Source organism: Polypterus senegalus, chromosome 12 (genome assembly GCF_016835505.1).
Source record: "Polypterus senegalus isolate Bchr_013 chromosome 12, ASM1683550v1, whole genome shotgun sequence".
Classification (NCBI taxonomy): Eukaryota; Metazoa; Chordata; class Cladistia; order Polypteriformes; family Polypteridae; genus Polypterus; species Polypterus senegalus.
The window spans coordinates 75846733-75918821 of record NC_053165.1 but is presented as its reverse complement, the minus strand read 5'-3'; the positions used below and the strand labels follow the sequence as shown (position 1 = coordinate 75918821).

Genomic DNA, 72089 nt, shown 5'->3' with positions numbered 1-72089 from the left:
CATTTTTTACTATGCACATTTTGTCACCTCAGCCAACTGGGAGTTTAGTCGAGAGCCAACTTCACACACACAGTACCCTCAGTGATAGGCCTACACACTGAAAAAAAATATTCCAGTTACCATAGTTTGTTTTTCCCCTCCTCCTCAAAAGAGGAAGCAATCAGCTTAGTTCTGTTATTCCTTGCATTACCAGACTGGCACCCTGTGCATCAAGTTTGGATGCCACACATCCCATTCATTATCTAAAAGTTGCTTTATTCTCTCATCTAGCCATGGTGAAACTAGCTGCAGCTTCTGCTTCTTGTGCTTTAGTTCACTATTTGTTTCTGTATTGTTTGTTACCTTAGCAGTTTTATAGTAAACATTCAAACTCATTTTACAATTTTTTTTGAAGTTTCTTTAAATAAGGGCACCTGTTAAACACAAGGAGGCAAGTCCAGTTTCATGTGAAAACCAAGCTACAACTCAGTGACTTAATTTATACAAGGGTAATAAGATGTGCAGTAAACATTACTTCTTCTGCCCAAACAAAAACAGGAACAAAAAGAATCATAGCTGGGGAAAAGAACCACCTTCAGCAACTACAATCAACAGTTGTGCCTTCCAGTTGTACTCACAGTCACACCCATTTTGTGAAGGTTTAATTTGTTTGAAAGCTGCAGTTTTTATATGGTTTTATATAGTTTTAAGAAATGCAATATGAACCATTAACATGTACTTTTGAGCACCTGTATTATATTTAGAAAATATCAAACAGTACAAAATGAGCATTTAGAACAGAGTATTCACACGACATTCATATATATTAAATTTAGATACATTTTTACCTCTACTTTTGGTATATTTAACAGCCCAATCTATACAACATATAAACACATGATGTGCAGCTGTGTGGAGAGCATACTTTGCAGAAACCTGTTTATACATTTTGTTGTCTAAAGCAGTGAACAAAATGTGTTTTAATCAGACATGTGTTTCAGTATGATCTTTTGTATTAAAACATTTATTTGACATTTACAGAAAAATGTATACTCTATATTCAACCAGTTTACCTGCAGAGAGCACAATCAAGCAGAGCTGTTACCTGAATCTCGGCAGATTAGCACCTTTACTCATTCAGTTACTGTATACTGTATACTGTATATGTAATGTCTAATTCCATCAAATGGAAGTAGTCTGCAAGCAGGTTTTGCCTGTAAAAGGGACGTGCAAACATTGTTCCAATATTTTGATTTCTCTGAAGAAAGGCAATTTTTAAAACACACCCTTATAACTCATCAAAATTAACTCATGTTGCTTGTTAACCATGCTGCTTTCTCTTGTATTTTCAGGGGTCTTGGTATAAAACAGCAAACAAGCAAGCAAGGTATGAACTAGGATTATATTATTAAAATTCCAATAAAACTTTATGTGGAGGTTTCCCTTCCTTGGAATTGCTACCATAATGCTATAAGTCAGGATGCAGCATTTACTTTGTGTCAAGCATAAAACAGGTACAGACTCAAATATCACTAAGACATCTACTGTATTTTCTAAATTAAATCTGGTTTTACCTGTGCAGAAATCTTTGAAATTGCGGAGCATCTTTGTTTTAAACAAAGAATATATTTTTGCTTGGATTATTTAGATAAATGTCAATTTTAAATGTACAACTAATACTCACACAGCACTCCATTCAACTGCTGGATTTTCTGTCACCTCCAAACGCTTGGAGTGGAGCAGCCTTTATAAAAACTGTGAAAGAAGTGTTTAATTTACCCACCACTGCTTCTCCCTGGAGGACAAGAGCCTTTCTAACTACAAGCAGTTAAAAGAACTATTCCTCCCTTTGCATGAGATTCTCATGGTCTAATTGATATGAAACAACTACTAAGAAGAAAAGCAGCTTTCCCATTTCAGATTGGTTTGTATGCATTTCATTTTTCATTATGCACAGGTGATGGCATAGTAATAAAAATTACTGTGTCACGACTTACAGTGACAAACATTAATATTTTTAAAAGAGTTTGCCTAGAACCCTGTTAATCAAGAATATTTTTGCCTAGAGTGCTCCTACTGTTTATTAGAAATTGCTCTTCACTATGAAAACATTTCTGTACAAAACCACATTTCTCTTATACATAATTACCAAAACACCTAGAAAAAAAACAAGAAAATAACCTGCCAAGACTAAACATACACTGACATTTTGGTTAGTAAATATAAAACATGAAATATGAATGTGCAGTTATGGCACCTCAAGACTACCAATATCTTTGTGTATTACCAAAAAAGTAGAGAAACAATATTCATATTTAACAATCCAACAGAACATGTTCATGACATTAACTGGCCATGTCCTCGCCTCACAAGTTGCCAGGATATTGTAAAATGAATACTAGCAAATCACTTTTGCGTTTATCAGTACATTCCTACATAGATACACAAGCTATATTAAATAAATATTAAAAGCTTAACATGTACACAACATTTCTGATCACAAGCACATTAACCGCAAAAAAACTAAATGGAATTTAAAGCAGGTTAAGTGTTACAAATAGCACTTCAGACACAATGTCTCTACCACGACTTTGTAATACTTTTGTCATTGTTAGTCACAATTTGGCAGAAAACTACAGCCAAGGATAAAAGTATCCAAGTGCATCGTTGGACAGTCCCAAGTATTACAGAATTAGCCTGTTTTGCTGGTGAAACAATTTCATGGAGCCTTTCTCTAAAGTGAAGGTTTAACTAATGAAGGGGTTTCCAATAAAACATGCATGACATGCTTTCAAAACTGGCAATTTAGCTTTTTGCATCGACTTTTAAAAGCACTCCAATTCTAGCTGAGCTCCAGACCTTCATAGGACTCTGACCTTCAACCCAAAAATATACTGTGACATCAACTGCCAACTCTATACTTGTTTAAAAGTACATATTAGAGCTGGAATGTGCTGTGACAGACTGCAATCCAGTCTTGCCAGAACCGACTTTGAAGCTCAGTCAGAAATACAGAAGTTTCAAACAGCACAAATAAATAGAACATTTCTTGCGATATGCTGGTAATAGGGATAACCAAAGTCAATTATTTTAAAATGCTGCAATTAATAATAAGGTATAAGAGTTATTCATGGTTGCTAGTAGGGTTACCAAAAGTTCAAAATATTGAAAGTAACATTTTTAAAAGGTTTCAGTAATAAATGTTCCATGGTATGGATTCTGCAGCCTATATTACAAATGCTCTTTTATGGTGTGGTCTGGCTTTTGACAGCTGGAAATTGTAGGCCCCAATTGGGATCTGTAGAGTTGCAGCTGCCATATGCCCCCCCAACTTCAGTAGCATCAGAGTCTTCAGTAATACACTTATTTGACAAAGGCGGCAAACCAAGTAAAGATGCTAATAGAAACAATTTATCCAAACACTTGAAGGAACAACACACAATATAAACAATTTCTAAATTATGAAAATATTAAGCAGTATAAGCACATAAATGTTTTTTTCAACAGGTAAATGTCTCTTTTGTAGTTAAGTGTTTAATGCATTCAGATGGGTCTGTAAGCATTTTTTTTTTTTTAACTGACGGGCCAGTTTTATTGTGTGCTGTTCATTCATGGACAACACTCTTTAGCACTTGGGCTCCGTCACTCACCACGAAGTGTGCTACTGTAGCATATTAATGTCTCATTTTATTACGTGACTAAAATTACATTTGATTACGTTTAGTATATAATGTAACGCACTATAAACTTTCAGAGCTTCACAGGGTGTATTTAGCACGTCAGGGCTCATTTGCAGTCCAACAAGCACATGCCTCACAGACATGCTAGTCTTCCTTGCAAAAATTTGGAAGTTCAAGAAATTGTTGTCCGTTTATAGAATACAATGTGCACAGTTTGCATTTACGCAAACCCTTTAAGTGTCCAGATGTCCAAATATTTGCAAACATTAGGTTATACCAAATATTTTTAATTGTTTGAAAAGCATAATCAGATCTATAGCTATAGATCTAAGAACGGTCTACGATATATACAAAAGAAAATCAGTATTATGTAATAACTTTTGCAAGGAAGGAAATCAACCAATTTTTACTTGTAAACTTGCTTGACACACACCTGGTACTGAGGAACTACAGATGCAGTGAAAATGACAGCTTTGCTTTTCAGCATCAACATTGTCACAGCACTTAAGCAGCCCCTCGTGAGGACATTTTACCCAAGTATCTTCCTTAGAGTGCCATTTTATTTTCTTATTGATTTTATTTTCTCCTACTTTATTTAGCAGCCCAGTAAAGGTTTACAATGCTGTAAAACAAGCATTTAAACACCACTGTTATATGAGACTGCTCCTCTGTGGGACTGTATTTTCTCTTGCCACTACCACAATGGTGCTTTAACACACAGAGACTTGCTTCCCACTTGGCTCCTCCTGCACCAGCTTATTCAGACTCGCAGCTGTTGCCAATTACTGTCACTTAACTGGCATTTTAAACACTCTGCAAGAAATGAGGTGTTTTCACCTTGATCTCTGTTTAAGAGCAATAAAGCCATTAAGTCCTCTCAAGCTGGCACACTCCCCTCCCTTCCAAGTTCACGGCTTTCCTTAGAATTCCAGCCAGGCCTCACACTGACCTGTATTCCACAACATGTCATTGATTTCACTCTCTATGCACTGTACAAAATACAAATTTTTGATTTTCTTCAATGCAAGCATAATTTACTTGCATTAACACCAGATGTTTAAGAGGTAAACTTAGAAGTATTACATCAAATATACTGAAAGGCAACTTTGATTGTTGTGTACAGAGTCAAACTCTTATTCACGTCAGACCAAAATGTAACATGTCATCCATTGCCATGCCATGTTACACAAGTAAAAATGTATAACTTTCTGAAAAATTGTTCAAGTAAACCTAAAAAGTTTCCCATAACCAAAATTTCTCTAGTAGAAGCCACAATAGTCTTATATTTGTACTTTGGGTCAAATAAACCTAGAATCTCTCTGCATTTTATAACCATCTGTCCAATTTCAAAACCCACTTATCCAAAGCAGGGTTGCTGGGAATCTGGAGCCTACCCTAGTGAGTATCACAGACAAGGTAGAAACAAGCCCTGGACAGGGCCAAGTACATCTCAGGGTGACACACATCAGGGGCCAACTTAATACCACCAGTCCACATAACCTGCATGTCTTTGGACTATGTAAGGAAACCACTGTGCAGAACATGCAAGCTCCATGCAGGGAGGACCTGGGACTTGAACCCCAGTGTCCTAGTTGCGAGGAAGCAGCCTTAGGACTGTGCCAGTGTTTTCTCACCTGCACTCTTTCACTCAAAGAAAAGGCTTACAAACTTAAAATTCAGACTACCCTTCTTTTAACATGATTGAGGCAAAGACATTCAGCATGAGCGGACATCTTAACTGTATCATAATTCAGCCGTGCAGACGTCATTATGAGAGGCATAAAGAGTGAAACACCAAATGAGGAACCAATCTGTTCTCCAAAATCACTTTGTAGGGTTTATAATGTAATCACCTAATTACATTTAATTTTCAAGGAAAACATTTTTGCCTGGTCCCAAAAAACCAAAGTACAGGAATATGGAGAGAATTAGTTTAACATTAGTCACCTGAAGAAACCCTAATAATGTTCAATATAATTCATTACCCAGACTTTATCACTCTAGTTTCCGATTCCAAGAAATGGCCTTTCAGATTTTCTTGGGCTTTTCAAAAGGGTCCATAATCTGTTTTGGAGCTCCGAGAGCAAGAATGTACCAAAAAAAAATAAATAAATAAATAAATAAGCAACACAAAAAGTGAGAGAACCACAGTACGCCAACACATAACACACCTTGCTGAAGGATGCAGATCACGCTTCCTTGAGGACACTGAACACAGTAGCATCAGCTGTGGAAATAAAGGCTGGCACTGCACAACACTCAAACCCTGCCCTGCCACACTGTGCAGACTGTGCAAGGTGTACTTGGAACAGCCAGAGGTTAGCACTGCTATGCTGTGTTGCAATGATCAAGCCGGCCACTAATCTAAATCAGCTGATTTTCACAACAAAAGACTCAATCAAGAGAAGGTAAACTGGGCGGTCACAGAAAAGTTCTTTTCAGCATCCCTTCTCTAAACTTTACAGCAATTTAGTTCTAGTTCTTTACGCCAAGTATTATGGTAGTTTGCTGCAAGTTTCTCATAAACAGAGTACAGTAAGGCAGGTTTTACCACAGAAAGATTGGAATATTTGCCTTTAAATTAAAGAAAGTAGAGTAATAAACTGAGAAAGTGGAGTCAGAGCAGCAAGTCTGTGCAATTAGACAAAACGTAAAGAAAAACTACTTCAATGAATTCAGACCTTTTCATTTTGTCCTCGATTTAAAAACAAACACTGCTTGTTAGGTTCTGGACAGTGAGCGACTTTGGTCAATCTCAGCTGTTTATATTTTCAATAAGAAAAAGAACAGACAAAGGAGAATTTTAAATTGCTGCTTAGTACTTATATATATTAAAAAAAAAAAAAAAAAGCTTGTAGCTTACCAGCAAGATGCATCTACTTGTCAGTTTGTCAAGCATGTTAGCCTTGGATCCTCTTGATAAACATTGTAGGATACATTTGATGGATTTCTGTGACATATAGTGTAGGTTTTGGTAAGAAACAGGTACTGCATAATTAAAACAGAATTTCAGATTTATAACTACACCTCAAGATTTAGGAATATCTAGCTGGCACACTGGGGGAAAAAGTCTTAAGTAAAGCAATTTTTATTTTTTTTTTTAAATTTTAAACATCAGAAAAGCTGTTGTGCAATTAATGCTTAAAAATTACTTCTACCTATAAGTGCATGTATATTTACATTTAATCCTGTTTCACGGCCAATATCAAATAATTCAATCAATTTGAGTGAATATATGTTAGCATATGGTGAAAAATACTTTTTTTTGTTTTTTTAAATTTAAGCTTTGTTTCAGGTCTAAATTAAAGAAATTAAACTGAGATCTTCTAATCATGAGCAGCTTATCTAATGCCGCATGAATTATAGATAAAATTTCTCAACCTATTAGTTTAAAATAAAGTATTTAAGGGAATTTTATTTTAGTGTTTTTATGGTCACTGAATAAGCTTGCAGAATTTAAATTTTGTTAATAAAAATGAACAGTACCATCTGTGGTCTATACTTTAATTATAAAAATAAAGTTAAAACTTTAATATAGAATACAAGGCTTCTCTGCATGTGGTCAGGCAGGAATTTAGTGTAAAAATTATTAAAAAGATAAAGAGGGGTAAAAATAAATCTTGGAATGGGTATTTGTTCAACCAATTGAAATGGTATCAGACACCGACATTAAAATAAACATTAAAACAAACCTGATTGGTGCATCCCCCAAAATAAAAAATCCACATATAATAAAACACATTTTTGTCACTGTACACCCATGAAATCATAAAAGACAAAATTAAAGTTCTGGGAGTAATTGTAGAACACTTGGTGTTTGGTTTGCATTTACTGAAGCTCCCCTCTGTCAACTAAGACGACAATGAAATAAGCAAGGGAATGGTTTTTATGCAAGCTTTACAATCAGTCTCATACCTTCCCAGTAATTAGAAAGTTCCACAGAAGTAGCGCCATCCTCATTTGAGGTACAGTGCAGATATATGCCAGAAAAGCTGTTACCCCAAATCAGACAGTAGAAAATAATTGCTCCACTTGGAATATTTTGAGTTTTCTTTGAGATTGTTGGGGTGGTCTCTTTGACATTATCCCCAATAGTTGATGCAACTTAACCTGACCACTAATTTGGGGGGGGCGGGGGGGGTGAGAAACAAAAAAAAAAACCACCACACACACAACTTTGAACCTCTTTTGTACCCACCAGAGAAACTCCCTAAAACAAAACAAATGCAGTTAGGTTCAGGTAGACCAAACTGTCCCTTTCCCCTCAATAGCAATTTAAGGTAAAATGCTACGCAAAACATGAATTTGTTTTTAAAACGGATGATTTATAATCCTAAACAACTAAAAGATGCCAATGGAAAGACAGTAAGAGGACTGTAGCTGTCTGTTCTCTCCACAACATAGCTTTTAATTTGGTTTATGAAGTTCAGGCTTCCCACAACATTCCAACTACTGTTGATCCAGCACTAAAATTTTGACTTTAGTATCAATACCGGCTTTTGGACACGAGTGCTGGTACCAAATTAGTTTCAAAGCAAAAACAGTTAACTGTAACCGCTGCACCCCCACCACTGTCTTTAAGGCCTCCCTGATATACCACACAATTGTTTACCTCCCTGGTGCTCCGCTTCCCTCGATAGCAATAAGTGTGCAATTGTAAAGGCAGACTTTCGAGGGGGAGCAGATGTGTTGCACATGAAGTCCCAATTCCATCCAAGCCTGTAGTTTTGTTTCATGATGTTTAAAGAACTAACACTTTTCATGTTTTATCACTTACTTTACAGAGTGTCATTTGTAGACAGGAAAGCAGGCATCTACTTCCAGTACCAAATATCCCCAAATGCTGGACAAACATACCATTTTAAAATGTAAATTCAAATTTTAAACACTAAAAACCTGTTAGAATTTCTATTAGTATAATAAGGATTTGATGCAATTACGTATCTTAATGCCCCTTTTTAAATAGCATACAGACTTTTATTAATATGTGTTTAGTTAGATTAGATACAGGGGTCTTCCCAGACTGTCTTAAGACTGCTGTAGTTACACCCCTACTCAAGAAAAATCATCTTCACCCCTAAGCTTTTGAAAATTTTACACCCATCTCTAACCTTCCCTTCTTAAGTAAAATTCTAGAGAAGGCAGTCATTATGCAGTTAAATGACCACCTCAATACACCTGCTATTCTTGATAAATTTCAGTCAGGCCTTAGAACAAAATCACAGCACAGAAACTGCACTCGTTAAAGAAGTAAATGATTTGTGAGTGAATGCAGACAGAGGCCATTTATCTGTTCTCATCCTCTTAGATCCGAGTGCTGCATTTGACACCATTGATCACAACATTCTTAGAAATCGCCTTAGTCAATGGGTGGGTCTCACTGGCAGGGTCATAAATTGGTTTGAATCCTACCTGGCAGGGAGAAAATTCTTTGTTAGTTGTGGTAATTACAACTCAGACACAGGATATCCTATATGGTGTTCCACAAGGCTTTATCCTGAGTCTGCTGCTCTTCTCGATCGATATGCTTCCGTTAGGTCAGATTATCTCAGGGCACAACGTGAGCTACCACAGCTATGCTGATGACACACAGCTGTACTTATCAATAGCACCTGATGACCCAGACACTCTCGATTCATTAACACAATGTCTTACTTGTATTTCTGAATGGATGAATAGTAATTTTCTCAAGCTAAAAAAAGAAAACTGAAATTTTAGTGATTGGCAATAATGGATTCAATGAGGTTATCAGAAATAAACGTGATTAAACTTAGGGGTAACTGTTGACTGTAACCTGAATTTTAAATCGCATATTCATCAGACCACTAAGACAGCATTTTTTCACTTAAGAAACATAGCAAAAGTTAGATCTCATATCATTGAAAGATGCTGAGAAATTAATTCACGCTTTTGATGTCAGTCGACTAGATTACTGTAACGCACTCCTCTCAGGACTACCCAAAAGAGACATAAACCGTGTGCAATGAGTGCAGAATGCAGCTGCTAGAATTCTAACTAGGAAAAGAAAATCCGAACACATTTCTCCAGTTTTAATGTCACTACACTGGTTACCTGCGTCATTCAGGATTGACTTTAAAATTCTGCTTATGGTTTATAAAGCCTTAAATAATCACACTCCATCTTATGTATCGGAATGTCTAACACCCTGTACTTGAAATCGTAACCTTAGATCCTCAAATGAGTGTCTCCTTAGAATTCCAAAAGCAAAACTTAAGTGGTGAGGCAGCCTTCTGCTGCTATGCACCTAAAATCTGGAATAGCCTGCCAATAGGTATTCGCCAGGCTAATACAGTGGAGCACTTTAAAACACGGCTAAAAATACATAACTTTAACATGGCCTTTTTATAACTTCACTTTATTCATAGTGGCTCTAAAATCCGTACTGACCCCTACTCTCTTGTGTCCTGCCTGCCTGCATACTAATATGGTGTTTGACCCCCTTTCACCTTCAGAACTGCCTTAATTCTACGTGGCATTGATTCAACAACGTGCTGAAAGCATTCTTTAGAAATGTTGGGCCATATTGATAGGATAGCATCTTGCAGTTGGAGATTTGTGGGATGCACATCCAAGGCACGAAGTTCCCGTTCCACCACATCCCAAAGATGCTCTATTGGGTTGAGATCTGGTGACTGTGGGGGCCATTTTAGTACAGTGAACTCATCGTCATGTTCAAGAAACCAATTTGAAATGATTCGAGCTTTGTGACATGGTGCATTATCCTGCTGGAAGTAGCCATCAGAGGATGGGTACATGGTGGCCATAAAGGGATGGACATGGTCAGAAACAATGCTCAGGTAGCCCGTGGCATTTAAACGATGCCCAATTGGCACTAAGGGGCCTAAAGTGTGCCAAGAAAACATCCCCCACACCATTACACCACCACCCTGCACAGTGGTAACAAGGCATGATGGATCCATGTTCTCATTCTGTTTATGCCAAATTCTGACTCTACCATTTGAATGTCTCAACAGAAATCGAGACTCATCAGACCAGGCAACATTTTTCCAGTCTTCAACTGTCCAATTTTGGTGAGCTCGTGCAAATTGTAGCCTCTTTTTCCTATTTGTAGTGGAGATGAGTGGTACCCGGTGGGGTCTTCTGCTGTTGTAGCCCATCCGCCTCAAGGTTGTGCATATTGTGGCTTCACAAATGCTTTGCTGCATACCTCGTTTGTAACGAGTGGTTATTTCAGTCAAAGTTGCTCTTCTATCAGCTTGAATCAGTCGGCCCATTCTCCTCTGACCTCTAGCATCAACAAGGCATTTTCACCCACAGGACTGCCGCATACTGGATGTTTTTCCCTTTTCACACCATTCTTTGTAAACCTTAGAAATGGTTGTGCGTGAAAATCCCAGTAACTGAGCAGATTGTGAAATACTCAGACCGGCCCGTCTGGCACCAACAACCATGCCACGCTCCAAATTGCTTAAATCACCTTTCTTTCTCATTCTGACATTCAGTTTGGAGTTCAGGAGATTGTCTTGACCAGGACCACACCCCTAAATGCATTGAAGCAACTGCCATGCGATTGGTTGATTAGATAATTGCATTAATGAGAAATTGAACAGGTGTTCCTAATAATCCTTTAGGCGAGTATTATATATATATTATATATTATAGACAGCAACACTCATAACAGCGACAAAACAAACAATTACATTGACAATCATGTTACGTTATTTTTAAAATGTTTCCTTTTCTTTTTCATTAATTCTTTAACACACTACTTATCCACTGCGAAGCATGGGTGTTTTGCTAGTTATGCATAATCAGCAGAAGAGTTACAAATCACTACTCAATTAACAACTGAAATAAAACGTAAGCTGCACATGTGTGCAACACTTCCCCAGCCTTTACGTTATACAGGTATACAAGTTAAAATTTAGTGGGGCATATGAGCCAAAAAGTGCCAAAAAACCCCACAGAGCCCACGGTTGCTATAATGACTGCTGTGGAGGATGCATCTTAGCACATGTGACGATGAAATATACACTAAAGCAACCTGTGCTGAGAAAAAGTCAGCCATTATTGAACTAAAAGTGTGCTACAAACCTCATACAAGACATCCAAGATTGTCACACTGCAGAATGCAGACTTTCAACAATTAGATGTGTAAAAGCTGCATTCTTTTGACACATGTTGCCTCCAATTTGATGTTTCCTCAAAGTATTGCATTGCTAATAAATTACATAAAAAAATGTAGCAGAAATTTCTTAACTTGGTCTTAAAAGGATATTAATTGTAGCTTACTAAAGAGATTAATGGAAACACTAACAATAATAATATGTATTTATATAGTGACTTTCCCATTCTCAAATATGAGTCATCCATTTCAAAGTGTCCTACAGTGGAAAGAGACAGAGTGGAAAGAGTAAAACATCTGACAGCAGTAAAGAGACAGAAGTTCTTATTCTAAACTAAAAAGTTTAGAAGGTTAAAAAAAAATAAATAAAATAATTTTTTAATATTAAAATATTTTTTTTTAATAATTGGATGGATGAAATGTCACTGAGTTTGGGCTTCCATAGTCTTCAGGGAGACCTTCAATTCTGATATTTCATTCTGCATTCATCTTCCAGCATGGTTAGTCCGTCTCTAAGCACCTTGTATTCAGATTTAGTAGCCACTGCTTTTTCATCAATAGCAAAAGCCAATTGTTCGATTATTTCAATACGAGTCATGAACATTTGGCTCAATGTGTTCAAGCTGAACATCAATAGCTCTACATTTTAGAAACTACTCACATTTTCTTGTATTTTTCCTACCATACCTTTACAGTTAGCCTCAAAGCAATTAAATGTTTGTTTCTCTAAATCTTTAATATCCTGAAACAGCTTCATATTTGTCATGATTATGCCCATTATATTTTTCCTCATTTGTGATGATCTTTATATTGCTCGTTATCTCATTTATGTCCTCCAAGCGTGGCAGTTACTGCAGTGATTACCGTCGGTTCAGACCGTTAGTTTCAGTCTTCTCCAAGCTCCACAGGTGGAGTAGGAAACCCAGTTGGACTTGGTGCCGCTGGCTCACAGTGGGTAGTTGACAGTGTGGAAAGTATGACCATTTTCAGTTTCAACGAACCTTCTGGAATCGACGAGGTCTCCTGGCCTGACTCACTTGGACTTTCATTCTCAGCTGGGGGCGATGCTGCGGTATCAGGTCCCGAGACATCCATTCTTTCGCCTATCTGTTCCAGGTTACTCTCTGCCAGACCGTATGTTGAACTTGAGGCCCATTAAGACTTAGATGAAGCTTCAGCAGTCTTTTCCGTTTCTTTGAGCCATTTTTTTCCTGACAGTAATGCTTGCATGTGCTGTAATCAAAGTCCCTCTGGCTGAGTAAATATAGGCTACCTCGGGAGGATTAAAAAATAAAAAAGTTAAAACACCACTGCTAACAGAGTTCAACCTCAGATGTCCATCTCCCAAAACGGACAAAAACAACTTTTACAGCCATAAGGCAAGCTGAAGCAGTTGAAGGGCCTAAGATAGGACCATCATAGCTGCTGTTGTAATGGCTTCGACCCCCTCAATTATTGGAGAGGTTTTTATTTAAACAAACTGCTAAATGTATCGTTACATCATTATAGTTCGTGGACTTTGAACCAGGTTAACACCTAAATGTTAGAGAAAACGGCAGAAAGAAACCCATTTTAAAATGTTATTTAATATTCTGGAGCTTACGTAGCATTTTATGAACCAATCATTTTGAGAAGAAAAAGAAAATATTCTTTAGCAGACTGAGTAAATCTCAAAGATATTGCAAACAGGATGGGATGGGGCAAGAAACTCGCAGTTGCCCACATCTAACTATGCAAATGCAGAAAATATTTTACATGGGCGGGTCTGAAATCCTAATCCAGTCATGAAACTGCACGCCCCTCTGAGCTCTGCACCTCTCACTCCTGAGCTCCGTGTTCATCCCATTCCACAACAAAGACCTTCTCTGCCTATGTGCTCACTCTCTGCAAGATCAGTAGTCCATCCTATTAGGTTACATGAGACAGTGAATTCTTGGACTCTCAAGGTGCGTGTTTGATTGTTTTTTGCGACAGACACTTTATTAATCTCCAAGGGGAAATTCACATATTCCAGCAGCAGCATACTGATAAAAAAAACAATATTAATTAAATAGCAATAAAAGCGCAGTGCAAGTTAAAAAAAGCAAGGTGGAGAGTGTGAGGCAGGTATAACAGACAATAACCTTGGATAATGTTAACATTTAACAACCACCCGCCCCTGAGGGTGGAACTGAAGACTCGCATAGTGTGGGGTCTCCTCAGTCTGTCAGTGGAAAAGGATGGTGACAGCAGTCCATCGCTGAAGCTGCTCCTCTGTCTGGAGATCAGTTGTTCAGTGGATTCTCCATGATTGACAGGAGCCTGCTCAGCACCCGTCGCTCTGCCACGGATGTCAAACTGTCCAGCTCCGTGCCTACAATAGAGCCTGCCTTCCTCACCAGTTTGTCCAGGCGTGAGGCGTCCTTTATGCTACCTCCCCAGCACACCAGTGCGTAGAAGAGGGCACCCGCCACAACCGCCTGATAGAACATCTGCAGCATCTTACTGCAGATGTTGAAGGACGCCAGCCTTCTAAGGAAGTATAATCGGCTCTGTCCTCTCTTGCACAGAGCATCAGTATTGGCAGTCCAGTCCAGCTTATTATCTAGCTGCACTCCCAGGTATTTATAGGTCTGCACCCTCTGCACACAGTTACCTCTGATGGTCACGAGGTCCATGAGGGGCCTGGGCCTCCTAAAATCCACCACCAGCTCCTTGGTCTTGCTGGTGTTCAGTTGTAGGTGGTTTGAGTCGCACCATTTAACAAAGTCCTTGATTAGCTTCCTATACTCCTCCTGATGCAGCCCACGATAGCAGTGTCGTCAGTGAAATTTTGCACGTGGCAGGACTCCGAGTTGTATTGGAAGTTTGATGTATGTTGGCTGAACAGGACCGGAGAAAGTACAGTCCCCTGTGGCGCTCCTGTGTTGCTGACCACAATGTCAGACCTGCAGTTCCCGAGACACACATACCGAGGTCTGTCTGTAAGATAGTGTTTCTGATGGGAGTGTTAGCTCCGTGGAAATATGTTTTTATATTGCGGCGTTTTAATAACCCTTTAGTTAAATAAGTATTACGTATAACGGCGATATCCCTCTTTTCGGCGATAGGCGGCAACAACGTCACAGAAAAGACAGAATATACTTAGCTTGTTTAGTGCGGCTTACGTTGCTTTAAAATGACAGGGAAGACCAGTCACATTTCTTTTCGAACCACGGGGATTTGGTCGTGTAGAAATGGCTTTTTTCTGTCACAACGGAGGTGGCCTTGGAGTCTATTTCTTCCACTCCCGCAGGTCTTCAAAGCTTGGCAAGGTTCCAGCGTTCTTTTATATTGTGCCCACACGACCACATCCCCCAGTACAATGCCAAACAAGGTAGACAAACTTAGGCTAAGCAGCAGATAGTCAGATCATATAACACTTAGGCCTTTTAGGGCTGACAACAGCTGTTCTTGTCTATCTTTATGCTTTGCCTATCCCAGCACTTCTGAAAGTTGACACCCTGTGCTAAAGCTGGCTCAGCTCTTCATGGCATGTTATACAGAAAAAGAATGAAAAATACATGTAAAGAGATCTAAAACAGATACAGTGACACAATTCTTAATATTACAACAACCTTAGTATAACAGATAGTCCACGGTCCATGGCACCAGGTATGAATCTACTCCCATCTGTCAGCTTGTCCCTGAGGAGCAGAGGTTGGATGGTGTTGAAGGCGCTAGAGAAGTCCAGAAACAATTCTTACGGCACCACTGCCTCTGTCCAAGTGGGAGAGGGATCGGTGTAGCGTATAGATGATGGCATCCTCCACTTCCACCTTCTCCTTGTATGTGAACTGCACAGGGTCAAGGCGTGGCGGGCCTGTGGCCTCAGGTTGTGAAGCAGCAGCTGCTCCATGGTCTTCATCACATGCGACTTCCGGCCTGTTGCTCTGACGTCATTCAGCTCACCAGGGCGCGATACCTTTGGGACTGGGGTGGTGCAAGATGTTTTCCAAAGCCTTCAGGACTCACCCCTGTTCCAGGCTCAGGTTGAAGATGCACTGTAGAGGACTCCCCAGCTCCAGCAAACAGGCCTTCAGCAGTCATGTCGATACTCCATCTGGACTCATTGCTTTGCTGGCATGAAGTCTCCTCAGCTCTCTGCTTACCTGGGTGGCTGTAATGGTGGGGGCTGAACCGTCTCAAATAGCACATTGTCAAAAAAAAAAGTAAGATTATCATAGACAATGCATATCATACACTCCTATTTAAACCATTCATTTATTGTAGTCAGCCAGGAATCTTTATGCTGTTGCTTATGCATGCCATGCCTTTCACATGCGCTAACCTGGGTTGCAAGATCCCCAAAATTAATCTAGTACGGGGATTGGGAATGTATTTCTTCTTTGTCTTTATGCTCCTACCACTAGACTGGTCAATCCATTCCTCTTTAACCCTTAAGTGTTATTCCAGAGTTAACTTGTGCAACATTAGCCACATGCACATCATTCCCGAGTTTACGCATCTACAGTGAACTGCAGGCAGTGACAGAGGGAGGTACCTAGATAACATTAGCACCAGCAAGAGAGATTAACATATGCTGTCCAAGCATAAAGCATGTGTGTGTAGCGTTGTAATTGTGAAAGCTCTCCAACAATGACTGACAGTACTGTAGATTCGAGTTCTAGTAAACAGTGAAGCATATAAAGGTGATGATTCTGCACAACAGTAAACTCCAAAGTAACCACAAGTCTGTTATTGACAGCAGCAGCTCTCTGTTACCCTAGCCAGAACTCTGTGTGTGTGTGTGTGTGTGAGAGTGAGTAGGTTGTTTTTTTTTTTAAGATATTTATTTACAGTGTTCCTTTCGCTATATCACGCTTCGACTTTCGCGGCTTCACTCTATCACAATTTTTTTCTCATACACGCTTACGTCACTACGCATGCGCTTTCTGAGAACTTTTATCTAGGCCCTACGATGGCTCCTAAACATGCTGCTTTTTCTAAGCCTTACGACAATAAAACTAAGCGCCGGAGGAAGGTGCTTACTATCCAGGAGAAGGTGAAACTCTTGGATATGATTAAAGATGGCAATACCCTACAAAAGCCTCCTCACTCATATTAAAAGACAGCTCCAGCAACTGCCTATCAAGATGTTCAGTCGCGCACCCAGACACCCACTGCCTACTCCTAGTACTTCTTCACTGAAGACAACGCACCTGCTGAAGATACTGCACTACCTCTGAAGACTCTCCTACCGAGGTCGTGCCTTTATAGGTTAGTGTTTGTGTGCAATTAAATGTACAGTACAATAATCTACTATATAAAAGCGTTCGGGATTGTCCTTCCATCCTGTGAGTGCAAAGCGTAGCGGTATTCCGCTTATTACCTACTTACTACTTGCGGCTTGAGGGAAGCGACGCGATGTGAGCAGAGTTCTGCTGCTCTCATCGTCCCCTTGCTTTTGTGCGCGATGCGCTGGAAAAACAGACAAAATCATGTCTCTGGAAATAATTAATGTTGATGGAGTACAAATGCCTCACCGCGTAGTAAATATCAGGGGAGATGGTGCTTGCTTATTCTCATCTATAGCTTATTTAGTGCATGACACTCCGTCTTTAGCGGTACAGACTCGGGCTGACATTGTACGACTTTGGACAGGCACTTGAAGGGATAAAAAAAAAAAACACTTAGGTTTTCGGGAGATGTTATGAATGGGCACTTTGATGATCTCATTCCCTACACTTACATGCCTGATGTACACATGGAGCACACAAAAATGGAGGATAAAAGTCGGTCGCCTTAAAAGGCAAGTGTGCCTAGTAATATATTTGTAACGTGTTGTGCGTCTTATTTTCTCTTATTTTGTCTAATATATTGGGTAATACGAGTGTAATGGTGACTAAAGGGTGTTTTCATGTCTAGAGGGCTCTAATAATGTTAAAAAACGTATTTAGAAGGTCGTAAACAGGTTTTCTATACTTTAACTGCGAAAACATTCGATTTATAAATAAAGAACCCTACTTCGCGAAAATTCATTGATCACGGTAGAGTCTGGAACGGATTAACCGTGATAAACGAGGGTTCACTGTATTTATTTTTGGAAAGCATCTGCAAAATTTTTAAATCTCCCCTTGGTGATAATCTGACTAATTTAAAAATGTACATGCATTATGATAACAGCTGTTTTTGGTTTGTTCTGTTTCAGTTTTGCAGCAGTTAACTTTGTTTGTCACATCAAAAACAACCACACAGATGAGTTTTGCAAGTGGGAAGCAGTTTTAATAGTTGTCAAATTCTACATCATTTATAGCGTCTGTCCACTAAACTCAAACAATTTTACTGTTTGTGAGATAACTCAAATTTTCCCCAAGATACTGTGACAGGTCAAGGCTTCCAATATAATCAAAAATTGCAAGAAACAAATAAACAGTGTGCACAGACAGACATCAATTTACTGCTTTAAACTACAACGAGCTTAAATAAATGCAAGCTGTTCTTACTTTTAGTGTTTGAACCAGAAACTAAACAGGAGCCAAACTTAACTTCAAAAATGTCAGATTCAGGAGATGGTGCCTTGTTCCAATTTTATGGAGTGAAACTGTGAAGCAGAATGATATTGTTAACAAACCAAACTGTACCTCATATGATTACTCAGTTGGCCTTACGTCTGTATGCTGAACTGGTAAACTTTACTAGTAGCTGGACAAAATTGCAGAGAGTCTGTAAAATGATGAAAACTATACCTACCTGCTGATGTGTTTACTGTTTTAACTCTTAAAGTGCCACATACTTTGTGGTTAATGCACCCCTGGACCCCAAATAAGTTTTTGCTGCACTTTAAGGAAACGCCTCAATTCAGCAAGAAAAATTGACATTTTAATGGAACACATTTTTTTCATGCAAAGAGCATCATAATTACTGCAATAATCATTTTATACAATGCCAATGAACTGTAAAAACTATTAACTACTGGAAAAATCCATTATTATATGTACAAGGTGCAATGGACTCCATTGATGAAATTCAGCAAATCACCAAGCAAAATGCACTTAACCTGGCTGCACGCAAGGACACAAAGGCCAACACTGAAGCTTGTGGGCTAGTCTAGTGCAGCGACTGAATCCTAGGGACAGCAATGCTGCAGGGGGTGGCAATGGTCATGAGCTGGCTGCTCAACAAATGTATGGCACTGACTGATCAGCTACGGAACACTGGCACACTGCACTGGGAGCCGACTATAGCCGGTTCCGGCAGTTTAAGCGTTAAAAGATTATGCATTTTTACTTTTAGTTTTTTTTCTTAGTTTTATCTTAACTAAAAATAACTGATATGGAAACTGGGCAACAGAGGGTTTAAAATGTTTTGCTCCCTCCACTCTCACAATATATGGTTAATGACCAGACTTTTTCAGCATAAGATGTGCCAGACTGTGCTCAAACAGCCATCAAGTACTGTATGTTTCGAAATATTGTCACTGCATTCTCTGTTCCACTCTGTCTACAGATTATAATTTCAAATGCTTTTTCTGTGGATTTTTGCTGCAATCTATAAACCTATTCCATACTCTCACAGTACATGCCATTACTGTGTAGTGCCTATTCAACTTCAGGCAACTACCAAGCTTTGAACAAAGATTTAAGCACATGGCCCACTCCTCCTAATTCTACCCCAATGTTGGGACCTGGAGATTTATACCAAAACTAAGAAAACTTTCATTTTGGTGGGTACAGTGATGGCTTACTGAAATCAAGAATACACAACAGATTGCGGGGCAGAACCACACTGATTGCACTTTTAGTAAATGAAGGATATATTCTGTAGCTTCTCACCATAAGACTTTTGTTAACAGTGCATTTGAGTGGCTACACGTCTCTGATAGCACAGTACATTTAAATAGGGAGATGAGCCTTGAACTTCAAAGCATTGAAACACTAAATAGATTCTATTCCAGTATCTACAAATGGAGCTTGTCATTTAAATTTTGCCTTGAGGTTTACTTGCTGCAATTCCTTACGCTCCTATATGGGTAACTTGCGAGGTCCCCCATGTGACCAGATATAAAATGGGCGGATGAGTGGATTGACAGACATCTGTAAAGGTGTTCAATACAATCACAGAATGAATGCAAAGGCTTCATTCAATTGGGACTGTGTAGGACACTACTTAAAGCCACAAAACCTCCTTTGACAGAATATGTGACAAAAGTTAAACCACATTTGATCTGTAATGTTATTTCTCACTCAAAGCATGCACAATTCCATTTCTGAACTAATGCCATATTTGGGGTAGAAATGGCAACATAAGCTTGTGCATTTTGTTCCCCTTTTAAAAAAACAAAAGTGCGTTTCCTGCACTCGCGCAATAAATTCTGCACAAACACAAAGCATTTCCAGACATGAACTCTGCTGTTTGTCTTCATGACATCTGTTGATTCAGTGCTGCATCACCACTGTAAGCCATATTTTTATGTAGTTGTTACTCAAGTTATCATCATGTATTATTAATGTATTACTGTGCCTTTCGGTTTAATTCATCAATTTGAAGTATAAGGGTAGTAAGGACTTTCTTGGTACCAACGATACTTTAAAAATGCTAGTTCTGTTATATTTTCAGAACTTTGGAATTGATTTAGTTCCAATATCTCAGTTCTTATGTCATCCCTACTGGGCAGGTGGCTGTGAGAAAGGTGTTACTACTTCAATTGCCTTGCTACAGTCTTTTCATAATTTGATTAAACAAATTAAGCTAAATGAGTTTAGTGTTAAACATATACTGTACATGTAGTGTAACATAGTATACAGAACAACAATTATGCTAGCAGATCACTCCTGCTCTAGCTTCCTAATCTGTGGTAATTAAACAACTTTGTCCATACTGTACACTGAACAGAATTCTTCCCCTTTTCCTTAAATATACTGTGTCTATATTTAGTATTTACAGCAAGACCTCTCCACCTTCACACCAATTAGGCTACCTCACATTGACTTAACTGACAAAGAATGACAGAACACACACTGTCTAAATGGATTTCAGTTGGGTGAAGAATGTGTGAACTTGTTACCAAACTTCTGATGTGTGAGCTTTACAGTTTTCCGTTATCAATTAGGTCTTTCAAAGAACACCTATATAAAGTCACAATTCCATGTTAATATTTACACATGAAAATGGCATCGCAAAAATTTAAATACCAAAAAATTCCAGACTTGCATCTCACTTTGCCAAAATATACTATATACATTGAGCCATTGCAGGACTCAACCATAGGACTGACCTTGAAGAGAGCATAAATGTGTAATACTAGATGCGATTCACTGTGTAAAGATATCATTAAGGAAAGAACCTATGAAAACAAAACTGAAGACTACATGCTTTTCAACTTTACTTTGTGATGTGCAAGTATTTTACAACTGAAATACTCTAAGCATTGCTTAAATTCCTCTTGAAATGAACACAAAAAAAAAAAAAAAGAAATCAAAGGATATTAAAAGAATGCAAAGGAAAGATGCATTCCAGAGGTATTAGTTATTCGGACGTGGATATGACAAGACAGCATGAGGTACAGAGCCTTAAATAAAGGGGATCTAAATACAAGTGGTATGTTATGCCTGGAAGGACTTGCTTCACTTGATAGGTTTGCCTTCAGAACTTCACTTAGCTAAAAATGGATTTTAAAGTATCAAAACTACCAAAAACTTCAAAAATGAGGAAACAAACTAAATACAACTAAACCTATATACATGGTCTGGAAAGCACACAATCATTGCTGAGCTACAATTACAGCAGCAGAAGCAAAAAAGTATTTTTCATGATTTGAAACCTCACAAGTGCTACCTTATCACTTTGTGTGCGCAGTCATTCTACAAGAGGAAAAGACTCTAATAAAAAATGGGCAATATTCAACTGCAAGATATTCTATACTAAGCCAACAACATTTGGAGAGGACTTACACATCAATAAACAAAACTGTTGGACCTAAAGTTCTTCCTCCATTTATCTCATGTTAGACATGTATGCCAGTTAATTAGATAAAATATAAACCTATTGGTTTGAACTACAATAGTGAGGCGGCCTTGCTACAGCCAGGCTTAAGTGCTTGAACATCTCTGCATTTTCCTGTTTGATTGATTCCCTTTTACCTGGCTGTCTTCATTGCACTATTTTTACCTTTGCCAAGAAAAAGCATTAAAATAATTGAGCGTGCCATCGGTGTAATTCAATTCTAAATACTGTATAGTTTTTATATTTCTTCCCACAGTATGATTTAGTCACCAGTAAATTTAAGTACTAAAGTACAGCCCACTTGCAAGTCTTTCTGCACTAATGTTGCGCACTTTATCAGACTACCACTTTACTTTGTGATTGGCCTGGAGAAATGACTTTATGCTCCATTGTTACTCCTGTCTAAACAGTTTTCACATAAAGGACAAGCTGCCAACACTTAGGAAACACTACATAAAATGGAATGCATAAACAAGATCTAAACATACACTTTTAATTCAATTTAACATACAGATGTGATAAATATGGTTATACACTCTAATGTAAGTACATTTATTAACTACTCTAGAATTACTATAAAATTAAAAACAAGTTCCTTAGTTATTAGTCTTAAAGTCAGTGGGGGCCACCCACCATAAAACAATCACTGCTGGCTAAATACCCTATCCGTATCTACTGCTGTCTGCAAACAGACAATTCTCCTCCAGTTTGCAATACAAAAATTTAAGGACATCAAAGAAAAATCCAAACTGCTTACTCAGTGGGCCAAAAAAAAAAAAGTGAATGAGCGCACACTACTTAAACACCTAAATTACTAAACTAATTTAAAACTAACTAAACCAACTAACAGTACTAAATTAGAACATTTTTGAAGAATCCAAAAGCCAGACATCTAAAATGAGTCAACACTAGTAATTTTATATAAAAAAAAAAACCCAACATGATTTAGAACTTACTCATTTCCAAAGGAGAGCACAAACGTATTTTTAAACTTTTTATATTAACAAGCATTTAAAAAAAAAGAAAAAAAAAATACTAAAGCACCACGTCAGCTTTAGCAAAGAATAAGTTTGCCAATGCCTCAAAATTAAATGAACCTAAAAAGGGAAGTCATTTTAGATGATGAAATTAGTTTTCCCGGACACCCATACAAATGTTTGTTTTGTTTGCAGTGTGACGAGTTTTTAGCCTCTCTTTTGACTTGCAATCTAACATGTCTCTTTTCTGGGTTTCGCACTTGTGTAATTTATTGAAAGCTGCGGTCAGGTCTTCAACTACATCCATCAATTACATGTCTACCCGGCTCAGTGCCTGAAAAAGTCACTTTAAAGAAAGCCACCAGCACTCTATTTCTCCCCAGAACAGCTCTGAAGTGTCACAACACATATGTAGCCTATGTGTCACAGTCCATGAAAACATGAATGAATTAATTAATTAATTACAAAAAGAAATAAAATGCTTTTGGAAAGCCACAAGAGCTTTCAGCAGATTAATTGCTGGCATACACTCACTTCAAACATGAAACACCCTCTACGACAGCTGACTTGATTTATGTGTTGCCGCTGCAAAACAGAACAAAATCAATTGGCTATTACCTCACTTAGCAATGGCTTTTCACCACCTGGGAACAGGGTGTTAAAAACCAAATACAGAGGGGGAAAAAACAAAAAACACACCCCTTGAGCACAAAGACCAGACCTTCCAACAGCCATGTGTTAATAGAAACATACACACACAAAAACAAAAAAAGCAGAAAAGCTACATTTAGCGTACTAATGGAAAAAGCTAAAGGTATGTACTTCAGTTCTCCTGAATTCTCTACCCATCATTTGCTGGTAGGAGTTCTGAGGTTTGTCAATATTGAAAGAGTATGAACAGAGCAGAAAATGATTGCTGTCAAGTTTCTCAAAAAGATTATTCTTTTCTGACCCCATCACACCACACATTACAGTCCATTTCACAAGTGCTGTTGACATACATGAATAGGAAGTCTTCAAGTAAGCTTTAATAGGAGCAAAAAAATTTTTTTTTTTTAAATTACAAAGTGAATAAGTATATACAGTAAATACAGCACATAGTGAACATTACAATGTCTGTCACAAGACACACTCGAGCACACACCCATACCAGCTTGCTCGTACGTAGTTGATCAGGGGTGTCTGTGGAGTGTGATCAAAAGCAAATCACTTAAGACAGCTAGGACCTGTTCCACAGATGAAGCTCAACAACAAGGCAAGGAAGTAACCACTGACACCATCCACACAACAAGATCTTCCTCATTAAATTTATTAACTGATAAAATTGCAAAGAATTACAATACTATTTCAGAAATTTCAATACAGCAATACTATTTTTTAAGGAGTACTTTCAATTCTGAACCAAAATCTGCGCCAAATTCTATGGCATCACAACTGTAACATTCAAACTGTCTTTTCATCATTCTGCACGAAGGTCACAAATTTGACCCAAATCAAAACACACTACCAAGTAACATTCTACAAATCCTATTTACAGCCTTCAGAAAATGTCTTGGTCATAATGCAATTGAAAGAGATGCCACAGCAGCATTTTAATAATCTTGTAATGTCACGGCAGTATTTAAAATCCCAACCACCACCACCAATCCGAATTCAAGACTGCAGTAAAACAGTAGTTGAAACATACTTGACCCACATCTGATGTGAGGATTAAAAGAAACCTTAACCAGTTCATTATCAAATAATGCAAGAAAGTGCAATTTTGTAATCAGACAAACATAGGAAAAGATCAATAATTTTTTTTTTTTTAAATAAATCTCAAACTACACTTCATCATGAGCACAAGATTATTTTTTTCACATGAAATTTTAAGCAAAGGTTCATTTTTATGGTACAATAAAATGACTTTAAACAAAAAATAATGCTTTAACGAACAGGTTATCATGTCTAAGGATTATAAATGGAAATATGAATTCAAGTTTTAATAATAAACAGGCAACAAGGACTCCATTACTAACTGATAAAAATAACTAAAATGTACTTCTAACCACAAATATCAGGGGTAGATATATTCAAAACATTGCCAGTCACACAACAGTATCTATTACTTATTCCACAAACATACACTGTGTAAGGGGAAAAAAAAATAAAATCAAACATGAAATAAAAAGCAGAATATTGAGTAATGAATCAGGTTGTTTCAACAAACTCGGACTACACGAATGTGCTTAAAATACAAGTATAAAAAATATATATAACAAGCTGTTACCTTAACCACATCCCTGTTCCAAGAGGCCATGTCAGTGATGGGTGATGAGGGATGCTGCTGAACTCTTGAAAATACAAGAAAAGGGGAACATAGAGTTAAAAATGTAACTTCACTTTTAATCGACTGGATTTATTAAATGTTACCGATTTAAAACACTGCAGCATTTTGTTTCTAAACCTATACAAAATGATCAGATATTTGAATCTAAACTACGAACAAAAAGTTATACATTATGAATAAATTAAGCAAGACTCTTAATTTTAACAGTAACAATTTACCAATTCATTTTCTGAAACAGTTATTTCTAATAAAAGGAACCTATCTGGGTAGCATTGGGTTTAAAGGAACCAAATCTTGATAGGACACCAATGCACTAGAAAGTGCAGTAACAGGTTTATGGGTGACTGCCTACCTTGTATGGGTGCAGATTTCCTCATATTCATAGATGTTTACACAAGCTACACTATAACACAGGGCTTCAAAGATAGCTGGGGTGTGAAAAGAGAACCATGACATTTGAATCATGTCAGATACTGCAAAAGAGATTCTTAACAGTACTGTAATGCACATTTAACGGGGCACGAGGACAAGCCTATTGCAGTAACGTTGTCACTTAAGCTAGTTAATAGCTTTACCTAAACTGGATAAAACGCTGGCTTTTTCATGCTCAATTAGGAGGGAAAAAAAGACGAGGGTTTACATTTTAATATAAAGGAATTCTGAGTAGTGACGGCAGCAGCTGCCAAATCTGATTGTCAGATTATGAACACAAGATTTCCATGAATTACTCTCTAAACAAAAAAAACAATAGACATTTTAATTTCATGTTTATCTAAGAATTGCCCAGGTGTAAACTCTGACTTCAAGTAGCATTCTACCCAATGTACAATCTTCTTTACACTCTATGCCACCTAGACAAGCTTCAGTTTCCCAAAAAGAAGTAGGGGGGAAAATATAATTTTGAAAAATGCAAGTAGTTTCTATTCAGATAATCAATCTCCAAACCTTAAATACTCACCATGTCACTTCCTTAAGTAAAGCTAGGAATCCCTCAGACACAGGTCTGCCTAGCACATTTGATTTCATAAGCATTTGGAGTAACTATTGCCAGCCAACACTGTGAAATTTCTTCAGATATTGTGATGAAAACGGCCCCCCTTGTCTTGTGGACAGATGTTGACATAAGTTTTCCTGAAGAGACCCAAAAAATTAGTCCACTGTTATACATCAAAACCCTCCACATCTCATGTTAGGCAGTTCTGGCTCCTCTCTCATGTCCCCAGATTTCTACATAGTCATAACTGTGTATACAGCACACAGTTGTAGCTTAAAGTAATAGCAATGGTTCTTCATTTTCTATTTCTCTTCCTTGCCATTGTAAATGAGGAATTTGCAGACTTCCTAAAACAAAAAAGAAACTGCGTTAAGAAAAGAGCCAGCCAATATGTTGTTGGTCTACTGGGTCATGTCTAAAAAAACCTAGTAACTAAACACATGCAAAGCACATTTAGGATTGATAGCTGCACAAACTCAAATCAGATTTCATATTTGGAAATTAAGTTTCCAAACATCAAAAAAAAAAAAATCCTGGTCCAAAACTATAGCAGCATCGTGAAGGTTATCTTTTGGGAGCTCAGTAAACAAATGCTAGTTTCTGAATCCAAAGTTTTCCAAGAGCACAGACTAATCATACTAAACCAGTTACAAACGTTATTGAAACATGTGAAAAAGTTCTGTGTACAGGTATATGTCAATGTTTAGACAAAAATTGGAGTTAAATATTTTGATTATTTGTTTTGAGTTAAGCACACTACTAAAAGTTTAGATTATCTCAAAAGTAATATGCAGAATGCAGTTTCAAGGCACATTTTAAAATGCCATTTTCTTTATAAAATAGTCAATACTGTTTAAAACTAGGACAAGAAAAAAGGGAAATACAAATTTTGCAGGACTGCAGCTTATGAGGTTTATGATTTATGGTCCTGGGCAGCTCACCTGGAAAAACCAAACAATTTAGATCAAACAATTCATGATTCTTGAAAGGAGCAATTATATATTATTTTCAGGGTCAGTATTTATTCAAGAAAATCTTTACCAAATACGATCACAACAGGTACAACTTTTTTGGGAGATTGACAGAACCAGGATTACTTTTTTTTTTTTTTAATCACTCTAAGGTTTGTTTCCCTTGGCTATGGTACATTTTTATCTCAGAAATGTTTAAAGTATTAGACATGAAGCTTGACATTTAATGCACTGATATTCTCCACAACTTCTCGAATTTGCATAAGTTAGATCTGTAAAAAGAATAAAGTTTCGAAACTCAGGACAAAATGTGAAATCTACAAAAATCTCTTTATGCAAGTGTGCATTATTTATTAATCTTTTGTATGCTATTTATTCATTATTCTGATCCAATTTAAATATTTTTCTTTGCATGCAACTACTTTGAGATGCCGTGAAGCACTTTGAGCTACATCCTTTGTGGTGGTGTTCCAATACTCAATAGCAGGGAAATTTCACAGTATTAACCTGAGTAACATCAGTCAAGTGTGGAACGGTAGCAGAGAGGTAAAGCTGCTCTGCTTGCAGTAAGGAGAAAACGGAATGTGTGGCTTTCCTCCCACAGTCCAAAGACATGCAGATTAGGTGAACTGGAAAAGTGAAATTGACCCTAGCATGCATGCATTCGCCCTGTGATGAGCTAGTAACACCATCCAGGGTTTCTTCCTGCCTTGTGCCCTATGCCCGAGGGGATTACTTCCAAGTTCTACATAACCCTGCCCTGGATGGGTGAAACATTATTCAATAAAAAGTCTGACAACCACATTGATTCTTTTCTTATTAGTAGGCAATAAAAACACTGATGTTCTGGGTGAGATCCACTAGGTCATTCCTACATGCGAGTAGCAAAATTTCACAAAACACATGTTTGATTATTAGTGCCTGCTACTTACATTAACCATGGAGTAAAACTTCTAAAAGGCTGGTAGTGTCTAGCACAGGGGTGGGCAAAGTCATTCCTGGAGAGCTGCAGGGCTCCAACCCAATTTCTTAATAAGAGGCACTTATGGCTTAAGTAACACTTCTGCTTCACTTTAGTTGTCTAACTTGTTTAAACCCTTATTGCTTATTTTAGTCTTAAACAACTGTATTCTTTGTTTTGAATTGCCTCTTATTAGCAATAACATGCAAATGACAAAAAAAAAAAAAGAGACCAGCATTTCTCCATTTAGCTTGTTACCATTTACACCTGTGTGTATTTATCATGCATTATTGGATTTAATTAAATACTTGGAAGGAAAGTGAAGAGAGAAAAGTGAAGGACTGAGAATTACTCATCCATTTTAGCCTTCAAATCATTTGGATGATATCCTTAGAAAGGGGAAAAAGGTCTAGGATATGAGAATTACCTGACATGGCAGAGTAAAAGCACTAACAAGCCATGAAATTAAATTACTTGCAAGAATTGCTTTCTAATTAAGCAACTGGGTTAGAACAAAAACCTGCAGCCACTGCGGCCCTCCAGGACTGACTTTATCCACCCCTGGTCTAGTACAAGGCGATACCTTAATAAAATTTACAAGTACACCCTGTATTAAAAAAAAACATCTCTGGAGCATCTGCTTAAAGTATAGGGATTACATGTCACCACCTGTAAATACTCACTGAAAAACCAAGATGGCCTCTCTGTGTCAGCCACCAGACAGCCTGAGTAACGGTACCATTGTGGACAAGTTTACTTCACACAACTTCCACCCTCGCCATCCACCGGCAGCATTAACTGGTCTAAGGTTCGTTAATAATCGGCACGTGATGCATGCGCACAGAAGACAAAGCAAATCGCGCAATAAGGAACCAAAAACACATTCATATTTGTTGCAGACACTTTGACTGGTGCATGGATAGCCTCTAGTGAGTACGTGACAGTTTTTAGTCAATGTCGCATACCTAGGCATTGTCACTACAAAGAATGCGAGACTCTGACGATGAGAGTTGTAATTGTTATTACTGGCTTTAAGAGGAAAGAAAGGAGAAAGTGGAGTGACCAAATGTGATCAAGGACTGGATCCCTGGAGTGAGGGATTTACATGATGAACACATGCACTTCAGATATTTCTGGAGGTCGGTCTTAAACTTTGATGACCCGTTGCTTTATATTCACTCCTTCATTCATCATTCCAGTGCCTAGGTAACCAGCCTCTAATCCAAATTCACTAATATGGAGCAACACATACTTAGAAAAAATTCCATGCACTGCAGCCATGTGTGGATATCAGACATTTTTGCCACCTGGCCCTTATGGCTCAGGTGGACTTGTCAAGTATAAACAAGTCTTTAAACACAGTGGGAATAAAATACAGCCAGCTCGCTTTTGTAACCCTAACACTGCGTATATTACGAACAAGAGACTGTTTAGTCAATCACGCTTGTATGGTTAAATAATGGGACAGTGGTCCCAGTATCCCAGCCAGATGGGTCACTCTTTCGTGGAGGAGTTCTCAAGTGCATCCTGGGGACCCCAGGTGGCTGCAGGTTTTGTTCCCAAAAGCTGCACAGTCAATAGACTCCAGGTACAGTTGAGACACTCTGAAGCCTTAGGATCATTCAGCAGCCTGAGACACACTGACGCCCAGATGAGAACCCAGCAGTCTTAGACATTACCAAGCCTCAGAAATACTTACTTAAACATGACAATAGGGGTTTATACTGGTCATACAATTCAAAAGCCACAAACTATGTTTTAAAAGAATCACTTAAAATGTACGACAATGTCTATATTGAAGGTAAATTAACATTTGCTCAAGAAAGAAACTGTCAAATGGTCTAAGGTAGACTTTTCCATCAAGAGTAATAACCATATTGTATTGGTGGAAAATTTTAAGTTTACACAAGGACAACTTTGACATAAAACAGGTAAAAGTTTTCCATTTTTCCAGAATGGATGCTTGTGCAATAAGCTTCTCTTTGTGCTTGTGGCAAGGCTGTGTGCCGTCGCCTCAACCCACTACGCAAAAATGGTTCATGCAGCCACTCGGAGAGCAAAGTCTTAGCTGAGCGAGTCAAAGGACAGCACAGCTCTGTGTGTCTTAAGGAAAGAGTTATCTTTTTTCTTCTACAGCAGACCACCAACTATTTTTTTTTTTTTAAATATAGAATTCATTGAAAGAGTGATTTAAAATTAACAAAATGCAGTGCCTTTCCCTTTGTAAGTCCATACATAGTGTGACAATTATATGAGACTTGGATGTGTGTTGTATCTTGATAGATATTGTTAAGCCTTCAGACGTATCAGAGTAAACAAACAACCTCTAGTACTATTATGAAATATTACATTGCAGTAATAACACTGAAACACAAAGCGAATAGTCTAAAGAGCTTTTGAAGGGCCAGTGTAGAGAATCACGTCCTGACTGTTTACACAAAGTACATGGTTCATTTGATTACTATTAAGTAAGGCTGCAACAACTAATTGTTATCGATAATTATTAAAAACACTGGCAACAATCACTTTCATCGCTTGGTTGTTTACGTCATTATGTTACGTACTTTCTGCGGTGCAACTACATCAGTACTTCATTCAGTGGCAAACACATTTGAGAAAAAAAAAGGCAGACAGTACACAATTACCAGAAAAGACAAGTGCAAAATATGACTTCCAGAGTTTGGAAGCACTGTATTCTGATAGCGAGATATAAAATGTGTAGGTCTGACCTCATATGGCATGAGAGGACAATGAAGATGCACAAAAACATTACAGACTCTGTAGACAAGATAATCACACCATCATTACTGTTAAGTTATTTCAGTGCTATGTGATACAAATACATGGACACTGTTTGCTAGGCTAGACATGACATGACTTTTGGTTTGAAATGAGGAATAATTTGAGTTATAATCCATCCCCCTACAATTAGAATAAAACACTAGCATATGTGACAGAGTTATGATATGCAACTAAAAAAGTCTTATTAGCCACTAGTCAGTAAACATTCACATTTTCACTTGCCTTTTTTTTTTTAAGCAGTCACTCAGCTAAATTATAGTGCTGCACTACACTCTTGCATTCACATGTAACTTTAGTGTGTGTGGCTTTACAAAAAAAAAATGGTCTCAAAGAAAAGCAAGTCCCTGTCTGAGCAGAAAACTTTTCAGTCTCTTGTGCAAAGGAAATCAAAGCCTCACCGAGAGTGCAGGGGTGCCAGGACAGAAATACTTGCTGCTCATTCCGAGTCAAAAGGCAGGAGCAGGGTGGAAGAGCTAAAGTTCCATACTAGCTGGCTATCGGACTTCAACTAGCTTTTATACAATCTGGGGGAAGGCACAAAAATGTACTCTGCTGCACAGATTTTGTGGATCACAATTTTAAAACGGGAAAATCCAACAGCACACTTCCGAAAGCAAATGACACACAGCAGGCTGCAACACTTCAATGTATTGACATAAATTTAGTATAAAAACCTGTATTTTGTTTAAATTATCTACAACTGGTTAATTTAAAAACACATTTCCAAAATGTTACAAATCTGTTTGATGAAACATTTCATACACTGTTATTTCAATTTGTTTTTTCACACAATATAACTGATTAACAAAATTGTCAGATTAACCAATTATCAAAATAACTGGTAGCTGCAGCCCTATTAAGGAAATGTTTAATAAAATGAATAACGGTAAATTGTAGTTGCAGCAGCAGAGGCATTGGTCAAACAATACCTTATGTTGTTTTGTACTACGCTGCCTTAAATAAAAGTAACGTTTGGTACAAAGTTCTTGTGGTTTAATATAATGAAATGCGACGGCATTGTGATTTTTATCAAGTATTAATGTTTTACATGCTTCGTATAAAATATAAAATAAGTGACACACATTCTGCAATAGTAACTTGTTCTGGGTCCAGATCTTAAATTCCTCGATAGTTTACAAGAGTCTGAAATGTGCAGTACACAGGCTGCAAATCTCGGGAATCCGCCCGACAGTGCAACTGAACGAGCCTGAAACTGACGAGAGGGGCGCGTACTCTGGGAGTCGGCATCCTATAGCAGCGCACGAGGGGTGTGTCTCCGTACGGGCTTCCCAGCGTCCGAGGAGCGCTCCGCTGTGAGACGCCAAAAGCCTTCAGGCGGCAGCTGGGTACATCTAGATTGGTCTAATGCAGTGCTTCCTAAACTCGGGAACCACTTGGGCTGTAGGTTTTTCTTCCAACCAGATTCATAATCAGTGACACCTGATAACACTGATCTCATTTAATGAGCTGGTATTTTTTTCTCTTATTCTAGATTTAGAAAAGCACAGCAGCAGAATTTTACACTTAAGACATTTAGAAATATTTCCGCTTTTGCTATATAGATTTAAAGGCTTAACTCTTGTTGATTTCATTATATTTTGCCCTTTTTTGCAGTTTTCCCCTTCGTTTTATCTTAATGACAATTAAAAACGAAGACACCCAAGACAAGCATTGAAAAATCAAAGTAGGCTGCAAATACTTTAGCGTCAGACCCACTAATTAGTAAATAATGGATTAATTAAAAAGTGAGAACACCAGGAAAAGTAGAATGAAAATCAAGATGAAAATGTTGTTAAAAAGAAAACAATACATTATTTGCTTATAGTCGCTTGGCACACACACATCCATCCATATATATGGACAACTTTTTTCCACCAAACTTCTATTTACGCTACAGTTTTAAATAACAAACCTATGTCGTTTATCTATTGACTTTTTTCTGTGTACTTTGATCCCTTAATGTTAATTAAAACGAGCAGAGCAAACCGTGAACAAACATGTAACACCAAAAGTCTTCACGGGCACTGACAATTAAGAAATTAAATATCCAGAACACCTTGAACTACAGCAAGACTTATGAAAACCTTAGCAACTCCCCCCATGTAACATGTACTAATGCTTGGTCCAATTCGAAGCAACTTGTTTTGGAAAACACACTCAGGACTGACCAGGAGAACCGACGGCATATAGCCACCTTGCCTTAAACGTTTCTCTCTTTGCTTCAAGTAACACAAAAGCAAAAGTTTAAAGCCCTTAGCGTCACATTCTATCCAACTGGGAAAAATATAAATAAGCGACACCGACAAAACGGAAAGTCGGGCCCCTCGGCTTTGGGGGCTTTGGAAAACGCTAACCGCGGCGACGTGACGTTCGAAAAACATTTATTTCCTTCAATTAAATAAAGTCTTCATTTTTCCCTACAAATTCAGGAAAGACACACAAAACGAACTTATACGTTAGAAAAGAATGAAACAGTCAGTGCGTTAAACTTCATTACACAAACGTTAATCGTCAAACAAACAACGTTCTTCCTTAAAATGGAAAAAAAAAATGAAGAAACTCACCAGAAGTCAAACATTTTGAAATGCACACTGGAACCTCCTCCCCTATTAAACCGAGAGTGCCCTTCTTCCGTTATCCTCATTGAATGCAACAAATTTTGTTTTAAGGTTTACTTCTGTTTGGAAACTTCACGAAAACCGCCAATATGCCGCCAATTCCAGCCCGCGTCCAAAAACCAAACTCCTATTGGTGGATGTACGTGTCACTCAAACATTCCGCCTCCAGGCCTATGATTGGATGACGCCACAGCCGGACTAGAAGGTTCGGCGTTCCGTACGGTGAGGGAGGAGGTCCAAACTACATGCCTACAAAAGTTAAAGACGTGAGCGAATGGAAATCACAATACAGGGAAATATCGCTGCTTTGGTTTTATATTTGAAGGGAAACGTGGAAAAAGTACAGCACGTATAAGTTACATTTGACAGATCAAGTATTGGAGACGAGCTAACAGTGACGTGCCATTTAACACGTGTGACAGAAAGACTGAAACGTTTGAGGCAGTGGGCAGCAAATGCAGTACTGGGGATCCCTGTAGCCATAGGTATTTGTTCCAACCAGTTTACAATCAGTGAGTCATTTTTAATATTTAATTGTATGTTCCTTTTAGTTCTTCTATTATTGTGCATTATGAAATGTGTATTTATGCTTGATCAACAACTAAATAGATAGAACTTTATTTGTCCCGAGGGATATATATATACAGTACAGGCCAAAGGTTTGGACCCACCTCCTCAGTCAATGTGTTTTCTTTATTTTCATAACCATTTACATTGGTAAATTCTCACAGAAGGCATCAAAACTATGAATGAACACATGTGGAGTTATGTACTTAACAAAAAAAGGTGAAATTACTGAAAACATATTTTATATTCTAGTTTCTTCAAAATAGCCACCCTTTGCTCTGATTACTGCTTTGCACACTCTTGGCATTCTCTCGATGAGCTTCAACAGGTAGTCGCCTGAAATGGTTTTATACATATACTAGACATTAAGCCCGTTACAATAACGGGCACTAGAACAGTAGTGCATAAACATTAGTAGGAACAGTCTATATTAAATGGCAAGGGACCTTGTATGTGGCTGTAATATGTGTCACTGTATTGTGTGCCTTTAATTTTCTCTCTCAGTAATACTGGTTTGTATTTCCGTAAAATGCCTGGAATTTTGTCTGACAGTAATACAGTGGAACCGAAGTAATTTCCCCCATAGGATTGTATGTAAATACAATTAATCCGTTCCAGATCATATGAACTGTATGTAAATATATATATGTTTTAAGATTTTAAGCACAAATATAGTTAATTATACCACTGAATGCACATAGTGATAGTAAACTAAATGTAAAAACATTGAATAACACTAAGAAAACCTTGAACAACAGAGAAAACTAACACTGCAAGAGTTCACGCTATAGCCTTACGACCCGCTCGCTAAAAACACCTTTTTTAATGAGTTTTAAGCACAGGGAAGAAAATGAACATTTGAAAAATCCGTAATCTAATAAACAAGCAAGAAAAATATTTCGCACAAACATTAGGAAGTTTTTCTTTACACAAAGAACGATAGACACTTGGAATAAGCGACCAAGTAGTAAGTAGATAGTAAGACGTTAGGGACTTTCAAAACTCAACTTGATGTTTTCTTGGAGGAAACAAGTGGATAGGACTGGCGAGCTTTGTTGGGCTGAATGGCCTGTTTTCGTCTAGATTGTTCTAATTCTAATTCTAAAAGTAACAGTGCAACAATGCACGCGTGCGCCTGTGTGTGTGTGTCTGACTCTGTCCCGTGTGTGTGTCTGTGCGCATGCGTGCATGTCTGTCTCTGTGGTGGGCCTGCCTGCGTGCGTGTGTGCGCGTGCATGTCTGTCCCCCATGCGGGCCTGCCTGCGTGACTGTCTCTCGCACGGGCGGGCCTGCCTGCCTGCCTGTGTGTGTGTGTGTGTGTGTGTGTGTCTGTCTGTCTCTCGGGCGCACGCACCTGTGTCTCTCTCTCTCTCTCTCTCTGCACACACAGGGAATGCACAGGAAGAGACTGAACATGTGCCGCGTGGCCCCGCGCATGTGCACTTCACCAGAAGACACACGGACACCTGGACGCACACAGGGGTTTTATTAAAGAGGATGATGATAAGAAAGGTAAAAAGAAAGAAACATTCTAACTTGGCATTTCCGGTCCCCATGCTGTTTAGCTGTTGGTATAAAACAGCCCCGTAGTGTTTCTTGACACACGTCTGCTAAATAATTTGTTGGCTGGAAGTCCTCAGTGTTAGTTTGTCAGAGAGAGAATATCTAGCATTGTTCACAATGACACTCGGTCTTGTCTTCATTCTCTCCTCCTCTACTACCTCCAAGGAGTCAAGAGTGTGTCTCATAACTGAGTCTGCCCTTTTAATTAGCTGGTGAATTTGGTGAGCCTCTCTTGAAGTGATGTTACTGGCCAAGCACACTACACTGGCCATTACACAGTTGTGGAAGATGTGAAGGATGTCGCTTCTAACATTACAGGAGCGCAAGAGCCTGCTCTGCCCTTTCTTCTATAGTTCCTCTGTGTTCTAAGACAAGGATAACCTGTCATTGATGTGAACCCCCAAGTACCTGTAAGAGTGCACCCCCTCTACATCCACCCGCTGAATAGTGACTAGACATGGAGGCTGTTAGTTACGGTGAAAGTCAATAAGCAGCTCCTTGGTTTTGCTGATGTTGATTTGCAGACAATTCTCCAAATGTTCCCCTGACTCCTCTCCTCTGTCTCATGCCCCTTATCAATACACTCCTGAAGTGCAGAATCATCTGAGAATTTCCGCAAGTGATCTGACCTGCTGTTATCTTTATTAGTCGGAGGTGTCCAGAGTGAAGAGCAAAGAAGACAGGCCTGTTCCTTATGCTGCCCCAGTATTCTTCACATCTGTATCAGACAGACAGCCCTTGGGCCTCACAAACTGCAGTCAGCCTGATATACAGTCCATTATTAGGACACCATTGGCTCATCAACCTGCATATCTCTGAGCTGACCTCTTAACAGAGTCAGTTGGATGGCAGATATCAGAAAAACATCATCCTCACAATACTGGCAGGTTTGTCCAGGTGTGAATAAGCCTCGTGGAGCAGACAGACAAGCATCCTCCGCTCTAATCTTTGTCCAACAGGCAAACTTCAGTGGGTTCAGATGGTCTACCACAAGAGGACTCATATAGTCTTGGAGCAGCCACTCAGAGGTCTTTATAATGTGAGCCATAAGTGCCACTGGTCTGTAGTCACGAGACAAAGAGGCACCAGAGACAATGCAGAATGATTTCCACAGTAGCAGCACTTTCTGCAGCCTTAAGCCTAGTTGACAGGTGACACGATTTGACTTGGAAATGTGCTGCACATGAAAATATTTCCTACTACACAGTGTCGCGGACATAGCAGCCATGTCTCCAAAATGGTGAATTTCAAGAAGAAGCTGGTTACATGAGTGCCAGCATGATGAAGGAAGAGCTGAATATGATGCAACCAAAACACAAGGAAGACATGCAGAAACATCTGAAATGCATCTGCTCATCATGTAGGTCTCCGACTCACAAAATACAGAAGTCAGATAGATAGATACTGTAGATAGATAGATACTTACTTTATTAATCCCAAGGGGAAATTCACATACACCAGCAGCAGCATACTGATAAAAAACAATATTAAAGTAATTCCTCTGCTGTAACATTATTAGTTATGTGACACTGACCAAAAACTGTCACTTACTGACTAGGATTATATCCAAATATGAAAATCTTTTGGTCACCTCTGTAAGAATAAAATAAGGCTAGAGTGACAGAGGACACCAGAAATTTGGTCAGGACATGTGTCCAGCCTCCTGAGTGGTCTCATCAGTTAGTCATCAGTTATCCCTCATCCTCAATAAGAAGACATAAAGAAATATTTGTATTTTTGCCAAATGTCATTTCCTTTGTAGTTATTGTACCTGTAATTCCTGACAAGCAGAGCTGACACGGGAAATAAACCACACTGAATGGTGAAGGACAGCAGCTATATATGGTAGTGTTAGCCACTTGTGTGCTTCTTAGAAAAGCACTAAACATTTAAAAGCAAAAAATTAATTCATAGACATCTGACACACACATTCTTTCAGTTAAAGTTTAGCACAACGCGTCTGTCCTTTCTGGAGTGGCCCAAAACACCAACAGGGTGTCACAGCTTGCTCAAACATGATGTGGGCTGGCATGAAAAGCTGGGGCCACCTGGCTTAGGTGAAGTGGCCCCAGGTGAAGGCCAATCATAATGTGAGTACTCAAGTGAGTGAAGTTCTTCAGGGTAGTTCAGCCATAAGCACAAGGGTGGAGAAGAGCTCCAAATGCTGTGTAGTCAGGGCCCCCCCCACACATACCCTGCTGCCCACAGCTCAGCGCATTCGTATAAAGTAAAGTTCATGGCAGTTTCTTTGGTATTCTTTGCCTTCCGTAATTGTAAATTATTTAAATTCAAAGAAAATTCAAAGTCAGATGGTGTGACCGGAGGGCTTCCTCCAGTGAAATCGCCAAACCCAAAAGATGTCAAGGGGACCAAGGAGAGTAAAAGAAATGATTTATGAAGACAAAGCAAGGACACATGTGTGGGGGTACAACAGGCACGACACAGACAATAAAATCAATCATTAATGGCCTACCGAGACGCCTATCTGTGGGTTGCCCACTTGCATGGCAATCCTTCCTCCTCTTCATTTTTCTTCTTCTCGTATCAGATGAGCCATTACAAGTACCACAACATCTCCTTGCCAAGGGATAGAGTGGCATTTAAACCCTGGCCTACAACTGGGAATGACATCCAGGGTCCTGTCACTGTATGTTCAAGGTGGTGTTGTGCTGTCCCCAATATGGCTGAGGTGTCTCAACTGGTCCCAGGGCTATGTGACATCCTCTGGTGCCTCGTGTGTCTCCAGGCACATTAGTCCAAGTCACAGAGTTTTGTGGTATTGGTAGAGCCACCTGCTGACTGCAAGTGGGGAGTGCTCCCTAGCATTCTTTTACAATGGCCAGTTGCACTGTGGGTGTAGCTGAAGCAGGGCACAGTCACCCATCCGTTCACAAAGCTCGCAAAGCAGACTGGAGCTCCTAGAGAGACACAGGGAGGATGTGCAGACATGACATAAGTGTCAGAAGGTTTCAGGCAGAAGTGCTGGCTGCTGTGCCACCCTAACACCCGCTAGCTGCCCACTTTCATGTTTTGTTTTCTTTACTTGATAACAAAAGAGCACAACATGATCACAAAAGTACAATTAGCACCGCAAAACCAACAGAACACTTAAGAAGAGAACCAGATAGTTGGCCGCTGCCCAGTGGCTACTGGCTTTAACTGGGTTTAACCACTGATGTCCTACCACTTCTGCTGTCCCTTTGGCTGTGCCCTTCTAGTAAAAGCTGATTTTTCTTTGTTTGACTTTAATATTTAGTTATTTCTTTTGATCAATATAAGATAAAAACACTCGTCTAAGCATCATTAATGCCAGCATGTGGGACAGGTCGCTGCCAGCCTTAACCACGATTCAGACAAATGGACAAACTGATCTTGCATTTAGAACACAAGGCAGTGCAGTTCACACTGTCATGAATTTGGGACTGAAAGGAAACAATGAGAAGGAAGGCTCCCTCCTTGGGGACCACCAGTCTGTGCCTCAAAGTCCTCTCTCTTAACCACAGGATGAGGTCCTTAAAGAAGCTGGTGCAGCCCCGTGCCAAGGAGTGTGGGCTTCCAGAAAAGGTCCAAAGACATGCGGCTCATCTGAATGATGAGTTCTGCTGGACCCGATGGCCAGCACTGATCACAGGCTCTCAATATGGAGGGCGTATTAAAAGAAGCAGCTGACCACAAAGAGCAGAGTGCTGACGCCTACGGAGCATCCAACGACTTTGTGCTCTTATAAGTCACACTGGGCTGCTGACTCGGCATTTCAGGCCATCCTGGCTTTATTCATTTTAATGACCCTCAGAGGGGGCCAAACCTGTAAAAGCTGAGCTCCACCAGTGCCTGCCTGTCCCGGCAATCAATTCCATTGAAGGCTTTTTATTAGGCTCTTTATTACATCAAATTAGGCCTTGGAAGAAAATCACATTTTATACAGACAAGGCGCCCTGCCTTCCACAAAGCTGCCATTTCAACATAACTGACCAGGGGCGTGTGGACAGCAGAAAACTGTGGGGTGTCACTTCTGAAAGAGGAGTTCTGTTGCTGTGGATGGCCGACAACGTTCACAAGCTCTTTACACACAGCCCTCGTCTGCCAAGTAGCCTTAAACACGCTATGGTGAGTGCCAGCCCCCAGGTCCGTGTGAAAGCCAGCTCCTCTACCTGTTCAGGACCAAAGACCAACAAGACACAGGGTAGAAACCAATTTATCACACAAAATAATCACATGAGGCAAGAGCAGAGCAAACGGAAAGACAACTTGAGCTGCTGCCTCCATCAACGGGTTTCCAATGAGCCCCCACTTGCCCACCACAAAAAATAGAGTGGCACAGGTACAGAAGCAGTGTGTTTTCCAGTCACCAATCTGACTCAAATGGCACTGAGGTGACTTTATCACAGGAATAGTTTCTAGTAGTCAGGAATGCCCCTTTATCATTCTGTCATGCCCCCTGAGCTCACACACACTCCATCAATCTCCTGACACTTATCGGGTCTGGGCCACGTGGGCATCAGTCCTAATCAGATGCCCAAACCAACTCAACTACCTCCTGTCAAGGATCCCACATATCCATTTCTAGCATTTCTGACATTGCCTGTATACGAGTACTACATGGGAGAACCATGCTGAGACACCTCTAACAATAATGATAATAATACATTTTATTTATATAGCGCCTTTCCCATGCTCTAGCCCCCAGCCATGCCCTAACTCAGTGTCCATTCATGTCGGACCCTCTTGCAATAGTGTGCTAGCTTTCTTCTATCCTGCGTTCAACTACCTTTAACTCTAAGAGTCAGCTGTCTCTCTGGTGGTCCTGTCTTCACACGGACACACAATGACTCATGTGGCCCCTTAGTGGCTGCCTACCCATACTGCAAAGCCTGAGGGCATTCAGGTCTGGGCTTCCTGCCTGTTACAGGGTTTTCTGACCTTTTTATGTATTTGTTACATATTATTTTTATTTGTGTCTTTATTGATTTGCTTACTTATTATACTAATGTGCCCTTAACATGGAGTTTGGGGGCGGAGCCACCTTGATGCACACATGGAGGACCGCTCCCTCTGGTTTTAGAAGTCCAAGCAGACAGTCGGGCCCTCCAGAATGGCACTGACCTTTGCAGTGTTAGGCTCATGACTTTAGTTGGTGGATTTTTCGGCTTTTTGACCTTTTCTTGCTCTGCTTTTTTACATTTTTTAATTTAAGGCTTTGTTTGTTGCTGGATTGCAGTTTTCATATTTTTTGTTACATTTCACTATTCTCTATCAGTATTTTTTTCAGTAAAATACCCTTAGATATTTCTCTAGATTAAAGAGTGCTTTGTTGCCCTTAACCTTTTTGGGCCTGTATAGGCCAAAGCCTACTAAAACTGAGAGGGAATGGCAGGCGTCAAGCCTGGGCCTGGATTTTGGAGGCTTGGCCTCCAACACTTCCACCCTTCACCCTGACACAATTTGTGTTCACTTTAAGGCCCAGAGGCACAGACCCAGTCATTGTGTGCTCTGCCTAAAATGGGGAGAGAGAAAAAAACAAATCAAAAAAGAAGAACGAGTCAAAAATCAGGCGAGAAGTCAACAGCATGAGGATCTCTAATTGGTACAGGTAACCTCAAAACCCAGGTCAAAAACCACAGAACCTCAAAAGCTGGCAGAGGAAGTTCCTGGAAAGCTGGTGTTTTTGATGCACAGCTGTGAACGTGCCACCCTGGTGATGTCACAAGGTGGCACCAGTTAGTGTGACTGTGAGCATTAGGCTAGTCTGGCGTCTTTAAAATGTTTCTAGTAAAATGTGTGGATAATGAATCGATTCAGTAAAAGACATCAAAAAGAGCAATAGGCTTCTCTGAGGCTCAAACTTGTAGTGAGAAACACAAGTACCATCATATCAGACAAAACCAAAAGGCACAAAAAAAGAATAAAATTAAAAAAAGCAGAAAACAAAATGTGAAAGAAACACAAATTACAAATCCACAAAACATGCCTTGTGCCCCCAGAAACCCACCCTCTGAACCTCCTCATCACTGTCAGTGGGGGCTGGAGCCCACCCTGGCAGCCTGTGGCACAAAGCCTATCCAAATTCATGGGCACCGGCCTCTGACCAATGAATGTAAGGACTTATCTTATCTATGACACTGCCCTTAGGAACACTTACATTGAGCCAAGCGCTAACCACAGTGCCCTGTGCCAACACAAGAGTGTCTCAGAGGGTTAAGATTGACAGAGTTGGGCCTTGCCACTTTGGTCCTGCCACGTGTTAAAATTCACACTGCCTCACACTCAGTTCTGCCAGTGTACGTCACCTCCTTCACAATAAGCAAGGTTTCAGGGGCACTCCATATACCTAAAATAAGGACAGAGTGCTGAGCTACCGTCTTATTCAGTGCCAGCTGCAGCCACACAAGAGTCTGCCCAGCCTCTCATGACTTCTTGCAGCAGATCACGCCAATGTGTGCATTCACTTTTCAATCCTCTTTTCTTTGGCCTCATGACACTTTTTTGAGGGCTCTTCCCAGATCCTTATCCTTAAAGTGACGCCCATCATGAGCTCCAGTGTCTGGGCTATCAAAGGGGCACACTAAAAAGGGTCACCCACTTCTTCAGATTGCCTGTGCCAGAGGCTGCAAGTGGTTGTCTTTTCAGTGCTGTTAGCAGATAAGATTTCAACTTTAAAGACACAGGAAAGCTGGTGTAACATGTTGGAGGGTTGTGGATGCAGGACCTAAGAGCAAGACTGGGCATGCCAGCTGTGGTCTACAAAGTCACCCTGGTCCTTAATGGATGTCAGTGGTGTCCTGCTATCTCACATAACGTGGCGTGCTGAGCACACTGTCACGTGTATCCACTCCTACTAAGAGCAAAGGGATGCTAGCTCCCTTAGGGTGCCAAACCTACTCCTGCTCAGCCCATATAGCACCTTATGTGATGCACAACTCCCATGTGTGCCCTTTATTCTTGAAGCCTCTTCCCCCATGAAGCCCCTCATGAGCTGCAGGTATTTTTATGAGTTGGATTTGCGAGGATATTTTTGTCTGCAAAGGCATAAGAGATGAGTGTTGTTTAGTGGACAGGGGTCCCGAATCAGCCCCTTATACGGCGACACAGCAAAGATGGGAGGCCTGGTGGCTAAAACGGCTGCATTGCATCATCCTGCTCCTTGACACGGCAGCCGTGACCCGCCAACTGGCAGCTGCATGCAACGTACAATCTGGGCGGCGCTGCTGCTATTCTGAGGCCCAGCGCAAAGACTCGGCCAGAGAGACAAACCTAATATGTAGCCTTGTGACCTAAAAATGTGCAGACGCCAGCGGGCAGCTCACAGGGCACCAGCAGGGTCTGATGGGCAGCTCACAGGGCAACAGCATGGCTGGGTGGAACGAGCTAGGCACTACAGGACATGCTGACAGAACAGTGGCATTACTTACAGTAGAAGGGCTTCTAAAGTTGCGCATGGCAAGAAGGACCATGTGGCAAGGCGGATGCCCCTGCCCTGGCTCCCCTATCTGGAAAGTGCATCTGCATGCCAAGTGTCCAGGGTCAAAGGCAATTTGGGTGCCTCTGGGCACATCCTCCTTTCTCTTTGTCTGAGATTAGTTGGAAATAACAAACAAAACAGTTCAAGTGAAGCAAAAGTACCAAACTGCTGCCAGCCTACGGACAGTGGTGTGGGTCAAAAAGAAAGCACGGGACTCTACCTTATAAATCACATGGCCTGCCACATGTTGGGCACAATGGATACTGACTGGGAGTCATGGGTTTTCACACCTAGGTGCATCCTCCTTTGTGACAGAACACCCTACTCACACCTCTCAAGGCGGGTCTCATTCACTGCCACCATCACAGTAGTGCAGGGCATAAGGCGGAAAGCAGCCCTGGACAGGATGCCGGGGTCCTGGAATCTGTGAGCACTAACCCCTGTGCCACCCTACAATCACCATTACACATGTCAAATGGGCGGTCCAGTCCTGCAGCTCCTGGTGTTTCGAGGTCCTCCTGCAATCACTCCTCAGTCTGGCAATCCCTGTTGTGAAAGGCGCTATATGGAATCAGGACTGAAGTGATAACCATTCTACTCCAAGCAGGATCAAACAATGAAAGGAAGCATCCAACATTAAGAGTCAACTCCTGTGGGCAGAGCCGCATGCCATTAATTCCTGAAAGTGATTGCAATATGGGATTTCAGTGGCAGGCTGGTGCTGAATCACAGGGCACATGCCAGCGTGTGCAATGAGATTTCGACCCACAGCGATCCTCCAGCTCCAGCGTCGGCTAGGCTTCTTCAATTTACTACACTCTCCAGGGGGCTCTGAGTATTGATTCCTTGCCCAGAATTCAAACCACCCAGTTTACTGATTAATTATATCCCAAGTCTGATGCGAGGGGCCACCAGAGACCACCGCCTTCAATTATGTGCTGCGGCTGCTGGAGGGCAAAGGACAAGAACGCCAATCAAAGGCCACTGACGGGCCAACCTCTCTAAGAAATGAATCATGTCAGGCAGAAGGGAAGGGCAGCCACCATGGTAGCTTTATCAGTTAGCACATCTCTGGCCACACTGCAGTGTGCTCCCGCTCATCAGCACACGAGCCCACCACAGAGATCGGCTTAAATCCAGAATTTGGTTCAACATCGCCTTACTGTTCAGTTGGATTATCTACGGATCACCCCAAAGCCTAGTGGCACAGGCCACATGACCATACCAAATGCCCGCACACTCTCAGAGTCAGAAAAACTTTTGAGGAAATAAGGGCCCTCTAGTGGTTAAAAACGATATCCAGCAGATTTTTACTGGACTATCTGGATAACATCTGGGGAGCCACTTTACAAATCCATGGAGAGCATCATTGGGTAGCCTTGTGACACTGTTTACTGTAGAAAGGCACTATATATTCATAATGTCACTTACTGCCTGTGTGCATCTAAGCCAGTCCTCTGATGATAAAAAAAAAATCAAAAGAAATTATTATGGTCTAGCTTTGTGGTGTTAAATGCAAAAGTACTCTGGCTAGGCGCTATATACAGTCAGTACAACTGCAGGCGAATTAGGTAACCTGCCCAGTGCTCCATCTCTGAGGACACTGAAGTGATTATTCTGTGGCTCAGTGGGACCAAGGTTAGCCTCACCGCATCAAAGTCCTGGGTTCAGGTGGCAGAGTGGGAACTATACAGTATGTTCTCTCTGGGTACTCGTATGATACCCATATGTATGAAGGGTGTAAACATGTGATGTGAAATCTTAACGTCATCGTATGGTGGCCCTGTGTGAGTGGACGCTGTAATGTACGGGTGCCCTGTGATGCTGGCATAGGCTCTGGTCTCCTGAGACCCTGAGCTGGAATTAGTAGCTTTGAATGTGTCACCACCCTGGGTTGTCTCCTGCCTTGTGGCCAGTGCTGCTGAAGTAGGCCTCATGCCAGTATGAGGGTTCACTGTGGCAGCAGGTTACTTGTGTGGACCTGAGCAGGTTAGTCCACAAACCAGGCCAGCTTGTATGCGAGCATGGACTGCATTTACAGGACGATGAAGGCACCAAAAACAACTATAAACTCGTTTTGTGTGCCTCCTTAAGCATAAAGCTGACTACACAAAGGATGTGAGGACTCCGCTTACCCACAGAGGGATGGCACGTAGTGAAACGTATTTATAGCATCACTTCCTTAACGCCATTAGTTAATGACTGTAATCACATGATGAACCCAAAAGGCATCATGTAAACAACAAAAACAAGACGGGAGGAAAACACATACAGAACTAAACTTAAACCTCAAAAACAGAATGTTGATGGCAAAGCGTGTTGTAGAATCCACCAGAGATGTCCTATTTGGCACACAGCTGCTTCTCCCCGTACTGACGCAGATCTCTAGGTGTTCAGGCCTTGCAGGGTGAGTCGCAATCGGAGTGAACAGCATCTGTCAGAGACTCAGTGTGTCTGAATTAGTTAGTTAGTTTGTTACCGCTCAGGCCTAAAACACGACAGCCTGCATACTCCAAGGAAGTCTCAAAGGCCTGAGGGGAAAGGGGAACCCTAAAACCTCTGGCCCAAAATAAAACAGATTTAGATTTTTTAAGTTAAATACAACAATAAAAAAATATCTGATAAATTGAAAGCATTCAAAACGTATCAGAAGACATACAAAAGAGAACATAAAAGTGGAATTGATAAGCCGTGAAAGAAGGTCCAAGTCCACGTACCACAAAATGCAATCCTGGAAACAATCCAGGAAATGCAAAATATTAAAAAAAAAAACACAAATACGGCAGAGGAGGAACAGCAGAGGGAGCTGAAGAGAAGTCCTGGAGAGCAGCAGCATGATAAGGCCCTGCCCCTTGGTTCTGGTAGGAATGGGTAATGATGTGTAGTATGAAATAAAAAAGACAAACCCAACTAAAACAAGTCAAGTCAAGCCAACTGGCTTCATTGTCATTTCATCCATACCCAGTACTGTAGCATATTGCACCATGAAATGACATTCTCCAGGACTGTGGAGAGAGTAAAAACACAAAACTAAATGAACCAAAAGAAAAGAAACTTGAGCCTGGGAGACACCACAAGGCGTTCAGCTTTTTCTCTACCCTGGCTTGTCCCTCACTCTTGTTCTTCCAGACCCCGTATTGTCTCTTCATTCATTCATTTTGGTTCGGCATCACGTGTGTCATCTCCCTACACCATCACCACCAGCCCCCGCTGTTATGATTCCCTTTCCGACATATGCCTTGGTAAATCATTCATTTGCATAACGTTTGTATATTCTTTATTTTTAAGAGGTTTGTCCTTAATTTGTTTACTTTTGGACGCTGCCATTTTGTGTCACAGCAGCCATTTTGTGCCTGTGGTTGTGTGAATCCCATTGTCTTTGTGACAGTATACAGTGCATCTGGAAAGTATTCACAGCGCATCACTCTTTCCACATTTTGTTATGTTACAGCCTTAATCCAAAATGGATTAAATTAATTTTTTTCCTCAGAATTCTACACACAACACCCCATAATGACAACGTAACAAAAGTTTACTTGAGATTTTTGCAAATTTATTAAAAATAAAAAAACTGAGAAATCACGTTTCCCCTGATCATCCTTGAGATGTTTAATTGGAGTCCACCTGTGGTCAATTCAGTTGACTGGACATGATTTGGAAAGGCACACACCTGTCTATAGAAGGTCCCCCAGTTGACAGTTCATGTCAGAGCACAAACCAAGCATGAAGTCAAAGGAATTGTCTGTAGACCTCCAAGACAGGCTTGTCTCGAGGTACAAATCTGGGGAAGGTTACAGAAACATGTCTGCTGCTTTGAAGGTCCCAATGAGCATAGTGGCCTCCATCATCCGTAAGTGGAAGAATTTCAAAACCACCAGGACTCTTCCTAGAGCTGGCTGGCCATCTAAACTGAGCGATCGGGAGAGAAGGGCCTTAGTCAGGGAGGTGACCAAGAACCTGATGGTCACTCTGTCAGAGCTCCAGAGGTCCTCTGTGGAAAGAGGAGAACCTTCCAGGAGGACAACCATCTCTGCAGCAATCCACCAGTCAGGCCTGTATGGTAGAGTGGCCAGATGGAAGCCACTCCTTAGTAAAAGGCACATGGCAGCCCGCCTGGAGTTTGCCAAAAGGCACCTGAAGGACTCTCGGACCATGAGAAACAAAATTCTCTGGTCTGATGAGACAAAGATTGAACTCTTTGGTGTGAATGGCAGGCGTCACATTTGGAAACCAGCCACCGCTCATCACCAGGCCAATACCATCCCTACAGTGAAGCATGGTGGTGGCAGCATCATGCTGTGGGGATGTTTTTCAGCGGCAGGAACTGTGAGACTAGTCAGGATAAAGGGAAAGATGAAGGCAGCAATGTACAGAGACATCTTGAATGAAAACCTGCTCCAGAGCGCTCTTGACCTCAGACTGGGGCAACAGTTCATCTTTCAACAGGACAACGACCCTAAGCAAACAGCCAAGATATCAAAGGAGTGACTTCAGGACAACTCTGTGAATGTCCTTGAGTGGCCCAGCCAGAACCCAGACTTGAATCCGATTGAACATCTCTGGAGAGATATGAAAATGGCTGTGCACCGACGCTTCCCATCCAACCTGATGGAGCTTGAGAGGTGCTGCAAAGAGGAATGGGCGAAACTGGCCAAGGATAGGTGTGCCAAGCTTGTGGCATCACATTCAAAAAGATTTGAGGCTATAATTGCTGCCAAAGGTGCGTCGACAAAGTATTGAGCAACGGCTGTGAATACTTATGTACATGTGATTCTCAGTTTTTTAATTTTGAATAAATTTGTAAAAACATCAAGTAAACTTTTTTCATGTCATTATGGGGTGTTGTGTGTAGAATTCTGAGGAAAAAAATGCATTTAATCCATTTTGGAATAAGGCTGTAACATAACAAAATGTGGAAAAGTGATGTGCTGTGAATACTTTACGGATGCACTGTAAATCTCAGCATGATGGTACGATAATGGCCCAAGGATGGCAGATTTCCAGATACATTTTTTGCGCGTTTGTGTTATCGATTTCCTTTTTTTTTTTCACTTCCCAGCTCCCGACTCATTTCTTCTGCTCTCAGTTTCGGTCCTTGGGTACGATTTGTTTTTTTCTGGTTCTCACGACTCCACACCCAATCACTCCTTTCAAGCTGGTTGCATCCCTTTGCCACCTTAACTCCTGCGCCGCTTGTCTGGTCAGGTGGCTTGGGCACATGAACTGCAGGCCTTACCCGAGCGGAGTGTCTTGGAGTCAGTGTGAACAGTCAAATCTCATAATGAACTGGGATCAGATGAAGGATCAAAAGCAAAGCCAACTGGATTTGTTACATACAATTCTACATGCAGTGAAATGCTTAGTGGCTAAACTCCAGCACTGTGCATAAGAAGAATATAAAAGACAATAAAAAGTGAAGAACTCTCTCTAATAAATAACCAGATGTGAGAATTAAGAGCCGAGACTCAGGCAGCTCCTGACACTGTCCTTGTTCAAGATGCAGGTGGACGGACGATGCACAGAAGCTCCTCCTCAGTCTCCCTCAAGTGCTCTTCCTTTCCTGACCACGGCACAGAGGACAGGCCGTTGCAGGGGGAGGCTGCTATTGCTCATTTTCATTTTCTTTGGCCCACTTCAACATGGATGTCCTGGGTATCCAGTGATACGTTCAGTCGACCACATTATTCCCTGCAGAACTGTGTGCTTTCCAGTCAGGATATTTTCATTAGCGGATGTCCTGAAGTTCTTTAGTAACAAGGAAGGAAGCTTGGAATCCCTGCAGTGTCTTAGGTGGTGAAGACGTCATGGTGCCTTCTTCACCAAGGTGTGGTCACGCCTCTGCTGCTCTCTCCCAAAGTCTACAATCGACTCCTTTCTCTTATAGAGATTCAGGAAGGATTAGTCCTTTAAGACAGACTCTCCACTTCATCCAGGTAAGCCTACTCATTGTTGTTAGAGATCACAGTGGTGTCGTCAGCAAACTTGACATAGTCATATCTGCAGAAGGAGCACATCTGAGGACTTAGCACACAGCCCTGTGGAACCCCCTGTGTTAAGAGTCTCTGAGCATCGAGGGCTTTCTTGTATCAAATGCAGAGCTACAGTCTACAAAGAGCACTCACACATAATACCCTCTCCTGTGGACAGGTGGGCCAGTGCTGTATGAAGGATCACGGTAATGGGAACCTTGAAAGATCTACTGGAGTGATATGTGAATGGTAATGGGTACAGTGAAGAGCACGTCACTCTCGAAACGCTTCACCACTGATGACATTTAGCATATTTGCTTTTTAATTGTCATGTTTCTTTCATTTGACCATATTTACAATAACACCTGAGCGGTGAAAGGCAGGTAAGAGAGATGGCCTTTCAATATAGCCAGTGGTACGAGATGCAGACAGCGAAGAACGTGCGCTGTGAGTGGCCAACACGCTTTCCCTTGAACTGAGTTCACGTGCTGCACATTACTACTGGCCTTCTCCTCACTATCTGAGCCATGAGCCCGGCCACCCCGAGTGAAGCCATGTTGTCTCTGCGATACTTCCTGGATTTGTGGACTCTCAACACGACTGTATCCCGAGAAGACATCCAATGTGGACAACAGGTCTGGACAGACTTTGTAACGCATGCTCCTGTACACATGGTCATTCCTTTGTCTACACTTTCCACTTTGTCTTCTGGAAATATCCCGACTACTTCAGCCATCTTACACGGTTGACCGGCAACATCTACAAGCGATTTCTGCTTCCTAAGACGACTTTCCCTCTACTCCTCCTTTAAGGTGGACGGCCACTTTGCCAGCACTCTCATTGCCGCTCTCTTCTGCTTCCTAACGTCCCGCCGTCTGTTGCGCTGGCTACGGTAACAATTCCCATAATTAAAGGGAGTGGTAATTATGTAGTAAGCTTGGAAGCGCGGCCTTCTGTTTAATTAATTCCAAATGCATTCGGCTTTTGCTTTAATTAATAACATGTTCAGCCCTTATTTGCACTGGCAATGGTGAGTGTGTGCCGAGAGAGACGTAGCAGTGGCGCTCGCCACCAGCACAGGGGGACAGACGGACATCAGTGGGACACGCACCCCTCCCCCACCCCAGCTCGGATGATAATACACTTCATCATCAGCACTGGTGCCAGGAATGGACGCTCACTTCATGCCGAACATGACGTATATTGTTGTGAACACGCGCCAGGCTGCCAACGCTACAAATACAGAACGTCTAATTAACTTCTCTTTCCTTTCTATGAATTCGGAATCAATTAAATGATTTGGTAAGCGTTCATGTGTTAAATGACGTGCAATTTAAATTCAATTAAGGACACATAATAAAGCTTTACCTACTGCACGAGTGCCGAATGGCCTATTAGACGGGCTGCGACACTTGATGGAGTGCACTGGCAGCAGCGCCCATGGAGCACGAGCGTCTGTGCCAGCTAGAGTGCCTCATGGCAAACTGTGGCGAGTCTTAACGGCAGCGGTCGGCCCTTGCAACTTTATCCAGCTCAGGATGGGCTTTAGTGACAAATAATAATTGGATTCCCTTCAAAGCCAGCTCCACCACCCACCAGAGCTTATGAGGTGGACTACCCACCTGCCCATACCACTGGCCTGTGCCCCACTCATGCCCCTTAGCTCTGGCCTGTCCTCCTCCTCCCAACTCAACACTCCACAGGCATCTGACCCACATATGGCTTCAAGTCTCATGCTAGGGTCAAAAATAGCACTGAGGACTGAGGCGGTCATCACTGAGCCATCGCTCTCTGGTGTACAGAAGGGCCACATGAGGGTGCTAGTGAGAGCTGTGGCCCTTCTGTACACCAGTGAGTGCCCATTCTCTCTAACTGTGCCACCTTGGAAACACTTAATGAGGACCTGCCTGAAACTTATGTGGGACAACCTACACTGAAAAGACATACAGTTGCCAGGCTGTACAGGCATAAGTCATCACACCACGGGAGCTGCCCACACAAAATACATTATGCCATACTACCCTGGATGCATGAGGCATACACACCCTGATGGTGCCCACACCCAACACATCAGGCCATACCACCCTACATGTAAAGGGCCATACCAATCTACCAAGGTGCTTAAGGCATACCGCTGCCTAGTGATGCCCAGTCTATGCCATAACAACCCAGGCTGATGGTGCCCATACTACATACATATGAAGCAACACCACCTTCCATATTTAAGCCAGGAGGTGCACAGCTTCAATAAATATGCCACAACAGTACTGGAGGTGCCCACACTAAATACATGACATCATACCACCCTACACGCACTTACCCACTTAGGTAACACCACTGGAAGTGGCCACAGGCTGGCTGGCTGGCCGGCTGGCTCACTGTGGCACAGACATGGGTCCTCTCATGTACTATTGGAGCCTGCTGGGTGCCCAGTGCCATGTAAAGCAGGTTTACACAAAGGATGGTGAGCTCAGCCTGTTTGCCCACTTTCTCAAGGCCTTCTTCAATCCTTAATGCCACGTTGGTAGTGCCCAGTGTCAGGTTCTGTCCTGTGGATCAACATTAGAACCAGGCCCAGACAGAACTTGAGTCTACCACATGAATCATTTTAAAACTCACAAGCCCACTAAACCTGCTGGTTTCTCAGATGTGGACTAGAAGCCTGGGCACCTCCAGGGGCACACATACACTCCACACAGGTTTGAACCCAGGACTCTGAGTCTGGGCATCTCCCCATTTGTATGGCTTGCCTAACTGATATCTGCCAGGATGCAGCCCTGAGCGCTAAGCACTGTGCCACCATGCTGCCCCACGGCTGCTTCAGCTTTTCATTTCAGATTATTAATTGATTTTTTGATAATTCATATGAATATACAAATCAGAAACCCAAAACGGGTGGTACAAATACAGAGTGTGAGGAGAGGCAGCCCCTCACCTCTAATAAGTTTTGTATTCCCAGAAGCCGCTGGCTAATTAAGATTTCATTAAGGGATTTCTCCCCACAGAAGCTTCATTATCGCTTAAAGGGGGCTGACATGTCGATCTCAGAGAATTTTAATAAAAATGAAGTAGAGCAAGGTCAAAGCTACGGCTTTGTTAAAGAAGGCAATGGCGGCAGGCAACACAGTGACCCACTTCCATTGTGGTGTGTGGACGAGAGCAGAAAGCTGAAGACACCTGAGAGGCAGTGTCGAGGTGGTCAACATCACAAGCAGGCCTCGACTCCTCAGAAGACCACTTTTATATTGGACTTTATGTCCTGGCAAGGGCCAGGTGCCCATATACCTCAGCCTGTAGTAAGAAGTACCAAGGACAAGATTGCCATGTTGACCAAAATGATGACAGGCATTGCAGGGACACTCGTAGTCAATTGGGGGCACTCTAGCCTGGTGTCCTGGCCCAGACCCAGAGGTGGCAGAGGAGGACCAGAAGTTACCATGGCAGTGGTACCAGGATGGCACTTAAAAGGCCCTTTCTGTTTGTCAGTCAGGAGGAGAGATGGGCAAGGAGCTAACTGGCAGGGGGAAGAAAGAAAGGCCTGGAAGAGTGGAAAGGAGGTGCTGCAGGTCAGAATGCCTGTGATGAGAAAGGGCAGCGGACGGCCAACGTGAGCCAAGTGGGTCAGTTTTGAGCTTACTCTGTACGTAATACAATGCCTACTCTGGGCCCTTGCGGATTAATCCTGAGCCTGGGCACAACTTCAGAATGCCCCCTACAGTCTACAGTAGTTACGCATGGCACATCTTTCAGGACAAGGCCATCCAGGGCTGGCACGAAATGGAATAAAGTCAGTGTATGAAGGCCAAGGGGGTCTATCATGTCCTACACTGGTCCAGGACTTCCCAAGTGACCTGGGAGCTAATTGCATTTCATGTGCTCTGGATGATGGCACCCTCAGGCTCTGATGTGTAAAGTGCCAACACCACAATCTCTATGTGCCAGGGCTGCCAGGAAGTAGATCATTTTTTAGGGTATGGTTCAATTCTTGGCCAGGTCTGAAGGTCTTGAACCTGAGATGACCACACCTTGTCATGAGAAAGTGTTACGGCAGGGGGCCCTGATGAGGCCATCACATCTCATTTAAGGTGGCAGTGAATAAGGCAGACGGACTGGACATCAGCAGACATGGAAATCCCTGGCTCTTAGACTGGCTGAGTTGGACTACCAGCGAGCAATTGGGCGGCTATCCCCAATCTCTGTGGCAGTGCCGACAAACATGCCACGCTGTGCCTGACGCGCTTTGACTCTCTGCTTAGTCGAGCAGGGGCGCACTGCCTGGACATGTTTAGACACAGAAATGTTATTGGAGGGCATGCGGTGGGGTCAACCATGAAAGATCCCGGAAAAAGCCCCAGCACAGACGTATGTCCTGTCATCTATCATCGATCTGCGGCCGACCACTCAGGGAATCACCTTTTGCTTTGTGAGCTCATCCCTTCTGGCAGGAGTCTGTGCCATGGCTATCCCACTGGTCTGTGCCCGTTCAAGTGTGTGTCACACGTCTTCTTGGGAAGGAATGCTGCACGGCCTGGTAAAACACAGGTGACAGGCACATGGCTGCAGAGTTACAAACATGAATGGTGGCAGCACTGTGAACATCACAGGCTGTTAACGTGTACATGACAAAGGCACTATATTCCTGACTAGTGGGGAAGTTGTTTGCATATCGGCTGAAGAAATCGCATTTTCTGGAAGTGGCACTCAAGTGGCACAAGGCTTGGATTAAAGGTCACAAAGCACAACATCACAAAGCTGCCACGATGACAGAAGAGACAAGAAAGAGAGAAGCCAACAAGACATGCAGGGCTCAAAAACCAGGAGAACAGCAAAGCCAACAATCACCAAAACGTTCGCCGGAGCAACAAAAAGGACACAGCAGTGCTAGAAAAGGTCCAGAGAAGAGCGACTAGGCTGATTCAGGGCTACAGGGGTTGAATTATGAGGAAAGATTAAAAGAGCTGAGCCTGTACAGTTTAAGCAAAAGAAGATTAAGAGGTGACATGATTGAAGTGTTTCAAATTATGAAGGTAATCAGTACAGAGGATCGAGACTGGTATTTTAAAATGAGCTCATCAAGAACACAGGGACACCGTTGGAAACTTGTTAAGGTTAAATTTCGCACAAACATTAGGAAGTTTTTCTTTACACAAAGAACGATAGACACTTGAAATAAGCGACCAAGTAGTGTGGTGGACAGTAAGACGTTGGGAACTTTCAAAACTCGACTTGATGTTTTATTGGAGGAAATAAGTGGATAGGACTGGCGAGCTTTGTTGGGCTGAATGGCCCATTCTCGTCTAGAGTGTTCTAATGTTCTAACAAAGGCAAAGACCAGGCCAAGTCCCGACGCCATCGTTGGGTGAATTTGCTGCCTAAACCCATCAAGAAACTGGGACACCTAGGGAAGCGAGCTTCTATCTTGAACAGCAGGACCTCTGCGGATGCGTGGTGGCACCACAGTTGAGGTTGTCTGAAAATACACCAAATGGCAGAAGCCAAAACAAAAAACAGAAACATCATCAACATGAAGATAAGAGTGATGTGAATGCTGAAAACTGCAGCAATGGCAGAGATGGACTGGGCCTGTCAGTCACCCTTTACATCTTAACGTGTGCCAAGGTCAAAACATCCACGCACCACACAAATGGACTGGCTACACAGAGGCGGGCGCAGTTGCAAAGTCTACTGGAGTGGCCAGCATGTTCCTATGAAGGTAGGCGGAGCTGGATGGGTGATTGGCAGTCACGACTGTTGCTTGCAGTTTGAATTTTCAGAACCTTCCATTACCTTACAAAAACAGCGGTACACCAATAAGACTGCAGGCCACAAAGCTCAAGGGGTGTGTTTCATGAGAGAATGAGAGGTGTGTGTGTGTGTGTGTGTGTTAAAACGAGAGCTCAGTGCCAGACGAGCAAATGTAGGTGCCCACTTCTCAATTCTTTTTCTCTCTGTGTCAACTGGACTGTCCCAAGTTCCAGATGCCCCTGCAGGCTGGAACTGGTTCTCCATGCCTGTAATGTCCGTCTCCCACAGCTGCACCTGCACACTTCCAACATCGAGCTTTCAAACAATCAAAATGCATCATGTGGGTTTAAAAAAAAAACAACAACAACACAGAGGCACGCACGCCCAGTTTGGTTGTGGCACATCGCCTGAGGTGTTCAATTACAAGATGTCTATAAATCAATAAACAAAAAGAGAAATAAATATATAAATCAATCTCCCCTCGAAGCCCTGGAGCGCCACTGAGCGCCGGGTTGAAGGCTCACTCAGCCTTGACAGGCCTGTCATGAAGAGGCTTAATTAGGCCCGATTACCTCTGCAGGCTCCGCGGCTTCAGATGCCGGCACACTCAGCGTCACGTTTCATTACACCGGAGCTGCCTTCCCAATCGCAACAGGTCACAGAACTGAGTGGGGGGCTCCAAGCAGAACTTGTGCTATTGCTGGACAATAAGTGAGCCACTTGCCTGACACCTGCCACCACCCTGGCAGTAAAGTCACCCCGCTGGCCAGGGCTGAGGTCAGATTTGTACGGCAAGCCCCCAGTGGCACCCCTTGAAGGACCCCAAAGACTCTGTGATGGCTCCTAATATCTCCTCAGATCCACCCAAACCACAGTGGATGATATTGAAGGGCACATCTGAGAGCAAAAGGTAGTCGGGCACAAAAAACAGGTAAAGCTTGAAAAACCAGCTACAGACACCTGCCTGTGGTCACTCCATGAGCAGTGCAAAGGCGCTATATACAGTGCATCTGGAAAGTATTCACAGCGCATCACTCTTTCCACATTTTGTTATGTTACAGCCTTATTCCAAAATGGATTAAATTCATTTTTTTCCTCAGAATTCTACACACAACACCCCATAATGACAACGTGAAAAAAGTTTACTTGAGGTTTTTGCAAATTTATTAAAAATAAAAAAATTGAGAAAGCACATGTACATAAGTATTCACAGCCTTTGCCATGAAGCTCCAAATTGAGCTCAGGTGCATCCTGTTTCCCCTGATCATCCTTGAGATGTTTAATTGGAGTCCACCTGTGGTAAATTCAGTTGATTGGACATGATTTGGAAAGGCACACACCTGTCTATAGAAGGTCCCACAGTTGACAGTTCATGTCAGAGCACAAACCAAGCATGAAGTCAAAGGAATTGTCTGTAGACCTCCGAGACAGGATTGTCTCGAGGCACAAATCTGGGGAAGGTTACAGAAACATGTCTGCTGCTTTGAAGGTCCCAAAGAGCACAGTGGCCTCCATCATCCGTAAGTGGAAGACGTTCAAAACCACCAGGACTCTGCCTAGAGCTGGCCGGCCATCTAAGCTGAGCGATCGGTGGAGAAGGGCCTTAGTCAGGAGGTGACCAAGAACCTGATGGTCACTCTGTCAGAGCTCAGAGGTCCTCTGTGGAAGAGGAGAACCTTCCAGAAGGACAACCATCTCTGCAGCAATCCACCAATCAGGCCTGTATGGTAGAGTGGCCAGACGGAAGCCACTCCTTAGTAAAAGGCACATGGCAGCCCGCCTGGAGTTTGCCAAAAGGCACCTGAAGGACTCTCAGACCATGAGAAACAAAATTCTCTGGTCTGATGAGACAAAGATTGAACTCTTTGGTGTGAATGCCAGGCGTCACATTTGGAGGAAACCAGGCACCGCTCATCACCAGGCCAATACCATCCCTACAGTGAAGCATGGTGGTGGCAGCATCATGCTGTGGGGATGTTTTTCAGCTGCAGGAACTGGGAGACTAGTCAGGATAAAGGGAAAGATGACTGCAGCAATGTACAGGGACATCCTGGATGAAAACCTGCTCCAGAGCGCTCTTGACCTCAGACTGGGGCGACGGTTCATCTTTCAGCAGGACAACGACCCTAAGCACACAGCCAAGATATCAAAGGAGTGGCTTCAGGACAACTCTGTGAATGTCCTTGAGTGGCCAGCCAGAGCCCAGACTTGAATCCGATTGAACATCTCTTGAGAAATCTTAAAATGGCTGTGCATCGATGCTTTCCTTCCAACCTGATGGAGCTTGAGAGGTGCTGCAAAGAGGAATGGGCGACACTGGCCAAGGATAGGTATGCCAAACTTGTGGCATCATAGTCAAAAAGACTTGAGGCTATAATTGCTGCCAAAAGGTGCGTCGACAAAATATTGAGCAACGGCTGTGAATACTTATGTACATGTGCTTTCTCAGTTTTTTTATTTTGAATAAATTTGTAAAAACATCAAGTAAACTTTTTCATGTTGTCATTATGGGGTGTTGTGTGTAGAATTCTGAGGAAAAAAAATGAATTTAATCCATTTTGGAATAAGGCTGTAACATAAAATGTGAAAAAGGTGATGCGCTGTGAATACTTTCCGGATGCACTGTACATCAGGATACACTACTGGCCTCTGTAGTGGACGCACTGCGCTTTCGGTAGTCCTACTCAAGCACACCCCTACTTCCTGATGGGAGCACGGTGGCCACCCCCTGGTCTGCAATGCCAACTCCAGGACCAGATTATGTATCTGGCACACTGGGCACTTGGCCTGTCCCTGATGTTCCCCATGTTCAGTACATCTTTAGACTATGACCAGCTCAGTTCAGATGTGCCCAGACAGAACCCCCGTTATTAAAGTGCCACTTATTATGATCTGTCTGTGAGGAACTACAAGCTGGGCACCAAATGAGAATTTGAAGTAAGCACCAATAATTTATAGCAAAGCTTTCGTAAGCTGGTGAAGTTGACTGGCAGAGTGGAGTACCTCAAACTACACAAACGCACCCAACTTATCGGAAGACCCAGCGGTGCCACCAGACCTGTGAAGCAGACGAGGTGCCATCAGTGTAGCAAATTCTCATCCAGGAGCTGTCGGCTTGATATCTGAGCTGCCAGGCTGGCATTTCTCCTCAAGGTTATTCTATCCTGCTGCTCAGGGATGTCATGCAACGGAGTGGCGGAGCTGGCATACACGCTCTGGGCTACAGCACAAAGATGGAGAGACGTGGAGATAAAATTAACTCGATGGCTGCACTCTCCAAACATTCATGAGCACTGTTCTTAATTTAGGCCCTCCCTGCTCATTCGGGGACAGGCACCCCACTATGCCAGGCTAGGGGGTGCAAAGGCGCAGCTCATGGGAGGAAAGAAAGGAAAATGTGGGCTTATGAACTGGAGTGGGTGAATTCTGTGTGGCACACTTCCCACTGACAAGATGAGAACACTATACCTAATTAGAGGTAGGCATACAAAGGACACCAACTTAGGAAAAGTTAGTCATGGACACCAAGCTCCCTCCAAAATGAAAATGTTATATAGCGCCTTTCTCTATCCTAAGGCACTTTTTAACTGTACAGTCATATCCTTTCATACTTACTGCAAGTAAAACAACTCGGGGTCACACAGTCTGAGCCATAACCACGGGCAGCTCTGCCAACCTACTGTAATCATACAAGAACAGCATGATGGACAAAGCAGGGGTGCTTATGACACCCATTCTGTACACAAACTGTGTACGACTGGAGAAGGTGAGGCCAAGCCTGTGAGATATTAGGCTGGCATGGCACAGAGTTCAATGCCATGTGAGACATATTGAGGGATGCAAAAGTGACCCAGACAGGAATGAGGCGGACAGGCCTTACTGGGCAGCAATGCCACACAACGCAGAGCACACCAGTCAACATGCAAGAAAGAATGTCAGTGTGCCCTGCACACATGGCACTGACTACTAGGACCAGCTATCCTATAATGCCTTCCTATCAATCTATTATATTGCGCCTTTGGCACCTGTCTCCTCTGTACAAACACCAAAGTAAAGTATGATAAAGTATAGCGTCTGGTGCCCTTTCTCTCTACTACAGAGTGCTTTTACGATTGATTGATTGATTGATTGATTGATTGATTTGTTATACAATGCAATCCATTTGTCTGTAGTATTTTAGTGCTTTTGCTATCTACTGTATTTACCTCTCATATAGTGCCTTTCCTATCTATCTATCTATCTATCTGTCTATCTATCTATCTATCTATCTATTGTATGGTGCTCTTGCTATCCATCTGTTATGGGTGTCAGTTTATCAAAGTGTCTTTCCAGTTGATCATATTTGTATTATACACTCTGTTAGCTATCTCTCTATAATATAGTACCTTTTCCATCTACAGTGTTCAATATATTGCTTTTGCCATTTATTATATGGTACCTTTCACGTCTAAACACGTAAGCTGACTGTTGTTTTCTACTCCACCCAATGCAGTTCTGTTTTTCAGTCCATTCTCGTTCATCTTGACGCCCCACAGTGGTCACACATGGCATGCCAATTCCCCACACTCCATTCAAGAGACACCATGGCTACAGAGCATGATTCTGTGACTCCAGGGGCCACTAGAAGGTGCCCTAGAGGCCCAAGCTGCAGTAGGGTCTCCAAGATGGAGTTCCATGTGCTCTAGACTGGTGGCCTAATGGAGCTGGTGTTGCAGACTCAGGCTCACTGGCTGAGTGTAGAAGCCAAAACCAAGACAGAGGGTGTGAGAGGCAGTGCTTTTGGCATCTCCGAGGTGGGCAAGTGGCAGCAGGGTTGTGTCCTGTCTTGTTTTCTCGTCAGTACCCTGGGAGTGTGGTAGTGCTGAACCGGACTAATCAGGCATCCTCATGGTCACCCTGTGTCATTTTTATTTTGACCTCTCTGTACACACTGCGTTCAGTTTAATGAGTAAAGTGCCTTTCTACCCAGACTCTCATTCTGATGACATGTCCTTCAGACACAAGACGAAGGCATTCAGATCAAAAATGAAAGGATTGGGCAGCCTGGAGGGTGAGCCTGACTATGTGGTCAATGATGCCATGCAGAACAGGCATGCTGGTGGGCTGTCAGCTACAAGTGGACTTTGGGGACCCAGTGGTGTGCAAGGTGAGACACTGATGGCCACCAGCGTCTGCCACAGAGAACCTGTCCTTCTCACTGCCTTTAGTGACCACTTCATATTGTGTCATCCTGGTCAGTCTTTCTTCTCATCCAATCAACTGTCCAGAAGTCATTACAAGTAGCCCTGGGCAATGACCAGTGACACAAAGCAGGTAAGTGTGTGAGGTGGCACTTAGACCCCAGGGGACACGCCACTGCTAGCACCAACTCTGAAAAAGTCAGTTTAATGAGCTCCACTGGTCAAGTGGCCATGTGCTAGAAAACATTGTGGTGGTCCTCATCAGCACCCTGAACAGCACAGCCAATCAGAGGGCAGCATGTCAACAGTATGGCATACAATCAACATGCCTGCCTTTCTAAATCCACCCTGATCACCAGACTGCTCACATGAGGTTTTAAAGGTCACTCCATTCACCAAACAGGTAAGCTTAGAGCTGGGCCAAGGAGGGCTGAGTGGGGCTAGAGGGACTAACTCGTTACTGCACTGCTGAGTCAGGTCCAGAGAGACCCCTGGTGTCATCGGGACACCCATTTTGATCCTTTGGTTTGGTTAATAACTTCCTGTCCTTTTACCATCCTGGGCCTCCCTGGTTTGCTTTTGGCTCAGTGGTCTACTCATTAGAGCCCCTTTCAGGATACCTTTGTGAAGAGGTCCACAGCACAAAAGCCACGGGGGTATGCCATCCTCCCACTCCACTGGCCCTAACGAGGACCAAAACATGAAAAAGTAGAAACGTAAGGTGCTATATCAAATAAAGTTCATCAAAAAGACGAAAGAGCCAGTAGCTCATGACACCTTAAATTAAAAAGAAAGGCACTATGTGAAAAACGTCTTACTAAATAGGTCGAGGCACTTGAATTCCAAGGAGCAGTGCTGTACCCAATAAAGTTAATTGAGAGCACAGGGCCTTAAACAAAGGCTACAGCCATACAGCAGCGGTTAAGGTACTGGAGCATGAATCAGGTGGGCTCCAGCTCACGGCCTCTTAGAGCTGTCACAGGTCACACCATTTGTCCCCTTGTCCTCAGTGGTGTGCAGACCTGCCTCGTTTTGGGCCTGCACCTTGCATGTCCACTCATACCTCATCAAAAAACAGTCAATGATGTCCCTTGGCGTGCCCCCTGATGCTAGTGTAGCCCTGAGGAATGCTCTCACTTCCTAAGTCTGAGGGAGAGTGAAGCGAGTCGGAGCAGTTGGCTCACACAAAGGGTCCTCCTCAGGCTTTCTTCATGACTGAGCCCCCCCCAACCACCTTAGAATGCCCACTAGGTGTATCCAGCATGGGATTGGAAGGTGTCGGTATCAATCCATCAGCGAGTGACATGGCACACAGAATGCCCTGCAGTGGCTGTGGGCTGCTGACCAGCACTATGGCCCCCAGCTGGCGCTCTCCCAAGATGTGGGTGCGGGCGCCCCCGCCTCTCTCACAACTCAATCAATCAGAGCCAGCAGGCCGACGTGTGACAAGTACATTAATTCAGCATCCTCCCTGTGTGCCACACTTTGGACAAGATGACCTTGAGAGAGGCCGTCGTTAATCAACATCCCTGAGCAGCGAGACAGTGGGTTAGGAGCCTCATGCCCGGGCAGCACATCGAGAACATTGTGCCAGTGCTCAGGGTGTGAGTCGGGGCTCAGCCGTCCAATAGTGCTTGTCTCAGGGTGACTGCTGCAGACTACCAGAACAGGAAGAGACATGGGTTCAAGATGGAGACAAGACTGAATTTGGGCTTTTGAGATAGGAAGTTATGTCACAGGAGCATGCGCAGCATGTCTGCTCTCCATCTTAATCCTATGACATATAGTGCCTTGCACACTGAGTGAGTGAGGTCAGTCTCTTGATCTTTAACTTCAGCACTGCTCCTTCACCAGGTGCTGGGCCTCCTTAGGAGCTCACTGCCTGGGGAGCGCACTCTGCAAGGTCATGGACTTGAGGTGTCAATCATAAACAAATGCGCAGCTTGAACTCATCCAGAAATCGATAAAGTGATTGGTGTCAGGTAATCTGGACCAACGGCACTGGTGTCAGGGGGGCTCAACTACTGGGCAGTAACTTCTCAGTGATGGTCTTTGACGTTTCTACATCTTGACATTGGTTGTTTGCACTTTGCACTTTTACTTCAGCATCACCCATATCTGGCAGGTGGACAAACCCTAAGCAGATAACAGTGGACAGCTCAGCTCCCTCTTGCCTCACTTTGGCTTCAACTGAGGTCCTGGCACACACAGAGACTTACTGGGTGCCGTGTACCACATCTGAGGTGAGATGTCAACATTTCAATAAAGACGCTATATTAGAACTGACGGACACACATAAGGGGGCACAATGCTAAGTGACGGCTGGGCTCTCCTTTCAGCCTGGGCACTGCCAGTGTGTGTTGGGATGGCAGTACTCACAAAACTTAAACACCCCAAATTCCATGATGCCACTGGCTGTCATTCAAGCCTGAAGAGTTGTTGTTACTAAATTTGATTAAAGCCGGGCACCCACAAGTTGCCAAGCTCTTATTTTCCTAATTATTTTTACCAATTTTATTTATTTATTTACTACGCCAGATGAACAGTAAGCTCAGGCCTAGCTCCAAACTCTAGCAGCAGGCTTCTTAGCCTACACAGGCCCAATAAACTGGAGTAAAGGCTTTTATAGTTGAAATTCAGAATAGGTGTAAAACTTGGGGTCTACAATGACTAAAGTTGAATTTCTTTAGATTTCAAAAATGTATTTAATAAAAAATAAAAAAATCAAAAAGAAAAGCAAAAAAAAAGGAAAACAATGTGACCCCGCCCCCTTCAGCTCAACATCCAGAGCTAGAGAACAGGGAGGATAACCGAAGGAGCAAATGAGTACATTTCTAACACAATAAAGAAACATGAAGTGATTAACAATGAATAAAACAGAAAGGAGGACTCATATGTGGGCTTTCTGGCCTGCACATCCAAAAGGAGCCAAGGCCAAAAAAAAACTTCCAAAAGGAGAAATGAACAGTGACTACCAATGGCCCAAGAGAACAAACAATAAGAAAGTTTTACTCAAGAAAGAAAGCAAATTGAAAATGATCAAAACCAATTCCAAAGACATTCCAAAATCAAGTTGTAAACCACGGCTGAATGTCAATTAAGAAGAAGAGCAGAACACAAAGAGGATCGAACAATGAGAGGCGAACGCTTCAGCAGTGGTGATGTTGCTGTTTGTGGGGGTGTGGTGGTCTTACAGCTGCAGGGTGGGGGCCTTGAAGGACACAGAAAAATGAACAAACGAGGCAGCAACAGCAGCTAATGATGTGCTAATCCAGGCCAGTGCAGTGCCCACTGCGGGTGAGATCTGCTCTACCTATCAGCACACTGGACCTCAGGGAACCTCAGGGAGAACAGTCAAGGGGCACACACAAGGCTATACACAGCTGGGGTCATAATCGACGCTTGCCACTGTGCTGCCTTCCTGTTATACTGTATGCAAGGCACTATATAATATGTAGATCAAACATACAAGAGACCCCACATATAAATGGCACGATATAGGATGGATATGTCCAGTATAGAACTATGTATGATCAAAATGTAAGGGACAAGAGACAAGATACAAAGACACCACATGCAGTATAAAAAGAGCTATAAAAGGCCCCCTTTCTAACTGATATGTAAGGCACTATATAACAGATACAAGGCACACCCTGCTGTACATGAAGACGGATATGAAAGGCACAATCTATACCGTGATTAACAGGTAAGGCACTGCGGAATAAACAGACAGGTGTGCAAGTTACCATTTGAAAGACAGATACGGTAGCAGTGTAAGGCACTATATAATGGACAGACAGGCTGACACCCTGCACGGCTGGTCTCTATGACTTCTTGCTCCTTCTTTCAATGTAACCCTAAAGTGCCAGGGCAGGTGGGGGGTTTTAACACAAGGCTGCTGATTGACCGACTGACGCTAAGCGAGTTGCCTCACCTGTTTTTCTACTTGTAAGGCACTTTAGGGTGGTCCAAATGGAGAGGCGCTATATCAAGTAAGGGGTGCTTCACTTTCCCCATAACTGGTTCCAGACCACGGTGGGCTTTGCACCACGTTTTTAGTTTTTAGGATGTCTGCCCCGCCGCCTTCACATTACAGGTTTTGATCTTATTATTTAGTGCACAAGCGCACTGACTTTGTGACTCTTGGAATCGGGCACCAGATAGGCACTGGCAAATGGCACAAAGACAGTGACTGGGCCAGGATTTCACTGTGGCGGTGGACATTTGTCAGGGCTGGTGAGATGGTCATGTGTGATGACATGTCAGCGGTGCACCTTGCCAGTACTGCCCACTTTCTTCTTGACCCAAGGTTCATGTCGACTGGTGTTAATTCATTTTTCGGGATGGAGCGGCTTGCTGTATTCACCCATCCCCCACACACCGCCGTCAGGCCGCACTCACGGGGTCTCACACTGACATCCCCCCAGCAGGACGGCTCGGACCTGATGGATGAAGCAGATGGTTCCTCCCACGGAGAGGAGGCCTGGATTTAGGCGGGTCAGAAGCCAAGCGCCTGATGAAAGGTGTGCTGTGGAAATAAACAAAGCCAAGCTGGGGGGCCACAGAGGCTGCCAGACAATGGCATCATTTAGGAATCCTCCGTGGACCCGGCCGGCTCCAATTTATTTTTCCTAATCTTTGGAAGTTTGCCTGTGGGATGAAAATAGCAACAGTGCTAACAAAGATGACTACGTGCCTGCGTCTGTTTGCGGAGCCATCAATCCGGCTAATGGCATCGCCGTGACCCTCCCCATGACATCACCCACCCCCAATTCTACAGCCACCAGCAGGGGGCAGTACTGTCTGCTGGGGGGGAGAGTGTGTGCGTATGGCTCAGGATGGCTCTCGGCTGACCTCTTGCCTCAAGAGAGGATGTCGTGAGCAGAACACCGATCCCAGGCAGCCTCCTACGGCGGGGCCTCATTGAAGTCGCCCCCTTTATTGCCATCCTCCACTAAATGAAAGCGCGGCCCGCAGATCCTCGTTAGATTGCATCACACGGCTGGCGTGGCGGCTCGTCCATCGCCCGTGGCAATCCACTAAATTAAAGGCCTAATGTGCAATCCTCCGCCAAGGCTGACAACTAATGAAATGAAGACGGTGAGCCCCACAGGACTGGCAGCGAGATGAAGACGCTCCTCACTGCCTCTCGCCGCCTCTCGCCGCCGCACCGTTTCTGCCTTGGCTGTCATTCAAGCCTAAAGAGTTGTTGTTACTGAATTTGATTAAAGCCGGGCACCCACAAGCTGCCGAGCTCTTATTTTCCTAATTATTTTTATCGATTTTATTTATTTATTTACTATGCCAGATGAGCGCTGCTTGGGATTTTTGGTGAGCGGCGGTGCACATACTTCTTGAAAAATCTCCATTTCATATGCCCTTATCATTCAGTCATTAAGTGAGAAACGCCAAGCCGCCCAACTCCACACACATCCTGACTTTTATTATCTGGCAAAACAAAAATAAAAATAAGAAAAACTCAGCATGGTGGAAGTGCAGAGCCGTCAGAACTCTGCTCCTTCATAAAGTTTGGCCAGACTTGAAACCCCAGGAAGTGTAATGGGAGGGCGCCACTGCACGTCTCCAGGCCACACCACCGCCGGCTTGTCATGTATGGCACCATCCATAGCAGACACCTTCCTGAAGTGTTCACAGTGATGTGCTGACCAAAACTGTGCCTTTCTCAAGGAATACCACCCAGTTTGTTTTTCAGTTACATCAGACTTTATCCAATATTAGTATCCATGTAAGATGAAGTGACCCCCTCATGGTTGATTTTATATAGTGCCTTTCCACAGTGACAACCACCCTAAAGTGCCTGCTGTTAAATTTCTCTAAGGTTAGCACCGAGAGTTGAAGAAGCTTAGTCTGGGTCATGCAGAGGTTTACACGTATGGTCTGAACCCAGGAGCGTGTGATACACAGTAAACATCCCCCAGTGCACTGCAGCTTCACCACACTTGTTTCTATGCAACATGACCTGCAAGGACATTCAGCTGTGGGCCTTGAGCCTGGGCCCTACAGCATACAGCGCTTTCTGTCATAATAAACTCCATGCCAAGCACCTTTCCTTTGCTTTCTGGATTGCTCTAATGTCAGCAAAGTGATCACACCAAGCTGAAGGTGTTTCTGTACCCCCCTTGGCACCTTGACTGCTCATGTGAAAGTGGGCACCAGCCAGGGTACTCCACCTTGCCGCTGACTGGACATTTCACCCAAGGAGTGTCCTGAAAACTTTTTGTGACCCTCTGGCCAGGCTCTCTTCATTTTTAGCCTCATCATGCCAACATAATACAAAAAGTAGTGGAGGGTGCCTTTCATGCCCTGTGCCGGGCTCGAGTGCAGCCAGCCAGGCAATACCCACAGACTGAGTTGGCACTACACGTAGGGGAGCCTGAGGGTTCAAGTGGTCCATTGTGAAAGAAGAGCTAAGCTGAGCGCCAAGACCGAGCCAGCTTCCCGAGTCACCTCACCCCGTTGGTGTTACCAGCCTTCGACCTCTGACTGCCAGGCCCAGAGAGCACCTCCCGCTACCCACTCCCGCTTTACATTCCTCTCAGGCTCATTTCTATGCGACTCGCTCTCCGCCCTCTGTGGATGAAAGGAGAGAAGGACCCCACAGTGCTCTGGGTGGGCTCGCGGCCAAGATCAGCACGGCTGCCTGATTGGTATTCGGACCGGAGTGCTCCAAATCGCATAACATTTCCCAGGCATTCCATCGGGGACTCTTAAAGTACTTATTTTAATGAAAATCACAGACAGCATTATTTATTTTCATATAATTTCATTTAAGATAAGAGCCCCTAGTTAACTGGCAGGGAGCAAGACGGGCGCGCAGAATATCCAGATTGTGTTGGCGAGGCAGAGAAAAATGGCACAAGTGTAATTTGTGAAGGGAGGACTGGCGGCACAAAAGCAAAGAAGGGCTGGGGCAGCAAGGCGCTGGATACGTGGAGAGAGCTCACATGACAGAAGTGGCCGAAGGTCAGAGTGGGCTGCTATGAAGACAAGTGTCACCCCCTAGCGGCCGAGATGCTACAAATGTAAGACAGCCTCACACATGACAGACCCTAATGACTAAAGTACTAGAAAATAAAGAGCAAGGACGCCAGGAACAGTAGAACCCCTTGGGACTGCGCTAGCTGTAAAAGCTGCTATATAGAGTGACATGTTCACACCTCAGCACCAACTCCTTGTGTGACCCTGAGCAAGTCACTAAGTTTGACAGGTAGCACTTTTAGTTATGTCCCATAGCCTGCGAGGGGACAATGCCAACAGCACAGGGCACACACCAGGGTGACAGTCCCTCAAATGTCCCACTCACACACACCTGCACACACTTGGCCGGGAAGAACATGACAGCTCCAGGCAGAGAACCCAGGACAGTGGATCTGTAAGGCAGGAAGGATAGCCACAGTGCGACCAGAATGACCCCAATTTTACGTTACCTATGGAATGTGCTTTTGTATAGTGCCCCTCACCAAGTGCAGACTCGGCGCACTCGCACAAACTGAAAACCATGATGTGAGAACAGAAACAATTCAAGCAAACATCGTTACCTATATGAACACACAAATCAAATGACAGCAATGTAAAGTTCTCGATAAATGAGATATGACGAGGCAACACTGGGGGACAGGAAAACAAGGCCTGCAGGGACCAAGGTCGGCATTAGGAGTCACATTTCTGGTGACCGAGGCTACCCGGCCACCCTGCACAGGCTTATCAACTGCGAAATGCCTTGTGAGAGCATTCAATGTGCAAAGGTGCCAGCCATACTGCTACTGTCACCACACTATGCTATGCCAGTTCTCACACCGTACAACTACAGAATACTATAAAAGACACATTATTGCATCCCAGTTAATAGCCTGGTGAGGCCACATACCCTACCTGGGTTTAAACTGGCACACTGCTGGCTCTGAAAGCTGCTGTATAATGCCAGTAACGTACCCGTGACGCCACAAGCGCTCAGTTAGTTAAGACAACACATGTGATGTGCCTGGAGAAGGAAAAATTAACAATCCAAAGGCGCAATACAGAAATCACAAGATTTGTTGCCAGCCCTCAGAAATTGGTTTATTGTGTGATTCAGAGTGAGTTAATAAACTGGGCAGACTATAATGGCCTTCACTATTGAAAGGCACTATATAAAGGCTCAGCCACTCTGCTATCTGAAAATGTATATAACTGAAGGGTAAAGCACAAACATCGGGTATGAAAGGTGCTATATAAATGGACACGGATTCAACCCACACCACTCTCTCCTCAGATGAACTCCACCAACCAGCCATGGAGCTAAAGGGCAGTGGCACCCTGCAACTCTCAGGGGGTACTAGAAATGGATGTCTGTAAGAAGAAACCACTGGTTGGACTCCTTGCGCCAGCAGCCATTACTTTAATTACCAGCTGCTGCTGGCTGCTAAATGTGGACCACCTTGAGCTGCGGACAGTGAGTCACCCTCCTTAATTATCTAATTAGACAATAACAATAGGAACTCACCAATGCGGGCACTCTGGGGTAGACTGATTGCAGGAGGACAGCAGCTTCCCAGAAGGCAGCACTTGAGCACAGGATGTGCCGATCCCACCTTGTTACCTCAGGGGCTGTGCCAAGATACCACATTCCAAGCACAGTGGGCACCATATGCAGAAGGAACAGGTGCTCCAAGTGCCTGAATAAACTACCACGTCCACGAGCTTCCACAGCCTGGAGTACTAAAAAAAAAAAAAATAGCAGATAAGCACAAAGCAGCCCTGGAGAGAAAGGCACCACATACAACCCAAAACGCAAGACATTCACTTCCACCATCTGCCAATGCTGAAGCCAGCAGAGGAAGACGCTATATAAACACATCCTGAGTGATTCAGCACTCGGTCTGAACAGAAATACCGACTCATACAGTTGGCTGGAAGAGCTGGCACTGCCCAGCTCCTTGTGCATTCTGGGCACTACCTAGCTAAAGAACCCCCTCGAGTACAAGTGAACGTTTGGGCACAGGAGCAGTAAAGTGCAGAATGCCACAAAGGTCCTTGTGCAGCCTCAGCACTCCTCCAGCCCGTGTTTCACATCACAGCAATTCACCAATGACATGTTAAGGGTACAAAAGGCTCTAGATAAGGAGAGGCGCTATATCGCATCCTCACAAGTCACAAAACCTAACGATGATCGAGAATGATAGCAAAGAGTACTGCTGCTGAAAAGCATCCTGGGATGGTGGGTGCTGTACAAAGAATGGACTTTGCTTTTGCTCTCCTGGGTTGTCTGGAAGAACAGGAACATGCGGGTGGTTTCTGAAAGGGACCTTGATGATAACAATGTTTGTCTGCTGTGGGCACATTCAGAGTCAGCACCACAAAAGAGAACCTCATACTTGGCAGGTAGCATGTTGGCTACCCAGCAGAGCACTGCCGACGCATCCCTGAGAGCCCTTCTGTTGCCCTGACTGGATGTGTCTCACTACAGGCACGTCCTCATCTTGTCCCCATCCTGGTGCACTCTGCCATCCGTGCCAAATCCGCAGCACATCATTAAGGGTTTGTCTTTAATAACTCATTTCATTTCTGTTATTTCCGACAGAAAGTTCCTTTGTACTTGAAACACAGCGGCGCACTGGCACCCCGAACTCAGGGAAGAGCCTGCCGCTGTGAGTCATCCACACATGGAGATGCCAAACGTGTCCGCTGCCCACACTTGAACACTCTGAGAGCCTGCTGGTCTCTTACTAGCAGGGAAACACGTCATGAGAGCCATGACACCACTACTGGCATAAAGCAATAATGCTGCTGGCTTTGAGAGCATCTTTACCAGGATACAGGGAGCCCTCACCTCCTCTTGCATACAGATGAATGGCCAGGATGTGCCAGGCTTTGAATGAACTCTGGAGCCTGTGGCCAGTCAGCAATAAGTATGTGAGGGTTTGCAAAGCTAGCTCATGCTCTCCTACTGGTCACTGTGCCCAGCCACATCAGCGCAGAAGAGAGAGCAGCTGGATGCAGTAGAAGGCATCATGGTGGGCCATTTTGTGCCTGACCAAGGTCACAGCCCACATGTGTCAGTCACTTATTAGGTCAAGCCTTACTTTGCTGGCTGAGCCGTGTGCCCCTTCACCAGGATGGCTAACTCTCTTCAACTGTCATCTTCGTCCTTCAGTTTGCTTTCTCTCACACTGCTTTTTTTATTGTCTCCTAGGGGGTGGCCAGTCCTACAAACTGAGTAGATAAGAAAGCCTTCACATTGACACTTGAGACATGGAGATGGTGCCAAGGCTAAGGGCCACCAAAATGGCAGAGTGACCTCTGCCACCCAAGATTGTCCATCCAGTTCTGTTTTCTCAGTTTAGTGACAAGCGCCCCCCACATGATGGCACCTGAGGCCCTGAACTATCACCACAACATGACCAATCCACATGTATAAGGGTGGACAGGGCGGCCAGTGGGCCATCTGCCTCAGCTTTATCATGCAGCTCTGGGGCACTCCGCACCAGTAGGCCAGTCAGCAAGGAGCTATAAATAAGCACTGTGACCAATTCACAACAAAGGCCGCTCTCAGCCAGCGCCGCAGTGCCTGCATGTGACGCCAAACTGCCGCCACATTGAGAACATGAGTGTTGCATAAAACATCATGAGACCTGCCTGCAAATATCCACTTCATTACTGTACATTACCTGGCCCTGGAATTGCGGGCACACACATTGTCACGAAACAAGGGCGACGCTCACCTTCCCACCCCACCTCGTTCTGGGCCTGTAGTAGGCCAAGGCTCTGAAATTACTCCAGGGGGCCTGGTGTGTCCACACAGAGGCACTGAGAGCACATGTGTCCCCCCCCATGTTTGTGCATCTGTGCCTGCCTCAGCTTGTAGTCTCCCTTTTACCTTCCTCTACCACTCCCGTGCCCGTGTCCATCAGTTTTTCAGCACACTTCTTCGCTGTCATGGCCACACACACATGGGTGCTACACAGGTGACACTCACTGTGCCCAACACTCACATTGCTCAGAAGTGAACCCGGGTTTTGGGCCACAATACTCTCCATGCTTGGCACTTTTGATGCTGGTCTTTACTCACCATTAAGATGGCTGGTACAAGCAAGGATGCAGAAGAATATTGGGGGCCCTAAGTGTGTTTATGCCAGCCCTAATCATAAGCACCATCTTGGTCAACAGATCAAAAGTGAAAGAAGGTGGATCGTCCTGCTCTTCCGAAATACGGGCACTTCACATTGAGGGAATGCCTGGATGTGGCACAAAGCTCCCAAATGATCACTGACAGCGCCAACTGAATCTGGGCAGGCCGTCTGGCCAACTCACTGAGGAGCACACCGTGTGGCACCTCCACCAGGGGTTCAAGACCAACCCGCTGGCTATTACACTAAACGCGAATGCGCGGATGCCGACAGCTGAGTGTGCGCGGCCTGCAGATGCCGGCGTCTTTGCCAAGTCCCTGGTGGCGGCCCTGAGTGCCAGGCCCATAAACGTTATTGTAAGAGTCCTCAGGTCTGCTATTAACTCAGCTTTATGGCTTCATGTGAAGCGCAATGCAGGCTAATTGGTTTGTGCTTACTGTGAGCCGTAAAACAAGGGGCGCTCGTAACAGCAAATGGCTCATGTGACTATTAAAACAGGCCAATAAAGCAGCGGCTTCTGTGTACTCTCAGTGGAGAGAAAGTGCCGGGGAGAGTGGACGAGCGCTCCGTGACCAGCGGCCAGGCTGGCCCTCACCAGTTCAGTCGTGACGGGCGGCTGGGCCCAGCTAAACGGTGCAGCCCGTTAGGATGTCAGGAGATCACACTGGCCTGCGTCGTCGTGTGGCATTCAACATTTAGCCCCCCACTTCCTACCCGCAGGAAATGTTTGGCTCCCCCTGGCTTCCCTGGTAAGCGGCAGACAGGGGTCAAGTGACCAGGACGATCTGCCCGACGCCTCTTGGTTTTATTGGAGTGTAATTGTGTGTTGTACCGTTTTACACACTTCCACCTCACCAGAGTGACACAAATTGATTTTTTCTTTATTACTGTCCCGTTTTATTGAGGCCGCGGCCTCATTTGAGGTGATTCAGCATTACCGTAGTCGAGTGAGTTAAGGCCCATAAAAAAGGCCATCGCTCTCCTGGCCACTCACCTGATGACAGGCGGCCACCAGTCGGATCACACTAACAAAGAGGCCTCCCTCTTAAGGTGCTGCCAGCAGTCCACGTGGGCTCACCTGTTCTAGTGTCGCACCCTC

At 43.1% G+C, this 72089-nt stretch overlaps 1 long non-coding RNA gene across 1 annotated transcript; it reads right to left on the bottom strand.

Moving 5' to 3' along the window:
* Positions 1-24973: 24973 nt before the first annotated feature.
* On the bottom strand, positions 24974-33418 carry LOC120541059. The gene is made up of 3 exons (XR_005635939.1): positions 33328-33418; positions 25994-26376; positions 24974-25039 (listed from the first exon to the last, which is right to left on the bottom strand). It is a non-coding gene; the product is annotated as an uncharacterized LOC120541059 (long non-coding RNA).
* Between the last annotated feature and the right edge of the window lie 38671 nt (positions 33419-72089).